Source organism: Mesoplodon bidens, assembly GCF_964165515.1.
Source record: "Mesoplodon bidens genome assembly, chromosome: 17".
NCBI lineage: Eukaryota > Metazoa > Chordata > Mammalia > Artiodactyla > Ziphiidae > Mesoplodon > Mesoplodon bidens.
In genome coordinates this window covers 13605686-13677774 of record NC_138174.1, presented here as the reverse complement: position 1 = coordinate 13677774, position 72089 = coordinate 13605686, and positions in this window count along the sequence as shown.

The window sequence follows — 72089 nt, the reverse complement described above, 5'->3', positions numbered from 1 at the left end:
CTGTCAGTATCTTTGAAGCCTTGTGTATGCTTCTCCGTAATACATTATGCTCCTTCTCTCTACACCCCAGAGGTAACTTCTTCCCTGACTTGTGGTTCTCACGGAATTGCATCACCTGCAATGTATTATTCTCCTCAAATAATGTTGGAAAAGATTCTTTAGATTTGTTTTTAGCCTGATGCAAATAAAATCATACCAGTTTTTTATTGTTCGGATTGAAAGAGAAAAGAAAACACATAATTGACTAATTCAGATTTGACATTTCCAATCAATGTTTTGGCATCATGAAGTCACCAAGAGTTTGCCCCAAGGTTGGATGAGTCTTAAGACTTTTCCAGTTTCAAAGTTCTTCAAATAATATTTATTGATTAGTATGAACAACTCCTGATGTGTATTTTGTACAATAATAAGTGATTTTGATTTGAACCATTTAGATTTCATTTATAGATACCATGTAAAACATGAGAATATGCTCTAAAGACATGTCATTGCCATAGCTCACATGTCATTTTTTTCTTTTTTCAGAATTTAAAGCAAGGATATATAATTATAATTGTGTTTATATTTAAATTCATAAATATTGTTTTCTCCATCATTATGGAAATACTGGATTCACATATTTATTAATGGTTTTAGGAGACAAAAGACATGACAAAGTGAAATTTCTGCTATTTGGTCAGTCTGAATCCCCTAAGATAGGACATATTTTTTTTCTGATATTTGCCCCTATTTGTACCTTAACATTTGTGCCTAATCAAAGGAGTGTAACACTGGTTTTATAAATCAAATTATTACTAAGATTCTTTATGTACACAATACTATAAATAGTATTGTGTATGAATCTCTCATTTGTGTCAAGTCATAATCATTTTGGTTTCAATAAAAAGGGAGTCACAACTGCTTAGGAAACAACTTGCTTTTAGTAAAACTGGCATATTTGCCATTAAATTAAGCACCTCTTTTGCAATTTTTTTTTTTTTTTTTTTTTTTTTTTAGCTAATTGGGCCTCTCACTGTTGTGGCCTCTCCCGTTGCGGAGCACAGGCTCCGGACGCGCAGGCTCAGTGGCCATGGCTCAAGGGTCCAGCCGCTCCACGGCATGTGGGATCTTCCCTTACTGGGGCACGAACCCGTGTCCCCTGCATTGGCAGGCAGACTCTCAACCACTGCGCCACCAGGGAAGCCCTGCAATTTATTTTATAATGTTAATAATTTCACTATTTTGATGATGGGGTATTTAGTTTTCATATTCAACATTTGGAACTGTTATGTAAGCAGCTGACTCATCATGGGATTTAATCCGAGCACTCAGTGTGCTTGCAATCTCATGGAAGACTTAAGACAAGGAAACAAATTAAATGAACATAAGACCTTAACAAATAGGCATTTGAATCAATAATAAATAGAATTTATTACTAGGAATATCAAGGAACCAGAGCATCTCATTCTATATGGATGCTGAATTAAAGTTTGTTCACCTTATGGTAATTACTAAAATACCTTCTCTTTTTTTTGAAACAAGATATATATATATATATATATGTCATGTATGTCTGAGGGGCAAGAAACACATATACAGTGTTTTGTACTTGGTCAACATTGAAGGAAGAAACGTGATTATCATAGACTACGACATATCCATTGTTCATTGCAGTGATGTTGACCTGACATATTGTTAGAGAGTCACTTGAATGGCTACAAGTTACGTGCCTATCAGTTTGTGTTATCATAACTAGTCCTTAGTCATAGACAACCACATGCCCTATTTCTGTCTAGATCACTGGTTTTCTAACGATCTAAAAGCTGCCGCTAAGCAGTCTCTACCTTCCCCACATTCTAATAAAATAGGTTAAACACAAAAATACCTGTGATGTAGGATAAAATCGAGAACTCTTGTATCCTGTGTTTCGGTTTGAACCCGGACTCTGTCAGGTATCACAAGCTGTGTGATCTTCCAATAATTGTTTAAGCCCTTTGTGCCTCTGTTTCTTCATCTCTTCAAGGTGGGGAAAAAGTCACGTCTAATAAGATTGTTGTGAGAATTAAATGAGATAACACAGGCTAAGTCCTTAGAGAAGATCTCAGCACATAACAAGCACTAAAAAAAACCCAGCATGGGCTTCCCTGGTGGCGCAGTGGTTGAGTGTCCGCCTGACGATGTGGGGGACACGGGTTCGTGCCCCGGTCCGGAAGGATCCCACGTGCCACGGAGCTCCTGGGCCCGTGAGCCATGGCCGCTGAGCCTGTGTGGTCGGAGCCTGTGCTCTGCAGCGGGACAGGCCACAACAGTGAGAGGCCCGCGTACCGCAAAAAAACAAACAAACAAAAAAAAACCCAGCATTATTTTCATCCCAAGTTACACTTATAATTTATAGGTAAGCAAATGAGTCTAGAAATCTTTTACTTGAGATATCAAAGTAAATCGTGGGCCGATATGGGTAGATACAGTAAGTTCCCAGAGTCTGTGGTCTTAATAATATGCTCACTTCTATTTTATTTCTGAGAATTAAATTCCTCACAATACTAGGAATTATGGCACTGGACATTTAAAAATTCAGCTTTATCTCTATTTTGCTTCCTTAGTATCAGAAGTACTTCATACACATTTCAACCTTATCAGTTTTTCAGGGTGACAAGGCAGGGCTACCCTAGTCTTCCTCGTTTCCACAGGATTAGCCCCTCTTACAGACAGTACGTATTCAAAAAGTGTTAGTTGAATGAGTACAGTCAGGCCTCTGTATCCTCGGGTTCTGTATCCTGGGATTCAAACAATCTCGGGTCAAAAATATTTGGAGAAAAAAAAATTTCAGAAAGTTCCAAAAAGCAAAATTTGAATTTGCTTAGTGCTGGCAACTATTTACATAGTATTTACAACTATTTATGTAGCATTTACATTGCATTAGGTATTATAAGTAATCTAGGGATGATTTAAAGTATACGGGATGTAGGTGGGTGATATGCAGATACTACGTCATTTATATAACGGACTTGAGCATCTTCATATTTTGTGGCAGCTGTGGAGATCCTGGAACTAATGCACCATGGATACCAAGGAATGATTGTAAATTCTTATTCATGGTCTATCTGCTTAGCAATGACAAGTGATGATCTTAAAGCATTTCTTGTTTCCTCATCCCAGTGCCCTTCAGGTGATTAGGTCTACCAGTATATATGCATTAACGGCTTTAATTTTTACATTACTCTCACCTATAAAAATTCTGGATTTCTCCATGAAAATCATATAACTTCAGATTATTCTATAAAGTAAGTACAAAAAGAATGCCTTGTCATTAAGACAAGCAGCAGAATTTAATGACATCAGAGCACTGATTTGAAGACCACATTCATTATTCTACCACATTCATTATTCTAAGTGTCCAACAGAGTGTGCTGATGCTCTGTATGCAACAGTAACAATTTAGAGCAGTAGTAGTGTATCAGATTTATTTCAACTCTTTGGTTTGCTTGAAATAGTTGAAGTAAAAAGTGAGACTATATTCTTTTTTTTTTTTTTTTTTTGCGGTATGTGGGCCTCTCACTGTTGTGGCCTCTCCCATTGCGGAGCACAGGCTCCGGACGCGCAGGCTCATCGGCCATGGCTCACGGGCCTAGCCGCTCCGCGGCACATGGGATCTTCCCAGACCGGGGCACGAACCCGTGTCCCCTGCATCGGCAGGCGGACTCTCAACCACTGCACCACCAGGGAAGCCCTCATATACTGTTTGAAGTAACCTTGTTAATCTTTCCAAAACCCAGTGTCTTTAATCACTTTCTAAAAATCAATAGGTAAATAAATGAAGAGAGAAAGCAAAAGGTAGAGAGGAAAAGAAGGAAAGAAAGAAAGAAAGACAGAAAGAAAGAAAGAAAGAAAGAAGGGAAAAAAAGGGCTGAAAGAAGGAAAGGAAGGAAGGAAGGAAGGGAAGAAGAGCACCTACATCTTCTGAGGCAGGCAAGCGACAGTGCCTACAGGACTAGCCATGGCTCTCATTGGGACCATCTCTTTGTCCCAGAACCCTTTGCTAGCTCTAGTGTGCAGGATGAATAGTTCTGTTTGAAACAACTACTTATTTAGCTCAGGGCTGAATTCAGGGAAGGTAATAGCTGAATGACACTTAGCATCGCCTTTGACAGAGAATGAAGGAATTAAAAAATAACTAAAAAACAGCAACATCAAAAAATAACAAAGCCTACTGACAGACCTCTAGCATTTGGAGTTTTGAAATTTCTATTTCACACTTAAAAGAACCAAAGTTATGTAGAGCTTTAAAGAAGTTAGTTATCTCTAAATTTGGTACGTTTTTAAATTACCTTGACTTAGAAATATTGTGTTCAGTTAGGTTTATTTCTGAAATCCCATTTTCCTTCAATATATTGGGTTGGCCCAAAAGTGCATTCGGGAACCTGATCAACACAGTACATCAAAACATAAGGTCCTGGAGGACAAAAGTCTTCTTTATATGTTTGTCTCTATATTCCAACTGTCTAGGATAGGGCTTGATATGGCAGGTGTTTAAAAAATTAGTTAAATGAACTAATAAATGAAGGGAACTTCTCTTTCATCCTCAGTAAGCTGCTATTGCCTATATTTTGATTTTATGACAAGATCTAAAATCACTTGAATGAAGGTGTAAATGGCTGAACAGTAGTTTAAAATAATTCCCTTACTAAGGGTATATTATTTGCCTTGGTAATTTAGTATGTTATTCTGTTTCTAATGAAAATTATAAAATATGATAAAGATGCTAACCTTTTAGTTATAAGCCCACACTATATATGTGTATATGTATTACGTGAAAGCATAAATGTAGAATAGTTCCCAGATGTTAAAAACAGGTAGGGAGTGGGACAAGAAAAGGGAAAGAGAAATTTTGATATGGTAATATTTTTCTTCACTCCATAAAAAGACAATTAGAGTTAGATAAAAATATTTTTGCTAAGTTGTCATCTTAGAATACGTTCACAGAACACAAAAGCATGTTTCAGCCTATTTTATAGGTAAGCTTCTCATGACATTAAAATAAAAATTAAAGCATAACTCATTTGTATTCTGTCTCTGGCATTGTGATGTGTGCTATTAACTTCTTGGGAAAAGCTGCAGAGTGGATTGAGTTAGAGGGAGAGATCTGAGCTCCTCGTTCGACTAATGAGTCATCATCCTCTGGCATATGGAAGGTAGAGGGGACCATTTCTCCCATATCGATACATATTTTCAAGGAGAATATAGAATGAATCAGTGTTCAGATGTTTGGGGCAAAAGGGAATCTACATTTTTGGCTTCTGTAAAAACATTTTTATAAAGCCAAAATATTCTGCATTTAATTTTTAAAGTTACAGCTGGCTTTTCATGTCACCACAAATCCCCAGTTCCTCTTCATCCTTGCCCCATCATATGTACACAAAGACACCCAGATACACGACAGCCACGGCAAACATATACTGTTTTTTTATTTTTGTGTGTGTGGTATGTGGGCCTCTCACTGTTGTGGACTCTCCCGTTGCGGAGCACAGGCTCCGGACGCGCAGGCTCAGCGGCCATGGCTCACGGGCCCAGCCGCTCCGCGGCACGTGGGATCTTCCCGGACCGGGGCACGAACCCGTGTCCCCTAGCATTGGCAGGCAGACTCTCAACCACTGCACCACCAGGGAAGCCCTCATATACTCTTTGAAGTAACCTTGTTAATCTTTCCAAAACCCAGTGTCTTTAATCACTGTTTGTCCTTTGAGTTTTTGAGTGGCTTTTTATTGCTGCTGATGTTAAGCCCTGTTAACACGTAATAAGTAAAATGGCCTTTCAAATTTAAGTAATGTCTTTGATTTTTCAAATCATATAGAGAAAATGATCAATAAAGGGGAATTTGGTGAAATTTACTGTAAGTTTCAAAAGTCCCTTTTAGAGGTACTCTTAGTACCTGATTGAAATTATTTGTTTAAAAATAGCTTACATAAGTAAATATTGAAATGAAAAAGTGTCAAGCAGCTATTTGACTAAAGTCATATTTCTATGACTTTCAAGTTCGTAAAAGTACATTTCAAGTCCAAATAAATAGCTTCGTTTATGTGTTTGGCAGAAAACGCTCAAATTTTCTGATTTGGCTGAGAAATTACAGAAATTCCTCTTTTTGAGCCCATTGCACTCAGATAATATTGCCATTGTCTTTATTTTATTTGTATTTTTTTAAAAACCTGAAACCATTTCTTTTCCCCCTTGGCCACACTGCGTGACATGCAGAACTTCCCAGACCAGGGATCGAACCGTGCCCCCTAGAGTGGAAGCGCAGAGTCCTAACCATTGGACCACCAGGGAAGTTCTGCCATTGTCTTTAGAATGGTACACTCACAGCACCCCAGCATTTCACCACTGGGTTATACAACATGACAGTGCCTCTCCTGGACACTCTTTTTTTTTTTTTTTTTTTTTTATTCTGGGCCTTTGCCTATTCCATGCATTTCTTCAATTTGTTTGTTGACTGTTAACTATTCCCCAGGAATAAGGTGTCATTTAAGATCTGGCCCAATTGTCTCTTTCGTGGTAAAGGTTTACCTGACCTGCTCGAAAGGATTAAAGGAGAAGGAAGAATGGAAACTAGATTTTCTGAGCCTGGATTGATGGTTGCTGGACAACCTGGAGGCGGTGTGCGTTGCGCTGTTCAGCTAGAAATATGTCCTTCCATTGTTTTCCCTCTCAGCCGCGTTTCTTGAGCATAGTATCTTTTTAAGGAAAAAGAGACACATAGCAAAGAGTAGTAGAAAAAAGTTAAGGAATTTAAAAATAGATTTGTGTGGGTTGTCATACGATGAAATGTATTGTGTGTCTGTAAATAAATTAGATATGTTAATGTCAGAAGTCTAACCCTTGTAAGTTTAAAGGTTTTTTAATGTACTTTCTATAGTATTTTATTTTTGTTAGCTCTGTGGTAAATGTCTTTAAAATAGCTCTGCCTATCTCAGTGAGCTGAGAGGAAAAAGAAGAAAATAGATAAAGAAAATGTGATGTGTGTGTGTGTGTATATATATATCTGTATACATGTGTATATAGATATATATCTATATATCACATTTTCTTTATCCATATATACGTGTATAAATATATATATATATGTAAAGGAATATTATTCACCATACAAAAGAAAGAAATCTTGCCATTTGCAAAAACATGGATGGACCTTGAGGGCACTATGCTAAATGAATTAAGTCAGAGAAAGACAAATACTGTATAATCTCACTTATATGTGGAATCTGAAAAGAAAAAATATATGTAAAGAACAGACTGATGGTTGCCAGATGCTGGGGGAAATGGGTACAGTAGTCAAAAAAGTACAAACTTCCAGTTATAAGATAAATAAGTTCTGGGGATGTAAGGTACACCATGGTGACCATAATTAACAATATTGTATTGTATATTTGAAAGTTGCTAAAAGGAGATCTTAAAAGTTCTCATCGCAAGAAAAAAATTCTGTAACTATGTGAGGTGATAGATGTTAATTAAATTTATTGTGCTAATCATTTATCAAATAATTATGCTGTACATCTTAAACTAATGCAGTTATATGTCAATATATTGTAATAAAAATTGAAAAATATTAAATAAATTTGGCATTTTTCACACTCCATCTCCCACTAAAAAAAAAAAAGTGCTTTTTTTGTCCCAGTTTACTTGAAAGACAGAGGCTGTCACAATGACCTTTTCTGTGTTACAAACCAACTTAAAGCTTAATGGTGTAAAACAGCCATTTTGTAATGCTGATGGATTCTGTGGGTTGAGAAGTCAAACAAGGCACTGCGGGGATGGCTTGTCTCTGTTCTAGGATGTCTACGGCCTCAGCTGGGAAGACTTGAAGGCTGAGGCTGACTTCACTAGTGTCTAGAGGCTGAAATCCCTGTACGCTGAAATCCTTCACTCGCAGGTATAGTACCTGGGCTGAGATGAGCAAAAGGCTGGGCTCAGCTGGGACATAGCCTGGGGCACCTCCACATCTACCCTCCATGTGACTCGGGCTTCTTACAGCAGGGCTCTGTGTTCTGAGAGGTGGTGTCCCCAGAGACATCTGGAGAAGGTGTTCCAAGGGAAACAGGCAGAAAATACAGGCGTCTGGGTGTCACAGTGCTTTACTGGCTTCAGTCATGATTTCTTTCAGAGGAGTATCAAAGAATTTGAAGACAGTTTTAAAACTGCCTTGAAACAGAATTATTCTATCCCTATAAAAGGGAGGTGGAGGAGAGACTCAAGCTGAAAAGAGAGCCCAAGACAGAAAGGGCAAAAATAAGTGGAAAAAAGGAAGGAGTTACTTGTATAGTTGCTTGTTTCTGGCAAATGAGTCTCCATAGGAAGTGCTGATTGCTTAAACTTGGGTTAGTTTTGTGTTTTCTCTCCCTCTTTCAGTTGATTATTAAAACTGAACTCATTACCTTCTGCTTGTCTCCATTCCTACCGCTTCAAAATGAATTCTTCAAGAATTGGTTTCTATTAACCTTCACAACTTCACTCTGGTACCAGTGCCCACAATCATCTGACTCTCCTTTTTCCTGGTGCCCAAGGCCAGATTTGTGAGCATGTGACCTGTGCAGTCATACAAGGCCCTCTGCTGAGAAGGGCCCGACAAACACAGGCTGTCCAAGGGTCAACTGTACTTTCTTCCTGCCTTTTGAACAGGGGCCTCCACAGTTTAGACACCATTCATTTGCACTGGGGCCCTGCAAATTTTGCATCTGACCTTGCTTGTGCCCCATGAATCTAATCAGTTTCCAAATTACAGTTCTGGAACACCTAGATCCCCAAATCTCTCCTTTGCTTTCCCTTTCCATTGTACTATCACTCCATCCCATTTTAATGATAGTTGCCTGAGTATTTCCCTGGATTCCAATCTTCTGCCTCTATTACTCACACTTTTTTCTAAACCATATCCTTAATCATCTTATTTCCCTGATCAAAGGTTGTATTACTTTCCCTTTGCCACTGAATCAGAATCCTTTGCATAATTTTCTAAGGTCCTCTATCGTCTGACTTCATTTGGCCTTGGAACTCCTTTCTCTATTTCTCTTCAGGAAATCCATGGTCTAGTCAACCAAAGCAGTTGTTCTTTGAACTCACCAGTCTTTTCCCACTTCCAATTCCTGCCACTGAGCTTTGCACATTATATGTGCTCATAAGTCAAAGGAATAAATACATGGATGAATAAGTAATCAAAACCATGTTTTAGTAAGAAAATCCTGTGAAGATCTGGAGAAAGTCTTTTTCACTGTGTTTAAATTTTCTCCAAAAGTTGTAAAAAACAGTAAACTTTAAATCAAGGGTTTACCAAGTATGGAATAGGCAGTCTTTTTAATGGGCAATTATCACAAAAATTAACAAGATCGTAGTTACTGGATTGAACTACATTTACTGAGTGATTGGGCTTACTTTCTTTATTATATATTTCAAGCCTGATATCTTCTGTTTTGCAGCCCCTAATATAGACTATGATAGCATACATTAAATATGCTAGTTAAATTGTTTATTGACGAAACCATAATCACTTCTCTCTAGTACTTTCATTTATTGCTTCTATATGGTAAATTCCAAAATCTATATTGTCAATCTTGGTCATCCTGCTGGATTATAGTCTGTGGTTTTCAACTGCCTTTTTAAAAAAACCTGTAAGAGTAATAAAGGAAAAGTCCTATGACAATTTAAAGAAAGTTGATGTAATCATGAGTTATTTATGGAGAAATGATGTTTGGTCTGAGGCCTAAAGGCTGGGTAAGAGTTTGACAAGGACAGATGAAACAGAAGAACATGAGCTAGCAACTACAATTTGTCATGGTCTTTTATATGGCCAGAGGTCCAGTCTTTTTAGATGGTTAAGTGTGTTAAAAGGAAATAAATGTTTGGAAAAGCAAATAGAAGCCATGCGTCATGGAAGAAATTGACCTCCATGACCCAACTACGTGTTGTCTATGAGAAATTCACTTTAAATATAAAGACACAGTTTAAAAGTAAAGGGATAGACAAACCTATACCATGTTAACATTAATCAAAAGAAAGCTAGAGTAGCTATACTAATTTCAGACAAAACAGAATTCAGAGTTAGTAAAATTATCAGAGATAAAGAAGGGCATTATAGGGCCTCCCTGGTGGTACAGTGGTTGAGAGTCCGCCTGCCGATGCAGGGGACACGGGTTCGTGCCCCGGTCCGGGAAGATCCCACATGCCGCGGAGCGGCTGGGCCCGTGAGCCATGGCCGCTGAGCCTGCGCATCTGGAGCCTGTGCTCTGCAATGGGAGAGGCCACAACAGTGAGAGGCCCGCGTACCGCAAAAAAAAAAAAAAAAAAAGAAGGGCATTATATAATGATAAAAGAGTCAATTCTCCAAGAAGACATAAAAATCCTTAACATGTATACACCTAAGAACAAAGCATCAAAACACATGAGGCAAAAACTGATAGAACTGCAAAGAGAAATAGACAACCCTCCTGTTATAGTTGGAGACTTCAACATAATTCTTAGTATTTGATATTTGCAAAGAATTGGTAAGAATATAGTTGAAATAAACAGTACCATCAACTAACTGGATCTACTTAACATTTATAGAATACTTGATCCAGCAGCAGTAGAAAACACATTCTTTCAATCTGATGCGGAATATCCACCATGATGGTACTCATTCTATAACACTTTAACACACTTTAATAGGGAGAATAAAAATCATATAAAGTATGTTCTTAGACCACAATGAATTAAACTAGAAAATATTAACAGAAAGTAGCTGGAAAATCCTCCAATATTGGGAGACTAAAGAGCACACTTCTAAATAACACATTTGTCAATGCAAAAGTCTCAAGAGAAATTTTTAAAATATTTTGAACTAAATGAAAATAAATATATGACGATCAAATTTTGTGGGATGTAGCAAAAGCAGCCCTTTGAGGGAAATTTATATTATTAAAGGCATATATTAGAAAAGAGGAAAGGTCTAAAACCAATAATCTAAGTTTTTACCAAAGAAACTAAAGAAAAAAGAGTAATTTAATCCTAAAGCAAAAGGTAAAAAAAGATTAGAGCATAGATCAATGAAATTTAAGGCAGACAATCAATAAAGGAAATCAATGAAGTAAACAGGTGAAAATACCAATAAAATTGATAAACTGCTAGTCAGGCTAACCAAGACAAAAAGGGAGAAGACACAAATTACTAATATCAAAAACGAAAGAGGAGTCATCAACACTGATGCCTTGAACATTAAAAGGATAGTAAAGAATGTTATGAACAACTTTTTTTTTTGAAATGGACCAATTACTTGAAAACACAAACTACGAAAACTCACATACAGGAGAAATAGAGCATCTGAATAAATTTTATGAAAAGGAAAGCACCAACCCCAGATGCTTTCACTGGTGAATCCCCCAACAATTAAAAGAAGAAATAATAAGAATTTTGTACAATGTCTGCCAGAAAAGAAGACATTTCTTCCTAAGTCATTCAGTGAGGCTGATATTACCCTAATATGAAGATATTATGAAAGAAAACAACAGATCAACATATCTAGTGATCATACATGTAAAGAACCTCAACGAAATATTAGCATATAAAATGTGTCATGCAGAGTACATAAAAATCAATTATCAGTACCTGTGCCCTCAAATATATTTAATATCCTACAAATGTTTACAAGGTTCCTGAGTAAATGAAATGTAAACACTCTGGTTTTACTTACTAACCTCCAGTAGACATCTTGATGAGCAGCTGAAATGCTCTAAACCTAAAATCCCAAACAAGATACAGAAAAAGCTAAAGAAAAGAATAATATACACAAATTGGACAAATTCCCTCTATTAGCTGAGAATTGGTAATACTAATTATAAAATACGTATTTTCAGGTACACATACTAAACTTATTTGTCTCAAAGCAGCAGATTGAAATAAATAACCCCATCTGCTTCTTTGTGCTCCATCCATTTAATTGTTATAGCTATCCCCAAAGCAGAGCAGGTATTATCATGAGGCAGTTCCTATGTAAAAATGGTTAACAGTTTAACAATTGTTAAAATGAATTGTCGTCAGAAATGCAATAAAATATTGGGCAACAAGGACCTGCTTTTCAGATCACTGACTCTTTCAGGTGCCCTCTGCTTCACTCAAACTCCTTGGTGCAGCCGAATTCATAGCTCACATCTTTTCTTCTTTAATTGCTTAAAGTTGCATCTGAGACTATGATGCAAGGAGGTGTCATGCTGACCTTGTCAGCCCCACATAACTTAATGGAGCAAATTATCAGTTTCTTCCCTTGCTATCTAGTCTGTTTACTCGTGGATATATCAGGGAGGCAACGTCTGCTTTTAGGATGCTTGGATTTTAGATGATATATTTGCTTTCATTAGTGAAGCCAGTTGACTGGGAGCACCTCACAAGCACCTTGACCTGATCATATTAAGGCAGCTTTGAAATGAAGAATACATTTTTGAAAAATGTAAACCCAATAGTCCCATGGTTTTTATTAGATATTTTTGATTGCCTTGTGTCATTTTATAAGTATGCCTAAATGTGCTTTCATTTGTCAATGAAACACTAAAATGTGCATGTTCTTTTCTTTAATAAATGATAAAAGACACTGGAACCCACTCAAATAGTTCATGGAAAAAAATATCTTGATGGAAGGAATGAAAGTCATGTCTACTTCAGACTAAATTTATTTGAATTTAATGAAAAATAATTAGTAGAAAGAATAGAAATCATAATAACTCTTTCAGATCAAATGTATTTGAATTTATACATGAGAAACAAGTTAAGCCAACCCTTTACAAGCATTAAAATTTGAGGTTTAATGATATTAGTATCTTTGGTTGTAATTGAATACATTTTTCTTTCTCTCTAAATTCTGGGCTAAAGTTTGTGAATGTACTAAGTGTCTTGGGAGGCCATCTGTCTATTTGGGTGGAGAATGGCTGGAACTCTCTATAGAGATTATGTCTTCACTGCATCCTGTGTAATCAGAGTTAAATTTTTCTTTCAGAGTCAAAAACCTCCCAAGTTTTTAATAGATATCTTAGAACTGTCCACAAGCCACTGGGATTGATAACCTTCCTGACATTCTTTAAGGGATCTCCACTGCCTTAAATGCCTTTTGGTTTTTTTCTGCACAGGGACATTATCTGCTGATCCTATACTTACATTTAATTCTTTTAAATTTTATTTTATTCTGTTTAGCCCAAGTTAATAGTCACTAATAATCATTTTCAGAGAAATTCATGTCGATTTATTTTACTTTATCACATTATATATTATAATTATATATTATATATATATTATATATTATAAAAGATGGCAACATATATCCTATTTGGAGAGAAAACAACACACATAGAGGTGAGCATTGGTCTGATTTTCCTTTGTGACAAAAACAAACAAACAAAAAGGCTCAGAGATAGCACACTTTTAGATTTGGATATTGTACCCAAGTGAATATAGACAGTAGGCAATTTTATTTACAAAACAATTAACAGGATAATCAAAACTAGACTAGTCTGTATGTGGTACAAAAGACACCATAAACATCGTTTGCATCTGTGAGCAAACAGCTGTTCAGCTGTAACAATGATAGAAGATTTGCATATGGTCCTTCATTCTTGGGAGGTAATTTGCAGCTCGATTATGAATCAATGAAAACAATATATCCAGTCATTTGACAGAGGCAGTAATATGCTAAATTAATAGAATAAGAGACGTAACCAAAAGACTAAGGTTATGTGTATGGCTGTATCAAATCTAATATAAATTGAATCCAGGGGATAATAGTCATTTCAGACACATGAATACATTCAAGCCATCAGGATTTACAAAAATAAAATGCTAATTCAGTTATTTCAGTCACACATCTGCATTTTTTTCTTACTGAATTGTATGTCTATATATATGCCACTAACAAGATTTATTAACATTTGAATTTTGTACTTTTGCTGCATAATTTTATGAAATAAATTAAACATTATTTAGAGGGAGTGGATGTCACTTTTGTCCTCTTAGTCCCAGTTCCTTTCTGTTATCCAAAAGTAACCCCATATCATGAATGTAATACCCTTTAACACATTCATATTGATACATACAGACATAGACACTTCATTTTATCCATTCTCTGTGTAAGCACAACTTGTTCTCACTTTTTTATTTCAAGAATTGTTGCAATGAATAGTTCCATAAATGTCTTCTCTTATGCATGGGCAGCCATTCTCAAATATACTAAACATTGACAAGTTGTTCCAAAGTGGTTGTACCTGATTACCTCCCATTTGCAATGTAAATATTAGATTTCCTTTTTCTCCATAACCTCACAAAAATGTTGAGTTGCCAAAGTTTTAAAAACAGTTTCTTTTTCTTTGCTTGTGAATCTGATTATTAAGCAATGGCATTTGACTATTTTTTAGATTTTTTTCTTCAATTACTACAGATGTAAATATCTTTTCATATACAGTTAGCCATTGGGTTTCTTTTTTTTCTGAACTGCCTTTTCAAATTCTTTGATTATTTTTATATTACCTCTTTTTTTTTCTTGGTTCTTAACCAATGCTTATCTATACTACTTGTTGTAGATATCTTTTCCCAGAATAGAACTTGTCTTTTTGCTTGATTTAGGCCTTTTTATTTTTGGCAAAAGAAGTGCATATATTTTGATATAGTCAAAATTACCTGTTTTTTTTTTTTCTTTTTGTGACTTGTATTTTTGGGTTCTTGTCTAAGGAATCTTTCTCTACTCCAGTATTGTAGATACATCCTTTCTTTTATTCCAACAGTTTCACATTTGGGTCTTTGATTCAGTATGTTTTTTAGGTGTGAAGTAAGGTTCTACTTATATTTTTAAAGGAAAACCAGTCATCTTAGCAAAATAGATTTGATGGCTCAATCTCTGTAATGATTAAAATGTTCTGTTTTTCATATCTCAAGTCCATCACATACTGGCAGCTGTCTCTGGGACCTCTAGCCCTTTCCACATTTTTTTTTTTTTTTTTTGCGGTACGCGGGCCTCTCACTGCTGTGGCCTCTCCCATTGCGGAGCACAGGCTCCGGATGCGCAGGCTCAGCGGCCATGGCTCACGGGCCCAGCCGCTCCGTGGCATGTGGGATCTTCCCGGACTGGGGCACGAACCCGTGTCCCCTGCATCAGCAGGCGGACTCCCAACCACTGTGCCACCAGGGAAGCCCTGGTGTCTCTTTTTATAAAGACATTAATTCCATTCTTGAGGGCTCCACCTTCATGACCTAATTGTCTTCCAAAGGCCCCACTTCCTAATACCATTACATTGGATGTTAGGTTTCAACATGAATTTTAGGGGGACACAAACATTTAGTCCATAGCACTCTTTTAATTTGTTTTTATAGTGAATTATATCAATTTCTTTTTCTGATAACAAGCCACCCTTATATTCCTAGGATAAATCTACTTGGTTATGATGCATATTTTTAATACACTGTTGCATTTTATTTGCTAGAATTTTGTTAATATATTTGTATTTAGGTTTATAAGTTAGATTTGGTTATAGTTTTCTTGTATTGTCTTTATTAAATTTTCATGTCAAGTTAATTTCATAATGCTCCATAAAATAAACATATATGCTTCATGCTTCATAAAATGAATTAGGTTGATTCTTTATATTTTTAATACTTGAAAGCAGTTTCTAAAGAGTAGAAAATGTTTGTTCCTTCAAAGCTTTTACTTCTGAAATAGTCTGGACCAAAGGAAAAGTTGATGATTTTCACTGTAGTAGAATGAAGAATTTCTACTCTTCAAAAGCCACAAATGAAGAGAATGAAATAAAAAGCCAAAGATTGAGAGAAGATATTTGAATCATATATAACTGATGACAACCGACATCCAAAAAATACATGAAATACCACTTCAAAATTGATACGAAAAGACAATGTAATACAAGCGTATGCACTTTACAAAAGAAGAGACCCAAATAGCCATTAAACATATGGACAGTTGTTCAACCAACCTTATTAACAGTCAGGAAAATGCAAATTAACATTGCAATGACATAACCAATCAGGTTGAAAGCATTTAAATGTCTGGTAATACTAAACTTTGGGGAGAAACAGAACTTTTCAAACATTGTTTTATGGAGTGTAAATTGCCTCAACTACTTTGGCAAACAACCTTATGCATCCCGGTCCTAGGTATTAAATTGTGGATATCTGCACCAGGAATAATGTATAAGAATGTTCATTTATAAGAAGTAGCATTGTTCTTAGTATCCTCTAGACTGGAAAACCCCCCGACAACTATCAACAGAAGAACTCAAAAATAAATTTGAGCATATTCCTATAATAAAATTCTATTCAGCAATAAAATAAATGAACTATAGCTACTCACAACAAAATGGCTGAATCTTAAATATGCCATGTTGGGAGAAAGAAGCCAAACACAAAAGAATACATAAATTATAACTCCATTTAAATAAAGTTGAAAATGGTCTTAACTAAACTATTTTGTTTTGTCATTTATTATTACTATGTATCAAACTACCCCAAAACTTTTTGGTGTAATAAAAAACACTACTATTAAGCTTCTTGATCCTCTGGGATTAGTAATATGACTTCTCTCTGTTCCCAAAGTACATCTGGCGTCTTATTTGGGAAGACTTCAAGACTGGGATGTCTCAAGTATCTTGAGGCTGGGCTCATCTGGAAGGTTCTTTCCCATGTTACCATCTGGGGGTGAGATGACTGGGAGAGTGGGGTTAGCTAGGACTGTTGATCAGAGCACCTCTATGTGATTTCTCTGTGTTGAGTGGTCTTCTGAGACTGAGTTTCTGAGAGGGGGTGTCTGGAGGGTGAGAAATTGAGGAGACTCAGGTGAAGCATGTATGGTCTTGAAAGCCATGCATTATCACTTCTGCCACACTTCATTGGTCAAAGTAGTCATAATCCTGCCCAGGTTTTAGAAGAAGGAATATAGAGAACTCTCAATATGGGAATGTCAAAGAATTTGGAGCAATGTTTTAAAATGGCAACAACTGTTTAGAACACACTTAAATTGCTTGTGTATATCTGGTAGTTCTGTATACCAAGGCTTTTTTCTTTACTTTTTTGTCTTTCTTGCATTTTGCTGGATTAGTAGAATCTCTTTGTTCCATTTGCTTTCCCTGTACCTTGGCTGGTTTTGAGTCTGAAGTTACAGCTTCTCTTGCTATTAAGTATTAATAAAAAAAAATAAACTATATAAAGTTTTTAGTGTTTAAATCCTCCTCTCCAGAAGATAAGTAACTTAGCATGTTTTAACTTCCCCTTTATGCTTTTACTTCTCAAATTCCATATTATTGTCATACAGAAATTTAGTCCCAAGTTTTATAAAAATAAAAATAGTAATAGTAGCATCTATAGTCCATAGTTCACTAGACTTAAACAGAGGTATATCGCACATATTTGTTTTTTCTAAACCATATCTTCTTGATGTTGAGCTCCATGTTTGTATATTTTGGAGATTAATCCTTTATCTGTTGTTTCATTTGCAAATATTTTCTCCCATTCTGAGGGTTGTCTTTTCATCTTGTTTATGGCTTCCTTTGCTGTGCAAAAGCTTTTAAGTTTAATTAGGTCCCACTTGTTTATTTTTGTTTTTATTTCCATTACTCTAGGAGGTGGGACAAAAAAGATCTTGCTGTGGTTTATGTCAAAGAGTGTTTTTCCTGTGTTTTCTTCTAAGAGTTTTATAGTGTCTGGTCTTACATTTAGGTCTTTAATCCATTTGGAGTTTATTTCTGTGTATAGTGTTAGGTAGTATTCTAATTTCTTTTTTTTACATGTAGTTGTCCAGTTTCCCCAGTACCACTTATTGAAGAGGCTGTCTTTTCTCCATTGTATGCTCTTGCCTCCTTTGTCCATAAATTAGGTGACCATATGTGTGTGGGTTTATCTCTGGGCTTTCTATCCTGTACCATTGATCTGTATTTCTGTTTTTGTGCCAGTACCATACTGTCTCGATTACTGTAGATTTGTTGTATAGTTTGAAGTCAGGAAGCCTGAATCCTCCAGCTCCGTTTTTCTTTCTCAAAACAAACAATCCAATTAAAAAATGGGCAGGAGACCTAAATAGACATGTCACTAAAGAAGGCATACAGATGGCCAAGAGACACATGAAAAGATGCTCAACATCACTAATTATTAGAGAAATGCAAATCAAAACTACAGTGAGGTATCACCTCACACTGGTCAGAATGGCCATTATCAAAAAATCTAAAAACAATCAGTGCTGGAAAGTGTGTGGTGAAAAGGGAACCCTCCTGCACTGTTTGTGGGAATGTAAATTGTTACAACCACTATGGAGAACAGTATGGATGTTCCTTAAAAAATTAAAACTAGAACTACCATATGACCCAGCAATCCCACTACTGGGCATATATCCTGAGAAAACCATAATTCAAAAAGAGTCATGTGGGCTTCCCTGGTGGTGCAGTGGTTGAGAGTCCACCTGCCGATGCAGGGGATGTCAGTTCGTGCCCCGGTCTGGGAGGATCCCACGTGCCGCGGAGCCGCTGGGCCCGTGAGCCATGGCCACTGGGCCTGCGCGTCCTGAGCCTGTGCTCCGCAGTGGGGGAGGCCACAGCGGTGAGAGGCCCGCGTACAGCAAAAAAAAAAAAAAGAGTCATGTACCACAATGTTCATTGCAGCACTATTTACAATAGTCAGGACATGGAAGCAACCTAAATGTCCATCGACAGATGAATGGATAAAGAAGATGTGGCACATATATACAATGGAATATTACTCAGCCATAAAAAGAAATGAAATTGAGTTATTTGTAGTGAGGTGGATGGACCTAGAGTCTGTCATACAGGGTGAGGTAAGCCGGAAAGAGAAAAACAAATACACTACGCTAACGCACATATATGGAATCTAAAAAACAACAAAAAAGGCACTGATGAACCTAGATGCAGGGCAAGAATAAAGATGTAGACATAGAGAATGAACTTGAGGACATGGGGGCAGAGGAGGGGGAAGCTGGGGCAAAGTGAGAGTGGCATCGACATATATACAGTACCAAATGTAAAATAGTTAGCTGGTGGGAAGCAGCAGCATAGCACAGGGAGATCAGCTCATTGCTTTGTGATGACCTAGAGGGGTGGGATAGGGAGGGTGGGAGGGAGGCTCAAGAGGGAGTGGCTATGGGGGTATATATATGCATTTGGCTGATTCACTTTGTTGTATAACAGAAACTAACACAGTATTGTGAAGCAATTATACTCTAATAAAGATCTATTAAAAAATCAATAAACCGTATCTCCTACTCAGTTCATTTTCCTTTATTCTTAACCAATGATGAGCATATTCTTTGAAGATGCTTTCAGTGATGGTAGGGGCCATACTGATTTGAACATCCCTTTGGACTTTTTTCTTTTTCTTTTACATTGATTCAAGTTTTAAAAATTTTACTTAAATGTATTTATAAAGAAAGCATTGTATCATATCAGTCTTTCTTGCCATAGATAGTGACTTTAAAACTCATATAGGGACTTCCCTGGTGGTACAGTGGTTAAGAATCTGCCTGCCAATTCAGGGGACACGGGTTTGAGCCCCGGTCCAGGAAGATCCCACATGCAGTGGAGCAATTAAGCCCACGAGCCACAACTACTGAGCCTGCGCTCTAGAGCCCGCGAGCCACAACTACTGAGTCCGTGTGCCACAACTACTGAAGCCTGCTCGCCTAGAGCCCGTGCTCCACAGCAAGAGAAGCCACTGCAATGAGAAGCCCATGCACCACAACGAAGAGTAGCCCCCACTCGCTGCAACTAGAGAAAGCTTGCGCGCAGCAACGAAGACCCAATGCAGCCAAAAACAAAAAAACAAAAAAAAACTAATACAGTGAAAGTAAAGTTTTTATTAAATTTTAGCTTGATTCTATTAACTGATGAAACACTGAGATCTTTCTGTTTAAAAGGGATATTAGCAAGTGTTTAAGCCCCAAAATAACATTAAAAACAAGGCACAGAAGTATATGATATAACACTATTTAGATAAGAAAAATAATATATATTTGAATAATAGATAATGGAAAAATTATAAACAAAACTTGTAATAATGTTTGCCTCCAGTGAGGGAAGATGGACAGGGGGACAAGGTAGATTAAAACTTTTTATTGAAGTTTTGATTTATGAACAATATACAAATATGTCATGTCTCTTAGGAATTATAGTAAGTTAAAAATAGAAGAAAGAAACTAGCATCAAACTAAACTTGTCTGTTGACCTGATGAGTAAGGAATGGAAAAGAACTGAACACTTAGTAACTTTCTTGCCATGTGATTCAATGCTACTTAGTGCTCTTTGTGTACCACCTAAAATTATCTTGTAGTTAGTGATGGGCATCCCACATTTCAGAAAACACTGTAGTGAGAAAAATCTATTCAGAATTATCATTTTGCTCAAATAATTAATGCCTCTCTGTAAGTGGCTCACTTACTCACAGGAATATTCTCCATTGTCCGGATTTACCCCATTGATTGCAGTTATTCTGAAGACAGAGATGCATTCAAAACATTTAGAACCCCCTGGCAAGACAAATGCAAGAGAAGTGCTATGAATCTCCCCTAGACTTTTTTGATATAACTTTGTTCTTTTTCTCTTAGAATTTAAGAAGTATATAATAAATACTGAGCATATTCTCAAGGGTTTTTTGGGTTGAATTCATGTCTAAAGATGAACCGGTTACAATCTAAGGACTGTTAATAAAATATCCTAATCATCTTCTTGAGATAAAATGTTCTCTTTTCTTTTATATTAAATGGATCCAGCCATTTAATAAAAAAATTGATTAAAAGCACTGGCAGAATATTCCAGCTGGCATTCTTTTAAAAATAAATCTACTTAACTCATTCTTACAGTGTCTGTAATTACTCATATCTACTTTAGCAGCTCTTATTTAAAATATCCAATTTGCCTTCTCTTTCAGATTGACCTTCAGAGAGATTTTGCTACTGATGAACACATTGTATGGTGAGATGTGGTCTGAAATCAGTCTCTTGACATTTGCTTTAAATAGACAAGTAAATGCTAAAAGCTATATATAAAAAAAAGCATCATTTGGGTGAGATTCATAAATCCAAAGGAAGCCACTTTGTACAAAATATGCCATAGACCTAGCTAGGTCTGTTGGCATCTAGTTCATGTCTCAATTTTATGTCTGTTCTTGCATTTATTGTAAACTGTCCACAAATACAAAGAATATTAAAATCTTAGAGATGATCTCTTCTTGCCCTTTCGTGTATAGAGACTCACAATGTTGAAGTCATTTACTCAAAATTACACTGAGTCAGTGGGAGAAATGAGAAAATTTCTCTATTTCCCATTACCTTAAACTATTGGGACAACAGCCATGCCTGGCAGAAAACACACATCCTTTTGGCATTCTTCCAAATTCAGTGTTGTCAAAGCAGTCCTTTCCAACATTTTTCACATCGTGGCACACAAAGAAAATGGTAATATTTGTAGAATACCCTGAAGTCTAGATAAGAGGCTATTTTTAGAGGCAACTAGCCTGGGGGGCTCAAAGGAGGTGGTCACTGTCCCACACACTTGTAACCGATTTACCAGAGCACACAGTTGCTTTCCACAGCTGTGTTCCCCCGTTCAGCCTCCTGAGGATGCGTACCTTGAGATCAGTGCCCAAGGGGTTTGGAAGGGAGTCCTACCAAGCAAAGGCTTACTGCCCAACACACATAGAAGTCAACACTATTGCACCAGCTTTTGAGAAAAGAAAAGGGCTTTATTGAGAAATCCACTGGCAAGGAGACAGGAGGCAAGTCTCAAATCTGCCCCCTGGATCTGGGGCTTGGGTCAATCTTTTATGAGTTAGGAAAAACAGGCTGGTATGAGGAAGTGCTGGCAGGGCAGGTTTCCATTGGAGGGCTTTAAACTATTTTTTTCTTTTTTAAAACTCTTTGCATTGGAGAGCCATGTATGGAATGGTGGATTTCAGCACCAGATCTTCCTGCACAAGAGACCCCTCCTTTCTGAAATGGTTCCGGCTTTCAGGTTCTAGTAATGTTCTAGCTTTCTTGGCTCTGGGGAGGAAACACATGTTCCAAGTGTTATTTGAAGAGGGCGTTCCTCCTCTGTGTGTGCCCTGGTTACAAGACTTGCAGTTTTGGTTTTGCTGTATCTGCAAGGCAACTAGACATCCTGTTATCGACAGAGTGAGACCAGTTTGAGCTTGTCCTGTGGTTATAGGAGCAGAGGAAAAAAGAGGGCCTATTTAGTTAGACATACCAAGGAGTTCTTAGGTTGGTAAATATCAAGCCATAAACATTTTTCCTTTTGTCATCTGTTCCTCCTCACTTCCAAAAACTTCATCAAACAAAGAAGAATGGTAGGAATACTTAGGTGGTAATTTCGATGAATTGTTGGAGGCAAAGTGTGGGCTAGCATGAGATTGAAACCCCCGCAGGAGCTGTTTTAGTGAGACCTCTCCACACTTTCATGAGCTTTCTCTTTAGGAATCCTACTAGGTTCTCATAGTGAAGCTCTCAGAAAGATACCCACATGTCTCTGCCAGGAAGAGGATTGAGAAACACTCTCAGAGACTTCATGAAAAAAGCTCACTCTTGGGAGAAAGGACATTGCCAGGGCATGATTCTGAAACTTTACTCCAGGCAGGGGAAAGGAATCTCCCCAACTTTGCTCCCTTCTAGCTTTCTATTTCACTCCAGGAGGGGAAGAAATGACCAAACAACCAACTATATAAACAAACAAAGTATAGTTAACAGAGCCAGAGCTTTAAGAAAACAGATAGAAAATTCTGTAGCCAAGGACAGAGCAGGGCTCAGTGGAGAGAAAATCTACACCATGGGGGGAAGGACAGAAACACCACACCCTTGAGGTAGAGGCCCACTAATAGACTGAGAATAAAAGGAAGGTTATAGAATGCGTCTCCTTCCCACAGCTTCCCACATCACTGATGGGAATCCAGTATAATAACATGGATTGCAGCTAAGCGATGAAAGCACAGATTCTCTCTGAGGAGCAATATATAGGAAAGCCCTAAAGCAAGAGGGAGACAAAAATTCTGACAGCAGAGGACTTAGAATATCTATAGCTACAACTAACATTAAACACAGCCTAACTCCTAGCCAGTTTACAGTAAATTCTCATACTAGATACCTACTTATCTCAGTTCCTATTATCCAGTACAAGTCAGTTCTCAACAGAAAATTTACAATGTGTGACAAAAGGCAAGAAAAAACATAGTCTGAAGAGACAAAGCAATCATGAGAATCAGACTCAAATACAATAGCTATTGGAATGATCAGACAGAATTAAATTAATAATGACTGTGATTAAAATGTTAAGGGCATTAGTGCGGCTGGGCCTGTGAGCCATGGCCGCTGAGCCTGCGCATCTGGAGCCTGTGCTCCGCAGCGGGGGAGGCCACAACAATGAGAGGCCCGCGTACCGCAAAAAAAAAAAAAAAAAAAAAAAAAAAAAAAATGTTAAGGGCATTAGTGAGAAAAGTAAACAATATGTTAGGACAGATGGCTAATGTATGCAGAGAGATGAAAATTATTTGATAGAATCAGAATGAAGTGCTAGAAAAAAATTTTAAAGTAGCAAAAAAGAAGAATGCTTTCAATGGGCAAATAAGTAAGCATGACATTGTTGAGGAAAGAATCAGTGAACTTGAAGAATCTTCCCAAATAACATGCAAAGAGAAAAAAAGAATTTAAAAAATTCCCCCCCAGATCCAAATGTCCACTGATGGATGAATGGATAAAGAAAATTTGGTATATATACACACAATGGAATGTTATTCAGCCTTAAAAAAGAATGAAATCTGCAAAAAGCAACAACATGGATGAACTTTGAGGATATTATTGTAAGGGAAATATGCTAGTAAAAAAAAGACAAATACTACTTGATTCCATTTATATGAGGTATTTAAAACAGTCAAGTTCATAGAATCAAAGAACAGAATTGTGATTGCCAGGGGCTGGAAGTAGGGGAAATGTGGAAGTTATTAATCAATGGGCATAAAGTTTTAGTTAAGCCAGATGAATATATTCTAGAGGTCTTCTTTACAATGTTGTACCTATAGTCAACAATACTGTACTGTACACTTAAAAATTGGCTAAGAGGGCAGATTTTGTGTTATGGGTTCTTACCACAATAAAAACAAACAAATGAAAAAGGGTTAAGAATCACTTTAAAAAAATAGAACTTTATAGCACAAAGAGTAAATCTTAGCTTTAAAAAAAAGACATTTAGGAGGTCAGAAATCTCAGGATGGAATGCAGACATTGACAAAAGAAATAACTATGTTACAGATATATATGAAACAACCTCTTTGAAGACTGTGAGAGGAAAAGATGCTTACTTAAGTAACCTTGGAAATGAATGGTGATTCCAAGACTAAAAGCAAGAGGAAAGGAACATAAACTGTGTACTCTAATTGGTAAAGTTGTTTCCCAAGGTAACCATTCTCAAACCACTATACATATATAGTGGGATGGAACAATTAAGTGAATGGATAAAGGATGCTGAGAACTAGGTTTCTCACTGTTGAAATGGAAGGTTATAGACAAGCAAGGTGGAAGGCTAGAATAATCCATGTGGTACTGGGTTATAAATGGAGACATCAGTATGAGTTAATGTTTAGCTTAATATAGATACAGAAGGATATATATGTAGAAATATTTATAAATATGTGCATATACATGGGTTAGTATACCCACATACATTCCTTGCTCTTTCAGCTAAGAAGGTTTAGAAGTAATGCCTCTCCTAATAGCAGTTGCAGATCTCATTTTTAAATACCATTTTCCAATAAAAGGAACCAGAGTTACTTGGAGAAATGGCTGATTCTAAGGTTGGAGCAGGGAATACACAAGATGAGTATGGAGCATTTTATAGCAAAAGAAAATAAGAAAGTGCTCCAAAAACACTTGACGATGGGAATACGTCAAGGGGCACGGGAGCCATCTGAAAGAGCTCTTGTTGGCCAAAGCTGGAACAAATTGAGCAACAATTTGCTTATCCCCAGAATCTACCCCAGATTAATTAGGTCATCATCTATTGGAGCAAGACCCAGACCTTGGTAATTTTTTTATACGCACAGCATTGAGAATCTCTATTCAGAAAGCCAGCAGGGTGTCATTCTGGTGAGCACTAGCCATAAAGCTAATCACTCAGATATTTTCTACCTCTTCCCTCTCTCCAGCTGCAAAGTTAGTTTTAATAGCATCGTCTCTATGTATTGGACATTAGAAGCCATCCATCAATATTTCTTATTACTGAATATCAGGATGTCTTTCCTAAAAAGCCAGTAAGAGAAACTATCTTTATAATTCTCATCTTAAAAATTACAATTATCTTTGTTTCTAAAAGGATACAGACAAGCCATCCTGTATATATTATATTCATAACGTGAAAGTGTCTTCTAAAAACTGGTATACTCAGAAGTTAAAAGCTCTTACTACCACAGACTCATTAAACTTAAGCCATCCTTTAGGGAGAGAGCTGGCTTATTTCTTTGGGTTTCTTGTTTACAAACATAATGGAGATTCTGAAATACGGTTCTGGGCTGGAGCATGGAGACCCATGGATATGGCTGTTTTGATAAACCCTTTTACTTTAGTGGTGCTCCAGAGACTGAGATTTGAACCCATAACTTTTTTCTCTCTCACAGGTTCTCTCACAGGTGAAAGGAACTATTTTTCTCTGGTACAACCTGTCACTTCTGGACACAAGCCAGATTAAATTAAAGAGGGCAATTAAATGCAGGTTGAATCTTACATCCAATCACCACTCTCCCTTTTCCCTTGGTCGAGCATAAAGCAAAAGGAATAATACTGTACACTGAATTTTCAGTAAGAAGGAAAGAAATGAACTTTTTTATAGCCTAATTTTCACTGCTCTTTTCTTCATCTACAATTACCTCAGTTTTGAGTTAAAATCAATGCTGTAGATGTCTAAATTCTATCAGGGTGCTAATCCTCTTTTCTATGAGATCCTCTAAAGAAAAAAATGTCTCCTCTAAATAATAATTATAATTCTATATAGTATTAATGAAAGGTAACATTGGTTTAGCATCTCCTACATGTTGTGTACATACATCATCTCAGTTAATTCTCACTTCAACCCTCTGATATAATTATTATTCCACATCCTAGTCACTATCAGATATTGCCATCTTCAGTTTTCAAACTATATAAAAAATCTGACTCCTTTCTCATCATTATCACAGTAGTCCAAGCTCTCATCATTTATTTCCTGCACCACTGAACAAACCTCCTGATCTTTTCACTGCCTCTGTTCTTGTAGCCCTTCAGTAAATTCTCCCCAGAGCAGCAAGGGTAATCCTTAAAAATTTTTAACTTAATTATGCTGCTGTCCTGCAAATCATCTCTGATTCTAATGACTTTCCATCCCTTTAATATAAAATCTAAGGTCTGTACCCTGATATGGTAAACTAAATACCAGGATGGCTATCAAGACACGGGCTCCTCGGGCTTCCCTGGTGGCGCAGTGGTTGAGAGTCCGCCTGCCGATGCAGGGGACACGGGTTCGTGCCCCGGTCCGGGAGGATCCTACATGCCGCGGAGCGGCTGGGCCCGTGAGCCATGGCCGCTGAGCCTGCGCGTCCGGAGCCTGTGCTCCGCAACGGGAGAGGCCACAACAGTGAGAGGCCCGTGTACCGCAAAAAATAAAAAATAAAAATAAAAAGCATACAAGTATGATTTATTCCTTTACTCTCATTCCTTAATATATTGGCTGTTAGATTGTAAGAGTTTCCAATATAATGAAAGACAGTGGAACATTTTCTTCTATCGAACAAATTTTCTTTCTTCAGATGTTTGTTTTGCCACAAATACTGTACTCCTATACACGCTGGATTTATGCTCAAAATCTTTTAAAACTAAAAGCATTCTGCAGCTTTCATCTATACAATATCAACTTCTCTCCTGCTGATTTTTTTCAAGTTACACTGATTTTCCCCCATTCATTGTCATTGTCAAACTCATCATATTTCAATCTGTTTTATTCTCCTGTTGCTAAGAAACAAATTTGGCTCATTATGTAGGGTCCCCAGGTGCCAGCTTTGCTAATCAGTTAGAAAAACATTTTCCTAGGGGATTATTTTCTGGATGATAACATTTACTCTTTATATTGGTCAACCAGTGGTGTGATAACAGTAGTTTTGTTATTGCCATTAAACTACAGTACAGTGAGCTATAAATTTACCAGACGTTAGCTTTAGCAAAGAAAACAAATGACTTCACTTGCTCCATTAAGACCCAATCATTTGCACAGGATTTACGTTTTTAAAAATTTCTACCTAATGACTCTTTTGATAAATTCTTTCATGCAAGAATTTAATTTGATTCAACACAAAGAAATGAAATAAGCCCTGCATTTTCATTGGAGATATGAATGTGGTCCTAGGGATATTCACTTTCCTCTGCAAATGTTTATTCTTTTCAGACTATACAAAGGTTCTTTGATGATACAGAATTAACAATGGACAAGCATCTTCCCTAGAGTCAGGGGTGTTATCCAGTCCATCCACGTTAGTGAGGTCAAGTGGTACTGGGGTATGGAATCTTTGGACTCTTCCTTATTCGATGTGTTATCAGCTAAGTCATTCAACCTCTAGGACTACTGGTTTTCCTACTCCCAAAATGTAAACAAAAATAATACCTTTGGACCTATCTGATTTACATGAAATATTATATTTGAAACCTCTCTGCAAGTAGATGCCCCATGAAAATATTAATGATATAGACATAATCATGACAGTATCACTTTGGTCAGAGAAGGAAATAATTCCAAGATTATTCTGAGTTTTCCTTTCCAAGGAAAATAACAAAGTACATGTTTTGATGGAAAGTGAGCAGGTAGTGATATACACTGTTGGAAAAATACCGCTGTGACTCTATTTGGCACTGGAGGATCCTGAGAAATTAGAATTGCATCTGCTAGGAGTTGTCATGTGAGAGTTTTATTTGTGACATATGTTGTGGCCTCTATAGTTTCTGTAAAGGTTGATCATACGGCCTCAGTTCTATTACTGGAATTTTAAATTCTCCTGTGTCTAAAGAATCAAAAATTTCTAGTATTTCTGGCTTTCCTAAGAATAATGGAACTGAGAACATTGCAGCTTATGAATCTAGGTATTATGAATCACAAAGGTATTAGATGACTTCATGTGCTTATGTTTACAAAGTACTAGAGGTTTGGGTATAAAAGGTAAATACTTTGAGCTCAATGCTTCATTGTCCTTCTCCACTTCCTGCTGCTGCTTCAGGGCATCACCATGCAAATAAACTAACTGCAGTTACATCTTTGTTTCAGGTTCTGATTGTGTTCAACTATTTTATCATCCCAAACTGCTACCTTTTCTTCTCTTAGCTGAATTCTAAATCATTTATCTATATGTGATTGTTCTTTTATTCAATAAGCATCTAACATCACCTGCCATGTACGATGAATTCTTATGTACACTAATATATTCTTTTAAATAAGCTATTTTCACAGAAAATTTCTATCTTTAATAAGGATTCATGAAATAATTGTTTAAAGCCAATTTCAGTTGATTAAGTAATTCTTATTTGGTCTTAGGGAGCCAGGGTCGCTAAAACCCAGACAAGCCATTGAACTTGTGAGAGCTGGCATGATCCATGAGGCTCTGAGACTACAAAGACTGATCTGGAAAAACGAAATGGGGCGTACAAGTCCAAGAGGCGAAGAAAGTGGTTTTTATTATAGACTCGCTCATTCCACTCACAGAGAAGTCAAAGTGTAGCACATATTTTTGCTTTTGTATTTATTGTCTTTTTCTCTCTCTCTTCCCTTTATCTCCCTAGGTAAGTGCTATATTAAAAAATGTTAGCAATAATCAAATTCTGGTTCTGATGGGTAATAAATGCCATTTTCTACCGACTTACTCACATATTGAATAGTTACCTTTCATCCCGCCAGCTAAGGGCTTAGGAAAATAATGTAGTCAACCGAATAATGCTCATTTTAGATAAAGACAGTAAAAGGAAATCCACCAATTCCTGGACTGGATGGATTTTATAGTGTATTTATATATTCTCTGATATTTCTGCACAGACCCATAAAATGTGATCCTTTCACACTACCCACAAAATACTAGATATTTTCCAATATTAACAAAGGTAGTAAAAGGAAATAAAGAGACTGACTTGAAATCCAATAAGTTTTCTTTTTATAAGCTTGAAATATGATCAAATCTAATACTGACTTTTATTTATTAAACAGCTTCTTTATAAACAGTTTTCAAAAACAAATTTCTCCATATATTTCATATATTTAAAAAATCTGGACTATTTTTTAAAGCAGAATAGGTTTTATGTCATCCTGAATTTATTAAATGCTTTTTTTGATGTATCACCATGGTAACTGTGTTTTCTCATATGGAAACATTTCCTCTGAGCAAACAAATTATACCAAGTGCTTCCTTCCTAAGCAATGGAAAAATCCTCTCTATTGCCTTGTGAAATTCTGACAGAATTTAGAAACTAATACTATTTATCCATTTCCCATGTTTTAAGAGGGAGAAGATTTATGAGTGTGGAATAAAATTAACTGTTACTTTAAAAAATTATAACAGCTGGATAAACACCTTTCCATATATGACATATATTTGTGTACATTTTAATTAAATACACCTTAAAATATTTAACTTCTTAAATAGCAAGCCAAAGTCAGAAATCATGTAATTTCTCAAGTTTTAAATAAATAAGTAAGTTATTTGCTTTTACTTTTAATTGCAGCATTTTAGTATACTATAAACATTTTATTTAAGTTAATGTTATATGTGGAATAACCAACATACTGTTATACACAAACTATTTTAAAAAAATAGTTCTATATAAATAATTTTAACATGAAGTTATTGTTAAGAAGGGGGAAGGGAATGTATATATTTAAGCCCTTTAAATCTAGAACCTAGGAATATAATTTCATAGGTAATAGCTCTAATATGCAATACAAAGGAAAGATAAGATGTTGTGTTTCTTAGAAAATACTTAAGACTGTGCCTTAATTTTTTTCAAATACAAATTAACTTCCCTTTGCCAGCATTTATACATGATATTCATTCATTTATTCATCAAATCTTTATTGATTACTTCCTTTACACCAGGCACTATGCTACAAAAAAGAATAAAATGTAAAAGAGATGAATAAATCTCACCTTAATGGATCTTTGATTCAAATGATACATTGGTAGGATAAATACCTTTAAATAAGAGGTAAATGTCAGACTATTTGGTCATTTCAAAATTTAATTTGTAATCTGAAATGAGTTTTCAAAACACAGTATTCTCTCTCTTTTTCTCTGTCTCTGTTTCTATGCCTCTCTGTCTATTTCTCTCAGATCCATTTAAAAATTCCTATGGAAAAGTCTTTGGAGTCATGCTTGGCTTAGGTTAAAGTCCCAGATATGCCACTTATTACTTAAGTAAACTTAGGTAATAAATGAGTTTCCAAATTGCATCTTTCAGAGTGTGTTCTAAAAATGGCCATAACATCTCCCACTCTTTAAGTGCTTCCACAGTATCAGCTTGTTGCTCCCCATCAAGACATGGAGACTAATTCCTCTGCCACTGAAACCTGACCTGACCCAATGGCTCAATTTTATCCAAGAAAATGTAGTGGAAGTGATGCAGTTCTGCTTGGTTGTCCTGAGATGGTAGCTGTGAAGAAATCTAGCTGTCATGTAAGAAATCCAATTACCCTGAAACTGCCATGGTGGAGAGACCATGTTTAGGCACTCTGGTTGACAGTCCCAACTGAACTCAGTCTTCCATCCACCTCCAGAAATGCAAGTGGAGTTGTATTGCACTCTCCAAACAAACCTATCCATCATCATTGGAGCACCAATAAGTGACCTCAGTCAACAGTGCAAGGAGCCAAAAATCACCCAGCCTAGTCCTGTCCAAATTCTTGTTCCAGAGAACCAATGGGATATAATAAAATGGTTTTATTTTATGTTACTAAGTTTTGGGGATAATATATTGTACAGAATTTGTAATAGGAACACTATTACTATTGCTATTGTATGTTACTTATTGCAATATACCTAGAAACTAAATTTTCTAGGATGGAAAAACTTTAAAGCTAGTTAAAGTTTAGTTAATTCCTTTGAGGGATATTACTCATTCATTGGAAGAATAGCAGACTAACTCTAAAACCTAGACAACAATACTTCACATCTTTTATCACATAGACATTCCTGTGAAATAAATATTGTATATGTCTTATGTGGAGGATAAGTTTCACAGTTTCACTGGCTCAGTAAAATATTTCAAAATATTTGTCCAGTTCTTAACATATATATCTCTGGCTGAGAGTTTCTTATACAGAGACAAAAATTGTGATGTTTGTTTATTTTTCCTTAAAAATCTTTTCCCTTTGGCAACTTAAAGTCATCCATTCTTCTCATAATGAGAGGAGGCACTACTGTCTTTCCTCACTATTCTGAGCCACACAGTTTCTAGAATAAAATGGGGAAACAAAAGGCCAATCTTAAAACATATTCCCTAGTTAGAGATGTCAGTAGTTGTTTCCTGTGCTCTGCAGGTTCCCCTGCAATCCCTGTGGGGCAAGATCACAGTAGGGGCTCCCATAAAGTGACCCACAATACTGGGGGGAGGCTGGGTGTGCCCCCTGGGCTCTCTTCTCCCACTGGAGGAACTGGAGGCTCAGGGGAGACCCCTCTGCTAGCTGCTGAGCTGGCTGGGGGAGGGGTAATGTGGTCAATGTGGAGCCAATTCTCTTACACTTCTGCCCCCAGAGTGTAGTCTGTCTTGGTCTCCGGGGTGCAGGGAGGTGCTTCAGCCTCGCCGCTGAGGGTTCTAGGACTCTTTCAGTGGTATCTTTCTCTTGAATAGTTGTTAGTCGTTCTTTTTGTGAGGGAGAGACTAGTCAAGAGCAACCCATGCCACCATCTTGGGGATGTTACTCTTGTTCCCTGGCCAAGGCGCTTCTTTCCAAAATACTTAGAGTGAATTTTCACTTTAGTAAATATTATTTGTAACTAAAAAAATATATATCCAAATTGAAACTGAACTTGCAATAATCCCCTTTTAACCACTTACAATTTTTACATTTATTTTTAGTTTTTGTTTACATTCTTACAAGGAAAATCAGATGATTAAATAAAAAATTAGGAGGAACTTCAAGATGGCAGAAGAGTAAGACGTGGAGATCACCTTCCTCCCCACAAATACATCAGAAATTCATCTACACGTGGAACAACTCCTACAGAACACCCGCTGAACGCTGGCAGAAGACCTCAGACCTCCCAAAAGGCAAGAAACTCCCCACGTACCTGGGTAGGGCAAAAGAAAACAGAGACAAAAGAATAGGGACGGGACCTGCACCAGTGGGAGGGAGCTGTGAAGGAGGAAAGGTTTCCACACACTAGGAAGCCCCTTCGCGGGCGGAGGCTGTGGGTGGCGGAGGGGGGAAAGCTTCGGAGCCGCGGAGGAGAACGCAGCAACAGGGGTGCGGAGGGCAAAGCGGAGAGATTCCAGCACAGAGGATCGGTGCCGACCAGCACTCACCACCCCGAGAGGCTTGTCTGCTCAACCGCCGGGGCAGGCGGGGCTGGGAGCTGAGGCTCGGGCTTCGGTCGGAGCACAGGGAGAGGACTGGGGCTGGTGGCGTGAACACAGCCTGAAGGGGCTAGTGCTGCACAGCTAGCCAGGAGGGAGTCCGGGAAAAAGTCTGGACCTGCCTAAGAGGCAAGAGACCATTGTTGCGGGGTGCGCAAGGAGAGGGGATTCTTCCCCTGTCTGCCTGCAGAAGGCAGAGCACCGCCTAAATGAGCTCCAGAGACGAGCGTGAGTCGAAGCTATCAGCTCGGAACCCAGAGATAGGCATGAAATGCTAACGCTGCTGCTGCAGCCATCAAGAAAACTGTGTGCAAGCACAGGTCACTCTCCACATCCTCCGGGGAGCCTGTGCAACACGCCACTGCCAGGGTCCCATGATCCAAGGACAAGTTCCCTGGGAGAACACACGGCACACCTCTGGCTCAACACACACTGACCTCTGCCACCACAGGCTCACCCAGCATTCCAATTATAACTACTGTACCCCTCCCTCCCCCAGCATGAGTGAGCCAGAGCCCCCTAATCAGCCGCTGCTTTAACCCCGTCCTGCCTGAGCCAAGAACAGGCGCCCTCGGGCAACCTACACGCAGAAGCGGGGCCAAATCCAAAGCTCAGCCCCGGGAGCTGTGCAAACAAAGGAGAGAAAGGGAAATCTCTCCCAGCAGCCTCAGGAGCAGCGGATTAAATCTCCACAATCAACTTGATGTACCCTGCATCTGTGGAATACCTGAATAGACAACGAATCATCCCAAATTGAGGCGGTGGACTTTGGGAGCAACGATATATATATATATATATATATATATATATATTTCCCCTTTTCTCTTTTTGTGAGTGTGTATGTATATGCTTCTGTGTGTGATTTTGTCTGTATAGCTTTGCTTTTACCATTTGTCCTAGGGTGCTGTCTGTCCTTTTTTTAGGTTTTTTTTTTTTTTTTTTTAGCATAGTTTTTAGCACTTGTTATCATTGGTGGATTTGTTTTTTGGTTTGGTTGCTCTCTTCTTTCTTTCTTGTTTTCTTTTTTTATTACTTTTTTAAAATTATTTTTTAATCATTATTTTTTATTTTAATAACTTTATTTTATTTTATCTTCTTCTTTCTTTCTTTTTTTTTCCCTCCTTTTTATTCTGAGCCATATGGAGGACAGGCTGTTGGTGCTCCAGCCAGGTGTCAGGGCTGTGCCACTGAGGTGACAGAGCCAAGTTCAGGACACGGGTCCACAAGAGACCTCCCAGCTCCACGTAATATCAAATGGCGAAAATCTCCCAGAGATCTCCATCTCATTGCCAAGACCCAGCTCCATTCAATGACCAGCAAGCTACAGTGTTAGATGCCCTATGCCAAACAATTAGCAAGACAGGAACACAACCCCATCCATCAGCACAGAGGCTGCCTAAAATCATAATAAGGCCACAGACACCCCAAAACACACCACCAGACGTGGACCTGCCCACCAGAAAGACAAGATACAGCATCATCCACCAGAACACATGCAGTAGTCCCCTCCACCAGGAAGCCTACACAACACACTGAACCAACCTTACCCACTGGGGACAGACACCAAAAAAACCGGGAACTACGAACCTGCAGCCTGCGAAAAGGAGACCCCAAATACAGTAAGTTAAGTAAAATGCGAAGACAGAGAAACACACAGCAGATGAAGGAGCAAGGCAAAAACCCACCAGACCTAACAAATGAAGAGGAAATAGTCAGTCTACCTGAAAAAGAATTCAGAGTAATGATAGTAAAGATGATCCAAAATCTTGGAAATAGAATGGAGAAAATACAAAAAATGTTTAACAAGGACCTAGAGGAACTAAAGAGCAAACAAACAGTGATGAACAACACAATAAATGAAATTAAAAATACTCTAGAAGGGATCAATAGCAGAATAACTGAGGCAGAAGAATGGATAAGTGACCTGAAAGATAAAATAGTGGAAATAACTACTGCAGAGCAGAATAAAGAAAAAGAAAAAGAGTTGAGGACAGTCTCAGAGACCTCTGGGACATTAAATGCACCAACATTCGAATTATAGGGGTCCCAGAAGAAGAAGAGAAAAAGAAAGGGACTGAGAAAATATTTGAAGAGATTATAGTTGAAAACTTCCCTAATATGGGAAAGGAAATAGTTAATCAAGTCCAAGAAGCACAGAGAGTCCCATACAGGATAAACCCAAGGAGAAACAAGCCAAGACACATATTAATCAAACTATCAAAAATTAAATACAAAGAAAAAATATTAAAAGCAGCAAGGGAAAAACAACAAGTAACACATAAGGGAATCCCCATAAGGTTAACAGCTGATCTTTCAGCAGAAACTCTGCAAGCCAGAAGGGAGTGGCAGGACATATTTAAAGTGATGAAGGAGAAAAACCTGCAACCAAGATTACTCTACCCAGCAAGGATCTCATTCAGATTTGACAGAGAAATCAAAACCTTTACAGACAAGCAAAAGCTAGGAGAATTCAGCACCACCAAACCAGCTTTACAACAAATGCTAAAGGAACTTCTCTAGGCAGGAAACAGAAGAGAAGGAAAAGACCTGCAATAATAAACCCAAAACAATTAAGAAAATGGTAATAGGAGCATACATATCGATAATTACCTTAAATGTAAATGGATTCAATGCTCCAACCAAAAGACATAGATTGGCTGAATGGATACAAAAACAAGACCCATATATAACAAGACCCGTATATAACAACTATTCAAGAGCAAGATACCATTGCAACAAAAAGAATAAAATATCTAGGGATAAACCTATCTAAGGAGATGAGAGACCTGTATGTAGAAAATTATGACACTGATGAAAGAAATTAAAGATGATACAAATAGATGGAGAGATATACCATGTTCTTGGATTGGAAGAATCAACATTGTGAAAATGACTCTACTACCCAAAGCAATCTACAGATTCAGTGCAGTCCCTATGAAATTACAACTGGCAGTTTTCACAGAACTAGAACAAAAATTTTCAAAAATTATATGGAAACACAAAGACCCCGAATAGCCAAAGCAATCTTGAGAAAGAAAAACGGAGCTGGAGGAATCAGGCTCCCTGACTCAGACTATACTACAAAGCTACAGTAATCAAGACAGTATGGTACTGGCACAGAAACAGAAATATAGATCAATGGAACAGGATAGAAAGCCCAGAGATAAACCTACGCACATATGGTCACCTTATCTTTGATAAAGGAGGCAAGAATATACAGTGGAGAAAAGACAGCCTCTGCAGTAAGTGGTGCTGGGAAAACTGGACAGCTACATGTAAAAGAATGAAATTAGAGCATTCCCTAACACCATACAGAAAAATAAACTCAAAATGGATTAAAGACATAAATGTAAGGCCAGACACCATCAAGCTCTTAGAGGAAAACATAGGCAGAACACTCTATGACATAAATCACAGCAAGATCCTTTTTGACCCATCTCCTAGAGAAATGGAAATAAAATAAAAAATAAAAAATGGGACTTAATGAAACTTAAAAGCTTTTGCACAGCAAAGGAAACCATAAACAAGACGAAAAGACAACCCTGAGAATGGGAGAAAATTTTGCAAATGAAGCAACTGACAAAGGATTTTAAGTTTTAAATTTTTAAATTTTAATCTTCAAACTTTACTAGCAGCTCATGAAGCTCAATATCAAAAAAACAAACAACCAAATCCAAAGATGGGCAGAAGACCTAAATAGACATTTCTCCAAAGAAGATATACAGATTGCCAACAAACACATGAAAGGATGCTCAACATCACTAATCATTAGAGAAATGCAAATCAAAACTACAATGAGGTATCAACTCACACCAGTCAGAATGGCCATCATGAAAAATCTACAAACAGTAAATGTTGGAGAGAGTGTGGAGAAAAAGGAACCCTCTTGCACTGTTGGTGGGAATGTTAATGGATGCAGCCACTATGGAGAACAGTATGGAGGTTCCTTAAAAAACTAAAAATAGAACTACCATACGACCCAGCAATCCCACTACTGGGCATATACCCTGAGAAAACCATAATTCGAAAAGAGTCATGTACCAAAATGTTCATTGCAGCTGTATTTACAATAACGAGGACATGGAAGCAGTCTAAGTGTCCATCAACAGATGAATGGATAAAGAAGATGTGGCACATATATACAACGGAATATTACTCAGCCATAAAAAGAAACAAAATTGAGTTATTTGTAGTGAGGTGGATGGACCTACAGTCTGGCATACAGAGTGAAGTAAGTCAGAAAGAGAAAAACAATAAAGACGCAGACCTACTAGAGAATGGACTTGAGGATATGGGGAGGGGGAAGGTTAAGCTGGGACAAAGTGAGAGAGTGGCATGGACATATATACACTACCATATGTAAAATAGATAGCTAGTGGGAAGCAGCCGCATAACACAGGGAGATCAGCTCGGTGCTTTGTGACCACGTAGAGGGGTGGGACAGGGAGGGTGGGAGGGAGGGAGATGCAAGAGGGAAGAGATATGGGGACATATGTATATGTATAACTGATTTACTTTGTTATAAAGCAGAAACTAACACACCATTGTAAAGCAATTATACTCCAATAAAGATGTTAAAAAAAATCAGTGTAACTGTTAGAAAAAGTGTAAAATACAAATGAAAAGAAAATGTTAAAATTCTGATCTATTGTCTTGCAATTTTAGTAAATTCTTTACATCAATATAAATTTTAGGCAACTCAAATATTCCTGGAAGGATGCTCTAGATTGGGAATTAAGGCAAATCTTTTTTTTTTTTTTCTCACATGGAAAGATTTTTATTTGAGAACATTGGATACTTCTGAAAATGTTCCTGCTAAATCCAAAAACACCTGACAGCCCAGCTCCAACACCCACAAACCCACCAACAGCCTTGTTCTACAGTCGAGATGGGTGTGTCCACAGCCTGCTCCCCTCCCACCGGCGCTCGCCTCCATCCGGGGGCACAACTGAAGTGGCTGCTCAGCTACTCTGGCCCCACACCAACTTCACAGGAGGGGAGAACAGGATCCCACCTCCCAGCCCAGGGCCCTGGCGGGGGATGTTCACAGGAGCACAGGTGAGGTGACGTCACACACAAACACTGAGACCAAAGTCAGCGAGTGCCAGAGGAGTCCCCCTGGCTTCAGCGACAGCACAGCCAGACTGGGACAGGCTGGCCTCCACCGTGTGATCATCTCACCACCCCAGGACAGAACGGTGCCTCTGAAAGAAGCACCGCAGGAATCCTTAACTGCGATCACATTTCTCACACTTTAAACGGAACAGAATCTCTCTCCCCCAGAACATCAATGTGGACCTTCCTGGCTCGACAGGCTGTCGGGCGAAGGACAGCACACCTGTAAGGCAAATCTTAATCTCAAATTTTTTTTTTTTTTTTGCGGTACGCGGGCCTCTTGCTGTTGTGGCCTCTCCCGTTGCGGAGCACAGACTCCGGACGCACAGTCTCAGCGGCCATGGCTCACGGGTACAGCCGCTCCGCGGCATGTGGGATCCTCCCAGACCGGGTCACGAACCCATGTCCCCTGCATCGGCAGGCGGACTCTCAACCACTGCGCCACCAGGGAAGCCCTTAATCTCAAATTTTTAACATCACTATTCATTCATTTTGGTCACAGTTTTTGCTGACATACACAGGAATTATATTTCTGCTGCTCCAGGGTACTATTTAGTCCCTCCCCCCAAATCTACCCTCACTTTTGCCCCTTCTTCAAATTAGAAGTTATGACAGAGCTTCTGCATCAACGTTACACTGTTGTTTTTTTCTAAAAGGGGGTTATAAATTAATCACTAACAATTTCCTTCCATTTTGTTTCATCCATAAAATGTCCACCAAATATTTGTTGAAATTGAAAGTAGTTGGAGGACAATTTTCCCACGTTTCATGAATGATGCATACATTTCCTCATTTTTGTTTTTTCTCTAGAAATTTTTATTTATTTTTGCTAGGGCTTAGAAGTCTCTCAATTAGAAATGTTTAGTAACTCCTCATTAAGGAGTTTTAAATGAAGATTATGACACTCAATAATGTTTTTCCATTAAACAATTTCATATTTGTGATTTTTCATTAAGCTAAATTAAAGAGTTCCAGTTTTTCATACAATAATATTAACAGTTGTTATGGGTCATAAAAACTTTAAGAAAGCATACATAAAGCATATATAAACAATGTTCTTACACAAATAACTGTGATTAAAAACAATATCCCCATTATGACTACATAGCTATCTCAGTTCTATTAACCAGGTAAAATGTTATCGTCTAGTGCTGCTTTGGAAGGACTAGTGGGCAGACTCTTTTCTTTTTCTTTTCTTTTTCAGAACTTCAAAGTAAATAGCACAAAGAATATACTGAGTAATTTAAAGAAGAAAAGATTTGCTTATGTAAACAGCATGAAGGCTCAGTATGAGAACCTAGTGAATAGCAGTTTGTCAGCATTTGAAGGCAGTGTTTAGTGTTGATTGGGTTATTTATAGATTCTAAAGTCCATTTATATGCTATGAAAAGTACAGGTGTGGGGAGGAAGAATTCCTAAGGTGCATTTAAGGACCAAGCAGAAGAAAATTATAAGCTTGTGATTCATCCATGTGGATGTAATTGGTGATGGGAAGGATGAGCTATAGATGAGAAAATAAACATCGTGTTGAGAAATGATCCTGCAGACAATGTGCCAACAGAATAGGAGGCTAAGTAGTGGCAGAGTTTCTGCTATTCCAAAGTCTGTAGGATCAGCCAAGTCGAAAGTGAGAGCACATCAAGTGAGAGCACAGCCAAGTCACAGAGTTCTTCACTGTGGCTTTCTATGGTCAAGGTTATTATTTTTTTTAAACTAAAGAATCCCTCTTCAAAAGACATTCTTCTTCTTTTTTTCTTTCTTTTTTTTCCCCCTTTGATTTGGGAATAAGAGACTAAAGAAAATCAGGGTTCAGGAATTGCTCTCTCACTGTAAGCCTTAGCACCTGGTTTGGAGCAAAGCACACTAACATTTACTGACTTCAGAGTCAACACTCATTAAAATGTCAAGAACTGAAGGGACAAAAGTAAATCCAGTTGAATAAAGTGGAAATAAACTGGCCTCTTAATGAATTATATAAAGGATCAAAATCAGATTAGAAATATGAGTTAAAAACTCACTGAGAAATAATCAATACTAGAATGATTTGTTTCTCTTGTGTGCTTGTGTTGGAATGACTAAGGCAGCCAAACTTTGGGTACAAAATCAGAAATTTATCTCTTTACCAGTTCTGTAATTCACTAAGGTGAAAGACTCCTCAAAGAATCCATTAGATATTGTCTAACTTAGTGACTTCTTTTTTGACAGGTTCTCCTCTAAATTTAAGCTAGAAAGATGAATGTTCCCTCTTTTAGATACCATAAGGCAATAGATTTTGTTATATATCTTTCTGGTATTTGACTGAATATCATTTGTGACATTTTTGCTTAATGATATAGTTAAGGTTTAAAATATTTTTAGAGAAAGATTTGCAATATGACTGAATTTCCTAATGTGACTGGTTAATTTTATGTATCAACTTAACTGAGCTAACGGCTGCTCAGAGAGCTGGTAAAATATTACTTCTGAGTGTGTCTGTGACGGTGTTTCTGGAAAAGATTTTCATTTGCATCCGGGACTGATCTTGAAGCCGAATCCGGACTCTGTACCCCGACACTGAATTAAACCTCGGAGACAGAGTTTTGGATGAAGTAGAAAGGAATAGCTTTATTGCTTTGCCTGGCAAACGGGGACAGTGGGCTAATGCCCTCAGAACTGTGTGTCCAGACCTGGAGTGGGTAGTGGGGAGTTTTACAGCCATGGTTCTTCGAAGAGGGTGTGATCAGCTCATGGGCCTTCTTCTGATTGGTTGGTGGTGAGGTAAGTAGGAGTCAGCATCATCAACCTTCTGGTTCCTACCGGTCTGGGGTCTACATGGTTGTGGGCAGCATACTTGTCCCACCTAGTGGGGTTTTCAGTATCTGAATAACAGCTCAAAGATATTGTAATGTGTATCCCTTGAGGGGGAACCAGGATGCTGCCCCAAGGCTGCACTGTTGTTTCTTGACTGCTCCTCCCTTGTCTCTGCATCCCGTCCCTTCCCTAATTAGCATCTGTTTGAACCTGCCCCTTGGAACTCAGGGAAGGTGAAGGAGGCTGAATGAAGCCTATTTTCTGTAATCAAGAAATAGAGGACACAGAAAGGCTTTTGTGCCCAGGAGCCTCACAGGGTCCTGCTCAGTATCAATATGGGTGGGCATCATCCAATCTATTGAGGGCCCAAATTGAACAAAAAGACAGAGGAGGGGTTAATTCTCTCTCTTCCTGAGCTGGGACATTCATCCTCTCCCACCCTTGAAGGGCCATTGGACTTGGAGACTTAACACTTGCAGCCCTCCTGGTTAACAAGCTTGCAGATAGCATTTGTGGCATATGTCAGCCTCCAAAATTGTATGAGTCAATCCCCGTAATAAATCTCCTCTGATATATATCTATATATACACTATTGGTCTGTTTCTCTGGAGAACCCTGACTAAAACACCTCACTTTTTGTAACTCCTTCTCACTCGTCTTTGGAACTATGGATACTAATGGACACAATAACTGTTAATGTGAACTTCTGGGTTTTTAGATGAGAGAAAAACCTTCCTTTAGAAATACTTTTTAACTGATCAGTAAGTGTAGGGAATATAAAACCAAGTTTTATGTGACTACTGTGATAAAACTAGTTTATATACCAAACCAGGAGACAGAGAAAATTGAAGACAGCGGAAAGAGGAGGAAGAGTATCTAAAGTGGCATCTGCTGGAGAGAAAGCAAATACTTCAGTTTCTAAGTATCCCAGATTCAGGAAAGAGGAAAGACCATATTATTACATGGTGGGTATTTTACTTCTCTGATTTTAGCATTTCTTGGAAGATTGTCTAAAAATTAAGTGGAAAGTAGATAGATCTAAAAGTTGTAGTCCTTTGGCCATCATATTTTGGGAATATATTTATAGTAGAATAGAATACAAACTTAAAAAAATAGAATTGTTCAATTTTGCAAATCAATAAGGACTAGAATGCTAAGTAAGGGATTGTTGGTGAGTATATTTTTTGATAAATTCAAAGAAAATCCTTATTTAAATTTCTTCTCATAGCATTCATGATCTTGGCTTTGCCAGTGATAAATACAAATAATTATTATTTCACTGCTTTTGGCCATCTATATAACCAAACCTAAAAAATGACATAGAAAATCATACTTACTGTCAAGATCGCTAAGAATGAATTGGTTCAAAAGCAGACAACTTTGTTTGAGCTATAGGGCAACAAACAACTTAGGTAAGAAATAAATAACCTGCACGTGTATTTTAAGAGATATAAAAATTTGGGTAAATTCAAGAATACTATAATTTAAACCCTTACAATTCATCAGTTATTTTGGTCACACTAATTTATTTTTTAAAGTAAAATATACTAGCAAGCTTGATGACATGTATCTCTTCAGAATAAATTTTCATTCCCCACTTTTTTCTGAAATCGTGACTGAGGTTTTCACCAAAAGAATCTTTGTAAAATGCTTCTTAATTTGCAGCATATTATTATTTTAAAAATGCAACAGAATGTTTGGTTGCTACATGTCCAAAATAAAATCTTTTAAATCATTTTCATTTATTAAAATGACATTCTACCATTCTAGGAAGAGGGTATAGGCATACATTTCCCTATCTCTTCCATTCTGTACAATTAAAACCTTTGCATATTTTATATAAAATAAGCATGAGAATACTCTGAAGCACTGGTCCTCAAGCTTTTGGCACCAGGGTCTGCTTTCATGGAAGACAGTTTTTCCCCAGATGGGGGGAGTGGTGATGGTTCAGCGGTAATGCCAGCGATGGGGAGGGATGGGGAGTGGCAGTTGAAGCTGATAAATGGAATATTTATAAATGGAATGGAATATTTATAAATGGAATATTTCCTGCCCTATCAATAAACAAAGGATGTCACAGTCACCAATGATTGCAGCCCTCCAACGTGAGCTCGTGAGCCCTGAGGAAACTCAGGATGTGAAAATACAGGCCCCAGATAGCTGAGGTGCACATCAAAGGAATGATTTCAGTGAGCCCAGACTCTAACATCTTCCCATACATAGAAAAGCACTACATTCCTTAATGTGAGATATCTGGTTCTCTTGATTTAACAATAATCTTTTGATGATCCCAATTACCTGTCTATCCTGGCTGCTCGCCTCACCTCCTCGGAGCAGCTTCTCAGAGTTATCTGAAACACTGTCTCCGGGGCTGCAGTCCTCATTTTGCCCCAAATAAAACTTAACTTGCAACTCTCACATGGTGCGTATATTTTTTTTAAGTCAATAAAGTTTTGCTCGCTCGCCCCCTGCTCACCTCCTGCCGCGTGGCCCAGTTCCTGACAGGCCACGGACCGGTATTTGTCCACGGCCTGGGGGTTGGGGACCCCCAATCTGAAGGACAGAGAGAAGAAGGTAGACCTGCCAGATGCACTCAAAATTACTGCAGATAAATAAATATGGAATTCTAGAAAATGTTCAGGTAACTCAAAAGTAAGCAAGAAAAAAGATAACAGAGAAATGAAGAAGAAAGGGGGAAAAAAAGAAAACAAAAAGCAAAATGGCAGATGTAAGCCTTGACACATCAATACTTATATTGAATTAAGTGATCAATATAAACCAATAAAAGACAGAGATTTCAGAGTGAACTAAAAACCATGACCCATGTACATGTTGACTAAAAGAAAGTAACTTTAACAGTATAGGCAGGTTGAAAGCAAAAGGATGGAAAAAAGTTATATCTTGCAAATTTTAATCAAAAGAGAGAAGGAATGACTATATTAATATCATGTAAATTAGACTTCAGAGGAAAGAAAATTATGAGACAGAGAAAGATATTATATATGGTAAAAGAGTCAGTCCACCAAAAATATGTGGCAGTCCTAAATATGTATGTACCAAACAATAAACTGCAGAAAACAATGGAACTGAAAGGAGAAATAGACCAATCCATAATTATAGGTGGGGACTGAAATACCCCTCTCAGTAACTGATAGAACAATTCGACAGAAAATCTGTAAGGATACAGAGGAACTCAACAATATCATTGAACCACCAGGGTTTAACTGACATCTTATAAAATACACCATTCAACAGTGGAATATAACTTTTTCCAGATGCCCATGAATATAGGCAAAAATTTCTTAGTAAAATATTAGCAAATAGATTTAAATAATGTATAAAAAGAATTATACATTAAGACCAAGCAGAGTTTATTCCAGGGATGCAAAGCTGGCTCAATATTAGAAAATCAATCAGTATAATCCACCATGTTAACAGGCTAAATAATAGAAGTCATATAATCATATCAATCAATATAGAAGAAGCATCAGACAAAATTCTACACATTTTCTTGATAAAAATTCTCAGAAAAATAGGAATAGCAGAGAACTTCCTTAACTTGATAAAGAACATCTATGAATTCTTATAGACAGAACAGTGTTTAATGGGAAATATTGAATGCTTTCCCCCTAAATGTCCGGAGCAAGGCAAGGATATCTGTTCTTACTGTTCTTACTGTTCTTACTGAGTCAACATAGATCTCACGTTTAGGCAAAGAGTTCTTTGACTCAACACCAAAAGCATAGCTATAAAAAAACCCATATGTCCTTTACTGTGTGAATAACTATACAATAACAAACTGTGGTACTTTCATACTATGGAGTTCTACTTAGCAGCAAAAGGACTATTGCTTAACCCAATAACCTGGATAAATTTCCAGAGCATTATGCTGAATTTAAAAAAAAAACAATTCCAAAGGATTAGGTACTGTATAATTCCATTGATATAACATTCTTGAAATCACAAAATTATGGAAGTGAAGAACAGATTTGTGGTTACCATGGAATAAGGAGGGGATGGAGACAGGAAGGAAATGGACATAAAAGGGTAACATGAGGGATCTCTGTGGTGATTGAAATGTTCTGTGTCTTGACCGTATAGATGTCAATACCCTGGTTGTGATGTTGTATTACAGTTTTGCCAGATCTTTGAGGGATACTGGGAAAATCGTACATGGGGTTATTCTGTACTATTTTCCTACAATTGCATGTAAATCTGCAATTATTTTAAATTTAGTGAAAAAAAATGACATACTACCTATCATACTCCTATCAAATTGATCTGTGTCCTAAAGTTTTTCATATTATTATTATTACTTTATTCTACTTTTGCTAGAAAGACATGCATTGAGAAGCATAAATAAGCTTTGTTTTTCACATACAAAGTTTTTTTTTATGGCAAAATTTTGAAAAACTGCTAAATACATTTTATAATACTAGAACCCCAAACTATACAATTGTGAAATATGTAGAATTGAAGTGATAAGATATCTTACACTTTTCTTCAAAAATTTCAACTAAAAATGCAAAGAATAAAAAAATAAAATTGTGGTAAAATCTTGAGAATTATCAAATCAGCCTTATGAGTGTATAGTTCATTATACAATTCTTTCTGCTTTGGGCACTTATGAGAATTTTCAAACAAAAAAAATGGTAAATAGTAAAATGTGGAGGATTTAGCTCACTTCAAATTCCTGGGAATTATGTAAGTTATGCATCTATGTATAAGTTATGATGCTGAATGTCAAAGTCATATTTGTGCTACACGTCTCAAAACATGTTTGGATGTTGTATGGGTATGACGGTCATAACAATGGTTGTTTATATTTTTGGAATTTAATGGATAAGGAGAGAAATGAAGAGCTCAAGATATATGCTTCTCTCTTTTACGTGTTCAGTTCCTTAAAATTTAAGAGTTTATAAATAAAAGTTTAAGTAGGTATATATTAAAACTCAGGATGTTTTAATTACTATTATGTTTGATGGTATATTAATAACATTAAATTCATGTCTTAATTACTGGTATTGCCATGTAAGCAGCAAAGGATGTTTTAGAAATAGCACTGCCTGTTATTTCCACTTCTAAATATTCATTTCATTCCTGCGTTCCCCTGATTTCCTGCTGATTTACACAGCTGCCAGCCAAGGATTTTCAATGCCATATGAACGTTGAAATATGTTAAACTATTCAATCTGTTCTTTAATTTAATTAGATGAGATTCTAACTACAATAGAACGATGAGTTTAATTTTCTCCCTTCTGGCATCTAAAAGAGACTCTTGTCTTGGGACTCTGCAAACAGAGAACTCACTGGCATTCTGCTTTGTGATTACTATGTACTTCGGGGACAAGCTGGCCTATATGTGAAAGTGCACGTTTGATCAGCTGACTAGAATAAGATTTCTTATTAGTAGCAATTACGTGTTATCTGGGATTTGAGCTCTGGGTAACCATTCCAGCTCGTTGACCTTGCTTCCAAGCATTTCTTCCTGCACCTAATCTCAACACTTCAATAATCACATCACACCCAGAATTATAGTTTCAACCATCCCACTCTCAGACCACTAATCTTTGGCTTTCTAACTCATGGGCTAAGTCACCTTAACCCTACATTTAAACAATTTATCATCCATCAGGATCATCAATCTATTTATCCTCTTACTTTTCATTGTCTTTCACCCCTTCAGACAGAGGGCTTCTTTGCTGTCTAGGCAGTTCAGATTTCATGAACCATCACTAAACTTATCTCGTTTCCCTCTCTCCAACCTGTTTGAATCACTTTGAAAGTCCTACATTAATTGAACGGAGCTCTTTGTATAGCTGCTGCTCTAATGCTGTACCCAATGTGGTTGAAGAAAATATACCCACACTGAATGAACTCACATTGAATTATGATCACAAATCTTAGCCCTTAGCCTTCTGTAGCAATTGGAAACTTCCCCAATTTACTCCCCAACTTGACAGAACATTATTTTATAAATTCTCTCTACTCAAATCTCCGACATTCCTTTCTCCTTCCTCTATCTCAAGATACAACCTTTCCCAATCAACAAAATTCAGAAATATTTTTTCATGTTAGACACTGTCTTAAACTCCTAGAACCCATAGGTGAACAAATGAGGCACATTCCTTCTTCATAGATCTTATGTCTAAGAAATATAACAAACAAGAAGCATGTTAAGTTTCACAGTAATGTAAAGGTATTGTCAGAGGGAGGAAATTTCCCCCTCAACTCCTCTTGAGTTCTTGTGGCTGGACTAGTAATAAAATGGACACAAGACAGATTAACAGGAGAAAAAGAAACAAATTTTAGTTCACGCACATGGAGGTCTCAGAGAAATGGGACCTAAGAAGTGGTCAAAGCAGGCAGCTTTTATATTTTTTAGACAAAGAAGCAATATGTGAGGAATTGACAGTACAAAGAAACTTAGGTTTCAGTTGCTCAATTAGTGAAGAATCTAACCATATTTGGGGTTTGAGTTAGTAAATTAACCAAGTAACAAGGTTTGTTTATATAGACTTCTCAGCCAAATTCCCTACCTCTGGAGATAACTGTGTCCTTCTATCTCCAGATTCAGGGAGTGTACTTTTTACAGGAGACATTGCTTTCAGGGAGCCAGAGAGGAGGGTCAGAGCATCCCTCTTGCACTGGCCATTTCTTAAGTAACTTTAACTCAGAATAATCAGTATGCCATTTGAGTATATTTGGGGTGGCCTGCCCTGAACCCCAACAGTATTTATCTAGTCCCATGGTTTTAGATAGTAACGAATGGCACCTAAATTGATATCTGCAATTCAAATTTCTCCCTTAAGCTCCCAATTCATATATATATATGAATATATACATATGAAGTTATGTATATATATATATATATATATATATATAACTTCATTCTCAACATTACCGCTTTGATATCCAAAAGATGTCTTAAATTTAACTTCTTCAAAACAGATGTTTTGCTAATAAGATACTCGTAGCACAGTCAATATCACATAACTGTGCATATATTTAGAAAAAAAATGTGACGGGACTTTCCTGGCAGTCCAGTGGTTAAGACTCCATGCTCCCAATACAGGGGGGTTCAGCCCCTGGTCGGGGAACTATCAATAAGATCCCACATGCTGCACAAGCAGCAAAAAAAAAAAAAAAAAAAGAGAGAAAAAATAGTTAATCATCAATAAACAAGTATGAATTGACAGCCTTTGGTGTTGGTGCATCATACAAGTCTCCTCAGAGCCTCTTGACATTGTGTATATGCAAGAACCTCAGATTCATAGCTTACTCCAGCCATCACCATGATGGATTCACTGTCTGTGGGCTTTTGAGATGCTGCTGCCATTCCCAGAGCCCTTGGCTACTGCCATTTATTCTGACTTGGATGATCTTGCCACATTACAGGGTGTAGGATCTGGCTTCCTGAGGAGGCTGTGAAGGATTGGAGGATGAAAACTCAGAAGCACAGGGTAATCATTTCCTTTGGGGCCAACTTTGATAAATGACAAAAAGGGGTTCAAAGGGGACCAAGTAGATAAATTCCTTATCCTTTCTTCTTATAATGGTTTGTTTCCAGGCAGTCCTTGTGGAGATGCCCCACGTAACTGAGCTCTTAGCTAAGAGTTAAGAGCAGGTGCCCCTGCTGGTTGAATAGCTGTGTCTACAGCTCATTGTGAAGCAGTAACCAGCACAGGACCACAACGCCTTGCATTGTGTCCTATCCTTCCAAGTCCCATGTCTTTTGTTCCTCCCTCTATTCCTTGGAGTTGCACCTCCTTAATAAAAAAAAAAACGAACACATTTTTGATATATTAAATGCTGTGTTTACTTCGTTAGCAAAAATATCACATAGTTAAAATTTGGAACTCAATAGTGTGTTAAAGATTAAACACCTCGCTTTACAAATGAGCAAACTGAGGCCCACAGAAACTGCATGATTTACTCAAAGTCAGTGAGTTTAGTTTCTGAAAACTGAGGGCTTTATTTCTTGTGCCTGTAGGAAAAAGTAATTTCACTAGAGCATGAACTTGTAAGACTCTTGAGATACATAAACAGTTTGGATAGTATAACTTTGTTATTCTACACAAGACTATCAGAAAGTATCTTTGACCATGGTAAAACCAATCCATCATCAGGTAAAAACATGATCATTATATGTTTAGATTTTGTGCATTGAGACCCAGATCTTGATCCAAATAAACTAGTTATTTGAAACCAAAAGCAAATTTTTCAGTACTTGTTCAGGTAACCATGTGTATATAGATATTAATTCATCTTTTGATATAAAAGATTGCTTTTGAAAATGTTGAATGCTCTGCTATTTCTTTTCTCCTAATCTGGAATTGTTGAAGGAAAAAGAATAAACACCAGAGTCTTCCTTACAGGCACAATTATGTATAACTTAATATCTGGGTTTTTCAAGGTCTATTTTAAAATATGTGTGGGTAACCAGCATTCTTACAATCTAAATTATTCAGCTTTACTTAAACTATATATATTTAAGTCAAATGGACAACAAAAGCCTATGTCAACATATAGAGATTTATTTACTAGTTGCCATACTCTATAGAAGGAATAAAATGCAGTCAATAGCATTGATTTCTAAATGAATGGGCTTACAAGGGCTGAGGCATGTAGAGCTTTTATTACGAATACAACTATGTCAGTGAGTTGCTTATCTAGTGCTAAGCCAAATGCATAGAGATGAAAATATATTCTAGCCAAAATGGATCAGGGAGTGATTTTAAACAGGGGCACCACTTTGAGAGTAGTGACCTTTACAAAGTAGGCTAAAGATTTTAAATTTGAAGATGCTTTTAGAGAAAAGTTGAGATGCTTAAAGTCAAAGAAAGGTGATTAATACCAGTGTTATACCAAAGTTGTCCAAAGATGGAATGGACAGCTTTATAAATCTGAGAGCTCTCTTTACTAGAAGTAAGTTGGATAATTAATTGATAATGACGTTGTAGAGGAGAGTTAAACATTGATCAATGGATTAGACTGATATTTTCTTCCAGTCTTGATTTTTACTTTCACCTAGAGATGCATTCTTTTACCTGGAGATGTATCATTATATGTCCAGTTATCATAATCAGCAGATATTATAGTAACCAACAGTAAGGACATCTAAGTGTTTATAATGCATTTTACCTACATTTCTTTTCACAGCGACTTATGGTCCATTAATTATTCTTGTTAATGTTTAGCACCAAAGTTTTTAAACATCTATAATTTTAAACAAAATTTGAATTCCAAAATTAAAATGCTGGAGTAAAGGCATCTCTAAATCATTTCCTTTATTTCCTTTTAGTTATTTTTCTTTTAAACATATTTATTTTATATTCTGAATTTGAGGCTTTTATTATCTGAAGTTCTTAAGAGTCCAAATTTGCTGTTGGTTGATTCTCCTGACTATGGCTCATGGAGTTTTGTTTGAGGATTTTTTTTAATCAATTTATTTTATTTATTTAGTTTTGGCTGTGTTGGGTCTTTGCTGTGCACAGGCTTTCTCTAGTTGTGGAGAGCGGGGGTTACTCTTCATTGTGGTGCACGGGTTTCTCATTGCAGTGGCTTCTCTTGTTGTGGAGCAGGGGCTCTAGACACACGGCCTTCAGTCGTTGTGGCGCATGGGCTCAGTAGTTGTGGCTCGTGGGCTCTAGAGCACAGGCTCAGTAGTTGTGGTGCATGGGCCCAGCCGCTCCACGGCATGTGGGATCTTCCCTGACCGGGACACGAACCTGTGTCCCCTGCATCGGCAGGCGGACTCTCATCCACTGCGCCACCAGGGAAGTCCAAGAAGAATCTTTTCACCAAACATTACCGAGACAACTGGATTTCCACATGCAAAATAATGAAGTCCATCTCCTCCCTCACATCCTACAAGAAAATTTAACTCAAAATGAATTATAGACTTAAAAGTAACGTATAAAACTATAAAACTTATAAAAGAATATATAGGAGAAAATCTTTGTGACCTTGGGTTAGAAAAAGCCTTCCTAGAGATGACGTCAGAAACATAAGCAACAAAGAAAATTAGATAATTTGGACTTTATTAAAAGTAAAAGCTTTTGTGCTTCAAATAATACCATCCAGAAAATAAAAGGACAACATACAGAATGGGAGAAAATATTTGCAAATCATCTGTCTAATTTGTTTCTGGACTTGTATCTAAAATATATAAAGAAATCCTATAACTCCATAATAAAGCAAATCACTCAACTAAAAAATGGGTGAAGGATCTGAATACACATCTCTCCAAAGAAGATATACAGCTGACCAATAAAAACATGAAAAGATGCTTAATGTTATTAATCATTAAGCAAACGCAGATCAAAATAATGAGATACTACTTGGTAAAGACTAGGATGGTTATAAACGAAAAGAGAGCCAATAACAAGTGTAGACAAGGATGTGGATAAGTTGGAATTCTGATACACTGCTGGTGGAAATATGAAATAGTGTAGCCACTTTGGAAAACAGTATGGCATTTCCTTAAAAGGTTAAATATAGAGTTATGATAGAGCACAGCAATTCCACTCCTAGATAATACACCCAAGAGAATGGAAACAAAACACAAAAAATTTTACGGGAATGTTTACAGCAGCATTTTGCATAATAGCCAAAATACAAATACAACCCAAATGTTCATCAGTTGATGCACAGATCAACACAATGTGGAGTATCCATACAATGTTATTCAACAATAAAAATGAATGAAGTACTGTTACATGTAAGAACATTGATGAGCCTTGAATATATTATGCTAAATGAAAGAAGCCAATCATAAAAGACTACGTATTGTACAGTCTCATTTATGTGAAATGTTCGGATAGGCGAATATAAAGAGAGGTAGCAGATTAATCATTGTCTGGGGCTAGGGGTATTGAGGATAAATGGGGAATAACTGCTGATGTGTTTCAGGGTTTCTTTTGAGGGTAATTAAAATATTCTACAATTGATGTGAATGTATTAAAACCCAGTAAGTTGTACACTTGAAATGTGTAAATTGTATGGTATGTGAATTATATCACAATAAAGCTGTTAAAATTATTTTGGGAAGCTTATGTTAAATCTTTTATGCTTGTTTTATATAAAATTTAATTAAAAAGATTTTCTTAAGACAAAGGAGAAAATAGTATAAATTTCTAAACTTAAAACTGCCAAGAATTTAAAATGTATGCTACAAACGTAAAATATGATCAGTACAGTCACTGTGGCAATATCTTCACCCTGCATAATTTAATTTTCAAATATTTATACATTCATTAAAATGCAAGAGAGTTGAATCAATATGTGGAAACACTTTAAACTCTTTAGAGAATTTCTATCTTATAAATCTTCCACAATATTCAGTCTCAAGTAACTGCTTCAGAAAATAATCTTTGAAAAGTGCTTCTGTTATGATAATTTCTAGTAGAAAGTAAATTTCCATTCCACTGAGTTTATGATGTTTATGTAATTAAAATACAACCGATTGCTCTGAGAAACGATTACATTTCTGAGGTTTGAGGAACAATAAGAAATGTAACATTATCAATGCACTCATGGTTTTAAATGAGTACCAAGTGAAAATACATTAATATTTTTAGCTGGAAATGTGTTAATTACTCACTGATGTTGTAGTGTCAAAAAGAAAAATTTGACTCTTAACCAAAAGGAATTCACATTTGGAAGATAATTTCAGCTGAAACTGAAACATTAAATAGAAATAAGTACACTGTGAAGTCAAATGACAGGCAGTCATTTACAGAGTCACTGCCAGATTCAGGACTTGATTCCTGGACCTGAATGGCTATTGCCGAAGGCTTCAGGATTGTCCTTGAGTCCGATTCTCTCCAGCTCAGAATGTTTGCCCTCAGACTCAGAGAGAAGGAATGACGGAGGAAAACCATTGGAGGCTTTAGCTCTTCTCTGGGAATCTGGGTGTGTATTCAACATTTAAAGAAATGTTGATGAGCACTGTGTACCAGGCATTGTGCAGAATTCTGGCAGTAGAAAGCAGTCATGACTTCTAGGAGCTCTTAGACTATTTCAAAGAGAGATCAGAGCAGTATCGGGACCAAATCAGGTGGGTCCTTGTAAGCTCCCATTAGGATTTTCTCTGAAGGAAATGAGGAGCCATTGCAGGGTTGTCAGCAGAGAAGTAATATTATCTGTCTTTCACGTGCACAGAGACCGGGCTGCTCAACTGAGAACACACTGTAGAGAAGCAGGGATAGTGCGAGGGGGCTATTACAGTTATCGAAGTGAGAAATGGTGTGGCCTTGGCCAAAGAGTTAGCTAGAGAGTTGGCTTGCAGAGATATGGATTTCTATACCCTGTATCATGATATATCTACAGTCTGATCTATTTAGGTTCTGGATACAAAGAGAGATGGGAAGGCCACTGCCAAGCAGCGAAGAGGGTAGGGGAGTCATTCCATTCTTGCAGCTCAGTTTCAGAATACAGGGGCAGGAAGCCAACCGAGAGACAGCAAGCACAGGTGGCACAGCTAAAGTGTGCTGGGGTGCAAATAACAACTTCCAGACATCCAGAGGCTCCAAGAAGAGGAGACAGGGTAATGAAGAAAGTGATGGGCCAAGAAATGGTAGGGACTCCTGACATCTAGTTTCCATGGGAACATTTAGTCTTCAATTCACCAGTCTGGGAAACAAGAGTGCTTGTGGGTCATAAAGACTAAGAGGGGTTGATGACACGTCTTAGGAATAATGCGTAACTACAAGCCCCCCTCCGCCCCCAGCTCTCTCCCAACAGGCACAGCGCTCTTTCCAGGAACCACAGGAAACCAGGTCGACAGAGACCACCATTCCAAGGAACTTGCTGTGTCACTGAGGTATAGAATAACAGATTTATTATTTTTTTGCTTGCTAACTATTCCTTAGGCTATTGCATTTTTAATGAAGAATCTCAAAACCTTACAGTTTGAAATCACATCTGCAGGTACTCAATAGTCCACGAAATCAGGTTATATTGTCCAGTCATTTATACAGCCAGCACTTTTGAGCATATATAATGTGTGCCTGACATTGTGCTGTGGGTAGAGAATGAAAGGAAGAATCACAAAACTCAGACCCTGCTCTTGAGGAGTGAGTGCAGAGTTAAACTATGAAGACACATTTAATGGCATATATTCAATGTGGAAAATAAGTCTCCCAGTCTATGTCTGGGCAAAATTCATCCTTGGTTTGGTATTTGATATATATAAGTTTATAGTTTGCTGTAGGAGAGGAGGGTGGCCAAAAAAATCATTTGAAACAATTTTTGAAATAAAGTAATCATGGGAGGGAAATATCCATGCCTAAACGAAGGGATGGCAAATGTTTTCCCCCTGAACTTCGAAAAATACTTCATAAATGAAGGAAGGATTTGGAAAAAGAATCTAAAAAATTAAAAGAGGGAAAAGACTTAGGACAACTAACTTTTTGTTTTAAAGATCACCTAAATTTAGCTCTCTCAGCCACAGATTTTAGACATCACAGCTAGTATCTTGAACCAAAAGACAGAGAGGCCTGAACAACTATGCCCAATTATTCCAGGGACATTTGTCCTGCAAGTACATTTTTCACACCTGCCTCTGGAGAGTGTGGTAGGAAGAAAAATGGCCTCCCAAAGATATACACGTTCTCACCCATGGAACCAGTGAATATGTTATGCTACATAGCAAGAGCTAATAAACTTGCAGATGGAATTAAGGTTGCTAATCAGCTGACCTTAAAACAAAGTATCCTGATTACCCAGGTGGGCCTAATGTAATCACAAGTGTCTCTAAAAGATGGAAGAGGGAAGCAGAAGAATGTGTAAGAATAATGCAATGTGCTGGCCATGAAGGTGAACAGCTTCTAGAAGCTGCTTTACTCCAAGACCCTCCAAAAGGCAGGCGGCCCTGCTTACACCTTGATTTTAGCTCAGTGAGAGCCATTTTGGACTTCTCCAGAACTGTTAGAGAATAAACTTGCATTGTTTTAAGCCGCAAAACTGTGGTAATTTATTACAGCAGTGATAGGAAATTAACACAGATAGCACGTGAAACTGTTATATACCTCCACTTCCACTCCCTTCACCCCACCCTGAATGCATAGTTATTTCTGATCAAAACTTTTCCCCAGCTTTGTATCTCCAGTATCCAGCATGGTGCCTGGTACACAGTAGACACTTGGAAAATATTTGTTGAATCAATAAATGAATGAGAGACTATTCCATCTTTACCTTTAGTTGTTCACTTCAAGTTTATGGTTTTCTACTATATACTTTTTTTATGACCTCATACTTTGGAATTGACAGTGATTCCATGGACAGACAAAACAGAGCAGCTAATATGGAGGCTTCATATTGGTAATCAGATATTTAAGTGGATATCCATTAGCAGTTCACTTCCCTGCTGCCTTGCTTTTCTTATTCTTACATTTGAGGACAAAGTTCAACTCTTGTAAATCACTCCAGTTGCCTTTTTTTTTTTTTTTCCTTTTTTGCGGTACGCGGGCCTCTCACCATTGTGGCCTCTCCCGTTGTGGAGCACAGGCTCCGGACGCACAGGCTCAGCGGCCATGGCTCACAGGCCTAGCCGCTCTGCGGCATGTGGGATCTTCCCGGACTGGGACACGAATCCGTGTCCCCTGCATTGGCAGGCGGACTCTCAACCACTGCGCCACCAGGGAAGCCCCCACTCCAGCTGCCATCTTAAGAGACCCTAAAAGAATGAATGGTCCTGGAACATAAGCCTTGAGTATATTAGCCTGAAACAAAAGCCTGTGAAAACCTGCAGAACGTCTGAGCAGAAAACCTGAGAGGCTCTAATTTGGAGTTATAAATCTCAACATTTTCTTTTTCCTTTCTCCACCAAACAGTTCAGCTCCAACTTCACGGTTTTCAGTTATTACTACTTATAATCATATATCTGCAGGGGCCCCTCCCTCCTACAGTCACATTGAAACACCTTGTCTCACAGGTAAATGGGGCTGTGAAAATTGATGTTGCATTCATTTTAGCTGCTTTTCACCTAAAATTATTCATACACTGAAAAAACTCACTCTGTTTACTAATCACTGACATGGAATTATTCATAATAAAAATAATTCTGAGTACTTTGAACATTTAACACCTTATTCAAAGCATTTCACACACTTAAGAAAAATATTTTTCATTAGAAAATAGAGAAAAACCTTACAAAAAGAATCTCATAATCCCACTACATTATTTTGTTACGTAAGGAACCACTTTTTAAGTTTGGTGCTCATCCTTTCTGACTTTCTTTCCATTTCAAGATTTTAGCCAATTATTTTCAAAGTGTGCCTCAAGGTTGGCATGTAATTTGAAATTACTATATTGAAAACACTTCAAGGATGGAAGTCACAACTGAAAGGGTAAATGCTAGATTAACGTTAAGAAAAACCAAAGTGGCCTTCAGCAGCTAGGAACTTGCCAGGTCCTGTCAGCCACGCTTTGGTATTATGAAGAGCCTGGCACCCCTTAGGTGGTCCCTGGTGTCCGCCTGTTAAATGTCAACAATTTTCAGAACACCAACATCAGAGGAGGCCACTCTGTGACCATGTTGGATCAAGACAAAAATAAGACCACTCTGTAATTATGTATGAACACTTAAGAAAAAAATTTTCCAAGGTACAAAAATTCCTCCATCTTCTCTGATATTACTAAATATAGCTTCTTTACTAGAATGAGTTTCTTCATTCTAGTCTACCCTCATTCAAGATAAGATTTAGTGAGATACCCAGTTAAAGAATTATCTCTGCTTTCTGACAATGCCTGATACAGAGTGAAGCCTTGTTTCCTTAAATCCTCCGTAAAGCCACCTAACCAAAGCCCAGATCCTCCACTGAGTAAGTCCTTCTTAATACCCTGTTACTGTGATGTCTTGCATTTCACCTGTACTGTGTATTTTCTGTCATTGCTGTTAGCAGTCAACCCAATTCACTCGACTACACGTGTGTTTCTGGTGGCCTTTGGTCAGAGAGCACTGACATTTCAGAGAAGAATGTCAAATAGATCCTAAAACCTGTTGTTCAAATTTTGTATGCTGTTTGTAGACACTGAAATTTTCTGAGAATTTACAGTGTCTAGCTTAATTCTAGGTGTTGAGGATTCTGCAGTGAAAGTGAAAAAGTTCTAGTTCTTATGGTCTTTATACAGTATTGGGTTTGATGGTCATGTTTTAAAGAGGTTAAATGTTTCCTCAAAATATGGAGGAAAATCCATTTGTATGTAACAAGTTTTTCTTCTGGACACTTGTGTGTAATTTTCTCCGTGTAGCTCTGTTCTTAGGCTTTCTTAACAAAGAAATGTACATTAGGAAAAAAATTATCCTACAACATACACATGGTTGTATAGAGAAGTTATAAGCCAGATGTGCTTTAAAGAAAGTAACTGTATGTGTTCTGTATGACAATGTACTGATGTGCTTATTTTTATCTGTAGAACTGTGTCACTGCTTTTGCTGTTCAAAAAGAGATTTTCCTATAAATTCTCTAAGGTTTTTATCATCTAAACATCTAAGTATCAAACATTGGTAAATATTGGTAATTTGGTCATCTTCAGTATCTGAACTCTTTTAGATATGGATTGATTTTTTTAAAGATATTTACTGTTCTCCAATGTTGTAATTTTTATTGTCCTTCAAATTATATGAGACTTCTTAGGAGTATAAACTAGGTCTATTGCTTTACAGAGTGAATAGGTTTAGCGCTTTCATGTTAGCAATTTGTTCACTGTTTTTATCATTGATAAATGAAAATCAGATTACCTAGAAGTACACTAGATGCTTTTCAATAGCATGGTGACAGTGCCATATTTCAATATATAATTTTATCTAAGGATAATATAGTGAAAAAACATGGAACAATAATGTTACGTATCATTTCAGAAGAGTGCTCTTTAACCAAGATAGATTAGTGGGAAAAATGTAATTAATAACCCAAAGATCCTTTTTCCCTGCCCCAATTATTTTGTTTATTCCAAAGCCATACCACCAGGTGATATTTGGGTCACTGGAGTCTCACTGGAATATAGTTGTCCTGAATTCACAGAGTGGGGCTGATAAAATGGATGCTCTGTTGAACTCCTTTTACCATGTAATCCATTAATTTTGTCCAATCTATCAGCATTTTACCTTATGATTATACCAAATGTAAAGAAGTACACCTTGGTTAGGAAGGTGGAGTCTGTCAAACAGAAAACAAGCAGCTGGTGTGCAACACACGTTGATCTTTCACAAAATAGCTTTGGTCTGACTCAGAACAGGATAGGATTTTCAAACCATTTTCCTTTAAACATTCTATTTAGAATTCAGTGTACTTCTAGGTAACCTGTTCTTCATTTACCAACGATAAAAACAGTGAACAAATTAATTGCTAACATGAAAGCGTTATAATCTCTCATAATTATACTGCTTTTAAAAGCCCATGTGGGTGGACTGTTATTAAGTATTGCAACAGTTTGTTCCTGAGTAGGTGGCAGTGCTGTGCCTGACGTATCAGGAAATAAGACTAGATCCAAACTAATGCAAGAAGCATTTTCTTTATCAAAATGTATGTAAATATTTAGGAAAATGAACTGCATTGTCAGACTTGCTCTTAGGCTAAAAATCAGAACTCCTCAGCCCATGCAGGAATAAAGCCTTTTATGATCTTGCGTTTGTCTGCCTCCACTGATTCTCAATTTTCACACGATGTTGTAGCTGTCTTCCCTGACCACTTTCCCAGGCTTCAGGATTATTAGTATTTTTCTTCTTAGCCAGGACAACTTCCTCCCCGGTTCTCCCCATCTTGAAAGAGGTTATCCTACTTATGTTCCCAGATTCTGGTCCAGTGTCATCTCTCCTAGGAAGCCTTCCTGAATCTCTTAGGTGCCCTGCTCTGTGTTCCCATAACACACTGTGGATATTACCATTTTAATAATCATCAAATCGTTTTGAGTACTTGCTTCCTTGCCTGCTTCCCCAGTTGGATTGTAAAAAACTTAAGTGCAAGAACATGATATCATTCATACTTATATTACTGCCTTCTCAATAATATAAATGAATGATTTAATTAGTGAATCTAAATGAATGAATGAATCTATATTAATAAATGATTTACTTCATTAATCTAAATAACCCAGCTACAAACCTTTTTAAAATAAAATAGCTGAATAGCACCTTCCTAAATTTAATGGATCTAAACACGTATATTGATATACTTGTTTTTTGTTTTTCTGTTGAAACTAGGATAGGAGCAGATTTCTACATCCATGTTCCTGGCTGCTTTATTCACCATAGACAAGAGGTAGAAACAACCCAAATCTCTATTAACAGATGACTGGACAAATTAAATGTGATCTATATATACAATGGAATATGATTCAGCCTTTAAAAAGAAGGGAATTCTGAATATACTACAATAGGGATAAACCTTGAAAACGTTATGTAAGTGAAATAAGCCAGACACAGAAGAACAAATACTGTATGATTCTGTTTCTATCTGGAGTAGTCAAATTCATAGAGACAGAAGGTAGCATAGTGGTTACCAGGGGCTGGGGAGAGGGATGACTGAGAAGTTAGTGGTTAATGGGGAGGGAGTGTCAATTTGGGATGATGAAAAAATTCTAAAGATGGATAGCAATGATGGTTGCACAACAATATGAATGTACTTAATGCCACTGAACTGTACTCTTAAAAATGATTAAAATGGGGGCTTCCCTGGTGGCGCAGTGGTTGAGAGTCCGCCTGCCGATGCAGGGGACACGGGCTCGTGCCCCGGTCCAGGAAGATCCCACATGCCGCAGAGCGGCTGGGCCCGTGAGCCATGGCCGCTGAGCCTGCGCGTCCGGAGCCTGTGCTCCGCAACGGGAGAGGCCGCGACAGTGAGAGGCCCAAGTACCGCAAAAAAAAAAAAAAAAAGATTAAAATGGTAAATTTTATATTTATGTATATTTTACTACAATTTTTAGAAAACAAATTGTATTATAATATGTTATACACACGGTCTCTAGGTGATAGAGATGTACATGCATTAGAACATTCTTGGATGGGCGAAGTTAGAATGGAGCCTAGAAACATCACCCTCATGGAGGGCCTCCATTCATTTTAGGAAAACTTTCCTCTTTTGTCCACAGAAGGTGAGAGAGACTGAGAAAAAAGGCCTGGGTAACTCCTTAATTTACATGGAACTCAAGGACCTCATGACAAAAAAAACCTTATTCTTAGCCTATAATTAAGATACAGACTTTTAAAATGGGAATAAGATGCTGAAAGACAGTGGAGCTCTTGGCCATAAAGAAGTCTGGCAGGACAGGTCAGCCAGAAAACAGGAATCAATGTTGGCAGAAGCAATGCCTGCAGGTACGATGAAATTTATGCTGTACTTGGCGATCTCTGTTCCCTTCCCAAAGTATCTTTGTGGCCTGAGAAGCAGAGGGCTGTGGTATAAAGGGAAAAATGAAAATGTCACAAGAGGGTCAACCACTCTCTGGGAATCAACCTACATGAACTGGTCAGGGAAAGTGAGAGGAGCTCTCCTACCAAAAGGAGACAGAGATGAGCAGCAGACATCAATGGCCTGATGGTACAAAGTAGGTCCATGTTGGTGGCAGTGGCCAGAGGCATTAGGGATGGAAACCAGCCCAGCCAGCAATACAGAGGGCCCAAGGGCAGCAGAGTTATGATGACCAAGAATGTCAAGAGCAATGGATTCCATGATGCAGGAATTGGAGAGCTGCTGGCTACAGCCCAGATTATGTTTAAGAATAAAGAAAACTTTGGTCATCTCTTAGTTAAGTGGGGGGGAGCTCAGAGCATTGAGGTATGGGGTATTGCTATAAATGTGAGCTATCTGAACTCACCACTGTGTAAAATCAGACCTCATGAGGGTTTTACATAGCACAGATATATTTGAAATATTAAGGTTAGAACTTCAGTTTCCATAAACTGTGATTTCATATAAATACTAATAGCCTTTTCTTTTATTCTCTGATTAACACTTAAAATGTTAACCATTTCAATCCCACCCACCCCGAATCTTAAGGCCTAAGAACCTCACACAGAGCCCTAGGAATTAAGATTATGCAACAATTATAGAAACTATACCTCGTATTTTCAACCACAGACATTGAAACATCTATGAATTACCATCCTCATCTATTTTGGAACTAATTTTACTTTGAATTAAATGAGTATGTCAATATAAATCCAGCAAAGAATTAGGAAAAAAGGCTTTCTTCCATGTAACAGGCTTTAGGTATAGCCCCCCAGAGGATGTATTTCATTCTACCCCACAAAATTAAAAACAAGTGGAAATAAAGAGATTCCTACAATAAACAATCCTTTAAATATCTCCAAATATATTCCATTAGAACAATGTGCAAGGGAGAAAAATATTAACCCTTTATATCCACAAGACGAAGAAACTGTAATCTGTTTTCGCTCAGGATAAACTCAGCAGGGCAATTCCTGGGTTGTTCAAAGGCAGGAAGAGAGAAGAAAAAAGACATAACATATAGTCAGAGCCGGAAAAGAAAGAATTTAGAGTTGAAAACATAACTAGGAAGAGTAGATACCTCTAGGGTGGCTATTCAACAACTTATTTTCTTGGAATTGTGCTTTATGATTGATCAGTCTGAAGATAGACACCCGGTCCAAAGTGGATCAAACAGATGCTTTCTTCCCAGAGAGACTGAATTATGGACCAGAAAATGGAGACTATTAGTCACTGAAGCCAAGTCTAGTGAATGATCATATTCAAGGACAAAAATGTCTGCTATTCCTATGATTAAGTCCCTATAGCAGTACTGATTCTTTCCCTACCCAGTTCTTTGTTATTCAGCCTTTTCTGTTTCTTTGAGATCTTCAGTACCTTTCAAATACATTCCTTTTCTCTTCCTCTTCCTCCCTCTCCTCACTTAAGATTGCTTAAATGGATTTCTGTAGTTTGCATCCAAAAGAACCTTAATAAATATAGTAGTCATAGCATAAGACCCTTGAAATGTGGAGCATATCGGTAAAACTTTTCAATAAGCACTAACACGGTGAGAAGAGTCAAGAATTTCTTCCAAGAGTCAAGAAGAGGGTGATATACTAGGATAAAAGAGTGCATCAAGAACCAGAAGCCAGCCTAAAGCTCAGACTAGCAGGGCCTGAGAGCTGTAGAAATCTCTTACCTAGGGATACCAGGCTAGTAAGTGATGGGGTTGGGATTCGACCAGATCTGTTCCAGTCTAAATCCTATGCTATTCACATGGGCTGCAAGAGTTTAGTCATCATCAGCATAGTAACCAAAGCTAAATGTTGATTTGTACATATTTAGAGGAAGAGACTAAAATACTTCCCATGTGTCTATTTTGGAAATAAGTCACATCCCCAGAAATATGGGACTGGAATGTAAATGAGATTTTTAAAAAGCTTTAATATAAATATACCATGAATTTTTTTGATACAGTATCATAAAAAAGTAGTTTAAAAGAGAGACTAGGAGAAAAATCAGTATTTAGGGTAAGCCAGCATTTCTGATTCTAGTGGTTAGAACAGCATATAAAATTACTTAATGCTAATATTGCCTCAAATGTATCGAGTTTAAAGGGAAAATGATAATTTCCAAGTAACTGGAACAAAGGGGATAGGAAGCCTATATATAGATGAACGTCAAGGATCAATGGTGTTTTGAGTTGCCGTGGGCAAAATTGAGAAGGAATAGATTTTGTTCCTATTTGAACCTTCTCTACATTGTTGAACAGAGACTTCCAAATGACTGGCAGTCAACAGTAAAAGTTTGTTAAATGAATGCAAGTGGACTTCTAATCATTATTTTAATTGAATTTCAACAATATGAAGTCTTCAAGAAGTAGTAATAACTTCTATCTTGGGACACACTCAGGCTTTATATTGAGCTACTGCATCTTCTACAATATGAGTCTCTGTTTTCAAAGGTCCATACAGTCACCGTGTTTTCTCAACTTGGAAATTTTTTCTAAGGCAAGGGGCATGAAGTAAAAACGTTCTTGACTGAAAGGTACTTTATTTTCTTTTTGAGGATTTTCTAAGCACTGATTTATTTGAGAGTACTTTTAATTGATTGTGCAAAGAAGCAACAGGGTGGATGAAGATTATTCTCAAGTCAGTTCAGGGCTCTTATATGAATCAGTGTTGTGGTAAACAAGTCATTTTCATTTAAGCATTTAAAGCTACATTTCCACGTTGTTGTGAACTGTAAAAAAATCTTATGATTCATAATTTAAATGTCATTAAATATAAACAACAGAATGTATGTTCATACATTTATTTTAACTAATACATAAAACTGTACACTAGTGTATTGTATAACGCCAAGATATAAAGAAAGTCTATAACTCATGATACAACAAACTAAAACTCCATGACACAACACACTTTTATAATTCCATAATTCCATAATCCAAATTAGAAAGTCTCATATAAGTTCTGTGTTTTTCACTTAAGTGCTCTACGGATTTTGGTCCTGGTTTACTCATTTGTGAAATGGAAATAGTAATAGGGTTGTTCTGAAGACCAAGTGAAATTGAGTGTGTAAAGATACATTGAAAGACTGTAAATAAACCAATGAAGCTTAAGATGGTGCTGCCACTAGACCCATCCGTCCCTAAGAGCCGGGGTCTATGTTTTGTTGTTTTTCTTTTATCCTCACAGCATCAAGCATAATGCCTGGCCCAATATAAATGATGAGTAAACATTTCCTGTGTGAATTAAGGACCTTCACAAACATTATAGAATGAATTTCTCCATCTGGAGCTTTAGTTAAGATAGATTAGGTCTTGTTGTGAGGTAATATGACTCCAAAACTGAAGACTTACCCCAACATAAGACTATTTCTTCTTCTTGCAGAGCCTTCTGCTTATCCAGTGACTCAAAGATAGCTTTCCTCCATGGAATGACCAGAAATCTATGCTGTTTACAGCTTGGGCCTCCTCTACCTAAAAAGGCCTCCTTCAGAGAAAGAATGGGAATCAAAGAGGGCTTTTTTTATGCCTCAGTTTGGAAGTGACAGTGACACATACCACTTCCGCTCATATTCCACTAGTCTATAACTAAATCACTTGGGCCCACATTACAAGCTGGGAGTATAGTCTCCTATATGCCAAAACAGAGAGGACTCAGAGTGGTGAATAATTAGAAATGTCTGCCCATTAAGAATGATGTTCATGACTATTTACTAGGAGTCTTTGGAAGAAAGCACATGGAATTCTGAAGAGGTCTCACTCCAATCAACCCTAGTTTACTAGAATGACTATTTTGTAGCTAAACATATTTCTACCATAACTGATAAGATGTATTTTTCTTGGGTCCTGAGAACAGGGACAACATTTTAAAAAATCAAATAGGAGAAAAAAGAAGGGATAAAGAAATAATTTACTTAATCAGGGAAATAAACAATAACATTTAATGTGTGATTTAATGTTTAATGTGTGAAAAATTTAATGTGTGATTCAGAGGTTTTATGGGAGTACAGAAGATAAAGGAATGAAAGATGTTTACGTGTTTTGAATTGAGAGTATAAATGTCCAATTTTTTTGTTTTTACAAGACAATAAAACTATAATTCTCGTACATTCTGTTGGGAAGAAGATGGGGCAAGGAGAGGCAATGGCAGGACAAAGAAGTAAGCTAACTTTTACTGAGCACCTTTCCAGCTCCTTCCACAAGTGCTGGTTCATAGTTTGTGTCATCATTTAAATTTTTTATTTTAATTAGGAAGAAACAAAAATAGCCTATCGTTTGAATCCCAACCTGTTTTTCATTTTATGCATCATTCTTTCCCCATGTAAGGATCTATCTAGGGTGACATCTCCAGCCTAGAAAGTGACACTGACCTGGTAACAAGGATTGTTATCCAAGTTTTAAAATCAAGGATATAATCGAAGTAGAGACACCATGGATCAACTGACTCAATAATTTTATAAAGGAGAAATCAATATTTAGAATGCAGACTGATCTTTACAAAAGAAATTTGATTTTTATTTGTATATAAAATACATGTGCAAATAATGTAAAATCAAGATAAATTCACAAATATACACAAAGCCAATAAATGCTGACAATCCCCCTTTAGTAAAAAGATAAAGCTATCCCAATCTGTCAATAAAATCTGTAAGAGAAAGAAAAGATTCACAGTAGCACCAAATTTTAACTGCTTTTATCAAGTACACCTTGATAAAGATGTGCCTTACTTCAAAAGCTGAGACAATCGGATGTTCTCACCTTTCATTATAAATCACTATAGAGACAGGACAACCCGGACTCCTTTTAATTTTTTAACTTTTTTCTAACTGTTTGCTGATTAGTTCCAGGATATGGAGTTTAATGCGAAGGATTTATTTGGAAATTCAATATACAAAGAGAATGCATAGCTAAAACTATTCAAAGACTTCTAATATCTTGATAGGCAGACATATATTCCCGGTATGTATATGTATGTACACACATGTATGAGTATCTGATAAAATTTCCTGATCATGGACTTAATGGTACTCAAAGCTGTGTCCTGTGTGAAGTACTAAATAACATTCTTGGCAGCATGAGCCTATTTCAAAGGTCAAAGATACAGAGTCTGATTCTTCATTTAACACTAAGAAAAATGTTTAGGGACAGAGTCTTTCTAACACCATACATTCTCAACCAATTTTCTTAAACTTTGGCCCAGACCAAAGTGAAAATTTTGCTTCTGCTGGCATTCTGTGAGCAACTAGCTTAAGAAATATTTTCCTTAGAAATTACAGAGAAGAGTCCTGTCTGTAGGGTCATAGCTAGAGATACCTAAGAATTAAAAAAAGACCAAAAAAAAGGCATCTAGAAGTAGGTTCTGACACAGCAAAAAATATTAGCTGATTTGATACTCAGCAAGCAGGTGAAGCATTAGGAACTGTGCAAGAAAGTAGAAGAAAAGAGATAACCTCTGACATTTTCTTCCTGAATAAATATTTAAAGTTAACATATTAAATATTTAGGATCTCCAAAATCTTAATAGATTCTCAACAACCTTTATTCTTTTGGTATTAAATACGAGATAACAGTAACTGTTAAAACTTAAAAGATTAAACATACACACACACTGAATACATGTTCTTCATAGAAAATTTGGACAATATAAAAATTAAAATATCCAACCACTGTGAAAATGTAAGCATATATTAATATATGATATTTGGTATATATATAAAATCATATACCTTATTTTTATTTAATTTAATGCAATATTTAATTTAATATTACATATAGATATCATGAATCTTTTCCAATGGCATTACTGTATTATTGTATAACATAATTTCATCCTAAATCTCTATTACTTCCTTTTTGTTTTCTGCTTTTGCTTTTATAAATAATGCTATGATGAATATCCTTGTACAGAAACCTTTGTTCACATCTCTGATTACTTCCATTGAATCAATCCCTAGAAATGGAAATAATTGGGTAAAAGGAGATATTTAAGACTTTTGAGACTATTACCAGTGGTCCTCCAGAAAGATTGAATCACTTGACATTTATACCTGACCTGTATAAGAGGGTCTATGTCTTGCATCTTTGCCAACTCTGGGTATCATCTGTCAATTTTAATCTTTGGCATTTTGATGGATGAAATAGCATCTTATACTATATTTCATACATACATTGTATACTTATATTATTTTGCACCTCTGATTTCTAGTGAGTTCGAAAATGTATTAAAACACGTAAGCCATTTAAATTTTATTCCTCAGTGAGTACTTTTTTTCTCATTGAATTGCAAAGGCCCTTACATATTAAGATTGACACTATATCTGCTGTACCTACTAACGACAACTTTTTTTCCCTGCTTGACAGAAATTCCTGGAGCTCATACTAAGATGAGAGGCAACTGCTCCAAATTAATTACCAAAATTTGGGTTGATTTGATCACAAGAAGTTCAACAAATTTTGATCTCTTTCTATGTGCCAAGCATCACACTGAGTACAGAGTGAGAACACATAGACCCTGTGCGCCAGTCACACTCAAGACACAGGGAGATGCAGGTACATAAACAGCTAATGAAGAAATGGTGCTGAGGCTTGAGGCATTTACACGCTGTGTGGCTTCCCTGGGGAGGTGAGAGCAACCGGTATTGTTACTGAATTCCCTTCCAAACCTTATTTTGCTCTGAAGAAAGGCTCATATACACACTACACAGACATCACACAGATAGACATAACACACACACACACCCTCCCTTCATATAGTCTTTTTACAGATGTTTGCAGAAAAGGCAGCGTGGTAGGTGAAGATGGAAACAGAGGACAAGGCAGGTCTGTTAGAGTCATTACTTCCTGCAAGCAGCCCCTTTGGAATTCGTGTTCCGAAGACACTGTTCATGCAAATAAAGCTCTTAGCTTCCCAAGTTCTCTCTGGCCCCCTGCCATGCTAATTACAGAGGAACACAGGCCAGGCTCAGCTGTGAGATAATCATTCCACGTCCCACTGACTTCCTTGGAATTTCCAAAGAAGTGAACCAAGGGCACAGCTTGGCTAGTTGGCAGATTAAAAAATAACAATGAAACTTGTTTTAGACAAAATGACAAAATGGAGGTGTCTCTGTCAAAATAAGACACACTTAAATACTTTCTAGGATTATAATAAAATAACCATTTAGTGTTCTGAAGATAAGCAACATTTGTCCCTGGAAAAGGGATAGACACCTTGTTTTCTGACATTTTCTGGCCTTTTCAAAGGTACCCTAATTTACACAGGAAATAGAATATATTCATAAAGTGACTTTCATAAGTGACATAGGTAATCAAAAGCAATACTGGAACTGAATCCAGGTATGAGGATACTTGGCCTAGTGCTCATCTCATGCACAATGTTGCCTTCCTATTTAAGTATATGAAATATAGGCTTGATTTGCCCAAGAAAATCCACTTACCCAAGAAAAGGTATATGGGCCATATGGGGGTATATTAGGTAGATGCAGGAGGAAGGTGAGTGAAAGGCAGGGGATTCAGTGTGGCCTGGAGGGGACAGTCCACAGCAGGCCTTGGCAGAGATAGTGATGTCCTAGTTCAGGCAGGCCTTTGTCATCACCGTCACCACTGTCAGCATCATCACTATTATCATCATCACCGATACACTGCCACAGCCTCCCTACAACTTACTGCTGTGAACTCATTCTCTTCAGATCATCCTCACACAGACGCCAAGGTGACATCTGTAGAACTCTTACTTGACTGGCTCACCACTTAATTAAAACCTACTACCTATATGATTAAGTTTAAGCTAACTAACATGGCTCCTCTGGTCTGTCTCTGCCTCCCCTCCAGCCCACTCTTCCATTGCCCCTGGCTTGAACTTGTTGCTCTAGGTTTAGTTCATCCTTTTAGGAGGTCTCCTCTATCCCCTTCAGCTGGGTTAAGTGCCCATCTTTGGAGCTCCTATGTATTACTCCAATACTATACTTAAATTTTATTAATATTTTCTAAAAATCAAATTCTTATTTTTGTGTTTGATTATAATAGGTGCTGGGACATGTTAGGAAAATCCACTGAATTTGGTAAAGAGCATCAGACTCTGAAACCACATCTCTGGGTTTGAGACACAGTCCTGACACTTGTTAACTGTATGAATTTGTGCAAGTTACTTAACCTCTCCGTTCCTCAATTTTTCTGTCTATAAAATGGGACTAATAAAAGTCTATAGTGTTTGGGGGAGGGTTAACTGAGTTTATATATACAGAAAGCACTTAAAAGAATGGCTGGCAAATCCATGCCATATAAGCTATAGAAATATTTGCTATCATGATTGTGATTAAAGGCACGTATAACACGTACCTGACCTCAAGGAGCATTAAAAGAACTACTAGAAAGACAAAGAATATAGGTAACAAAAAAGGATAACTAATAATTGTATTCAAACTACATTAGCATTAAACATACTAGACTAGTAGATAAGAAATCTTTCTGCATTTCAGAAAAGAGGCAAACCATCTCAGGTCCAGGGCAGTTGGACATCAAAAAATTCTTGGGGGTAATAGGGCTGGAGGGATGAGCAAGATTCAGGGTCTGTGCTCTCAGTCGGGCTTGATGGGCATATGGCACAGAGCAGTTCTCTGTCTCCTGTTGTGTGCAGCCGTCCATACATCATGGCATTGCAGACTGCTAACAACCCCAGCTCGGGGCACTTATTGCCAGTAGCACCTCCATTGTGACAACCATAAATGCTGTACACATTTCCAAACATCTCCTAGGAGAGTGGTACTGTACCTGGTTAAAAACCCTGCAGGTGGAGAAGAGTAAACATGGACATTTCAGGCAAGAAGAGCATGACCAAAAGGATGACTATAAGCATGCTCATAAAGGGTGACGGGTCAGGGTGTAGGGCGAGGTGTAGCAGAGATATAATTCTGATAAAGACACCAGGGGCCAGAATGTGAAGAAACTTGATGCTTGATTGAGAAATGAGATTTCTCACGCTCTCTTCTTACATCTCAGTTGCTGGAACTGAGTGGAAGGAATATAAGCTTTAGTTAGAGTCAAAGAACCATAGGTTTGAATTCTACTTCTACCATTTACTTGGTGTATAAGTCATTTCATCTTTCTCATCATCCATAAGAGAAATGTATAAATGGATCAATGTGGAGAATTAAGAGGTACATTAGTTAAAGCTCTTAGCAAAGTGTCTGGAACATATGACGTGTACCAAAAATGTGAGTTCGCTTTTTGAAGTTCCTCTCTGTCTGCCAGCACTCCAGGTTACTAACTTGCACCTGGAAAACTTTCCACTTCATTTTATTTTTAACTTTAACTAAACACACCTAATTATCAAGTTTAGAGACTGGGAAAGGATGTATTCTGCTCAGAGTGTCTGCAACAAATTATAGTTTCAAGGCTCAACGGTACATTGCTAGGGGGTGCTGCTCTTAAGGGGGCCACTTGAGAGTGGTTTATTTAGAACTCTCATAACAAAGCATCACCGAGAGGCAATTATCCTGCACCTTGAATCTGGTAAGAGGAAGAAGACGATTGCTTTGGCAGGCAGAATGAATGTTCTTTTTTATATATGGCCTATCATATTTTTTTTTTCAATTTCACTGAAAAGAAAACCTTTAGAGGCAGATTTTTAAAACCTATTTTGAGGTCTCTTCAACAAGCAGAAATGTACCTATAATTGGCTCTGCCGTTTCCATTTCCTATTTAATATGAAGCCTCCACCTTAACTGCATCTCCCTGCTTACAGTTTGTTCTTTTAGAGGATGCTTTGGGCACCCACACTGTTTTGTATCCAATGGGTAGTTGAATGATGGGTACAACTTTTTGCATCTTTGTAAGCAGTGTAGACAATGGAAAGCAATCGGGCTACTGAAAAGAAAAACAAAAAAATAACTCTTCATTTGTTTGAATGATACGATTGTATCCAGTAAAACGTCCAAGGTAAGAAGTCTCAGAAACATAACTTTCCAGCCACTGTCAGAAACTCAAGCTTTTGACTGTTTAGAGACTAAGGTGTCTGAATTACTGGCTGGAAATTCCGTGCCTTTCAGCTGCCTATCTTTAGGGTTTTGCTCTGCTCTTTGTGTTTCCAGGGAAGGACATAAAGAAAAGAGAAACTCAGGGTGTCATTTGCAGGACTGGGCAACAGATTGTTGGGAGCGTTTAAAGTGAAATTTGGGAATTAATAGTTAATTATTAATTAATTAATTAATTAATTGAGTTGTTTAAAATTATGGAGCTTTGTTCATAAATTTCAGATTGGATTTGTGAATTGTATTCACAAATGCAAAGGTTATTTTTAGGACATTTTTTGTAATTCATGTATTTCATCTATAACCTTATCTAGGAAGCATGAGGTAGGCTGTTATAAGTTGAATTGTGTCTCCCTGCAAAAACAAAGATATGTCAGAATCCTAACCTCCTTCAGAAGGTGATCTTATTCAGAAATTGAGACTGTCATACAGAGCGAAATAAGTCAGAAAGAGAAAAAGAAATATTGTATATTAACACATATATGTGGAATCTAGAAAAATGGTATAGATGATCATATTTGCAAAACAGAAATAGAGACACAGACACAGAGAACAAATGTATGGACACCAAGAGGGGAAAGGGAGGTGGTGGGATGAATTGGGAGATTGGGATTGACATATATACACTATTGATACTACGTATAAAATAGATAGCTAATGAGAACCTACTGTATAGCTCAGGGAACTCTACTCAGTGCTTTGTGGTGACCTAAATGGGAAGGAAATCCAAAAAAGAGGGGATATATGTATACGTATGGCTGATTCACTTTGCTGTACAGTAGAAACTGACACAACATTGTATAGCAACTATACTCCAATAAAGATCAATTAAAAAAAAGAAATTGGGTCACTGTAGATGTAATGAGTTAAGATGAAATCATTAGAGTGGGTCTTAATCCATTATGACTGATATAAAAAGGAAAAATCTAAACTAAGAGACAGATACACATAGAGAATAGAAATTGTGAAGAGGAAAGCCGAGGAAAGAGGCCCAGAGCAGACCTTTCCTTCACAGTCATCACAAGGAACCAACCCTGCTGACACCTTGATTTCCAGGCTCCAGAATGGTGAGATGATAACTTTCTATTGTATAAGCCGCTCAGTTGCTGGTACTTCATTAGCAGCAGCCTTAGGAAACTAATACATAGGTTTACACTTTATTTATTTTTTAACATCTTTCTTGGAGTATAATTGTTTTACAATGGTGTGTTAGTTTCTGCTGTATAACAAAGTGAATCAGCTATACGTATACATATATCCCCATATCTCCTCCCTCTTGCATCTCCCTACCTCCCACCCTCCCTATTCCACCCCTCTAGGTGGACACAAGGCATTGAGCTGATCTCCCTGTGATATGCGGCTGCTTCCCACTAGCTCTCTATTTTACATTTGGTAGTGTATGTATGTCCATGCCACTCTCTTTGTCCCAACTTACCCTTTCCCCCTCCCCATATCCTCAAGTCCATTCTCTAGTAGGTCTGCGTCTTTATTCCCGTCTTGCCCCTAGGTTCTTCGTGACCATTTTTTTTTTTTTTTTTTAGATTCCATATATACGTGTTAGCATACGGTATTTGTTTTTCTCTTTCTGACTTACTTCACTCTGTATGACAGGGTCTAGGTCCATCCACCTCACTACAAATAATTCAATTTCGTTTCTTTTTATGGCTGAGTAACATGCCACTGTATATATGTGCCACATCTTCTTTATCCATTCATCTGTCGATGGACACTTAGGTTGCTTCCACGTCCTGGCTATCGTAAATAGTGCTGCAATGAACATTGTGGTACATGACTCTTTTTGAATTACGGTTTTCTCAGGGTATATGCCCAGTAGAGGGATTGCTGGGTCGTAAGGTAGTTCTATTTTTATTTTTTTAAGGAACCTCCATACTGTTCTCCACAGTGGCTGTATCAATTTACATTCCCACCAACAGTGCAAGAGGGTTCCCTTTTCTCCACACCCGCTCCAGTATTTATTGTAATATTTGCAAATGAAGCAACTGACAGAGGATTAATCTCCGAAATTTACAAGCAGCTCATGCAGCTCAAAAAAAAAAAAAAAAAAAAACCCAATCCAAAAATCGGAAGGTTTACACTTTAAAATTGCTATT